Source organism: Miscanthus floridulus, chromosome 16 (assembly GCF_019320115.1).
Source record: "Miscanthus floridulus cultivar M001 chromosome 16, ASM1932011v1, whole genome shotgun sequence".
In the NCBI taxonomy this organism is placed as follows: Eukaryota; Viridiplantae; Streptophyta; class Magnoliopsida; order Poales; family Poaceae; genus Miscanthus; species Miscanthus floridulus.
The window spans coordinates 77,417,750-77,489,528 of NC_089595.1; the positions used below are offsets into that span (position 1 = coordinate 77,417,750).

Below are 71,779 nucleotides of genomic sequence, written 5' to 3' on the forward strand. Positions count from 1 at the left end.
TCGTGATTTGCATTTGTTACTCTTGGACTCTTCGGTCCTAGATGGTTAGGCGTCGCTGGAGAGCACCCGAGAGATTGTGGTGTGCCTCGGAAAGTTTGTAACGGTCGATTCCGCCGCCTCAAAATCATTTAGTGGAAGGAGGAAAAGGAGTTGGAAAAGACTCTAGCTAGAGTGACCTTCATGGTACCCTCTAGGGCTGACCTTCGCTGGGTCGCCCACAGCCCCCTCAACGGAGAGTAGGACTCGAACGAGTCCGAACTTTGGTAAAACAAATATCGTGTCTCAATTCGCATTTCATTTGATATTTGTGTTGCCCCAGCTCTTGTGCAGGTTCTTTGTGTATATTGATATCTCTAGTAGGTACCTGCAGTTTGGTTTGAAGATAGAAATCAAAAAGAGCAAGTTCAGGGCTGTTCTGCAAAAACCGTGCATACCGGACACGTCCGGTATGAGAGCTCTGTGCTAAAAATATTTATTCGTAGTTCTAACTTTGTGTTGCAGGGTTGTAGCTTCTAGATATATTCTTTATACCTTATACACTATGTGGCTAACTTGTGAGGGGTGGTATTACTCTTATTTGGAGTTTCTAATTTGGAAACTCCCTTTACTAATTGTTTCCGCATTTGAAGGTGTTAATTATCAAAAATGCCTATTCACCCCCCCTCTAGGTGGCATCCTAGGTCCTTTCAATTGGTATCAGAGCAAGGTTCTCACCTAAAGCTTCACCGCTGTGAGAAAAGGATGTCGACGCCTATCGAGTTGGAGCCGGTGCTTCTCCAAAATGATGGTTCAAACTTTCTACCTTGGTCAATACATGTACTCAATGCTTTTAGAGACATTAGTCCTCTTGTTGAGCATATTGTGGATGCAAGCATACCTCTTTCTATAGTTGATTGGAGCAACTACAAAAATTTGTCAAAAGAGGAAGAGATATGCGTGCAACTCAATGCTCAAGCTATTAATATTATTTTGAGTACATTGAGTGTAGAGGTTCAAGATGAGGCAATCTTCAATGGACAACCACCTCTGGAGAGCACTCATCTCATTTGGACTAGACTTTTTGATTTATATGGAAAATCCAAATGTGATGATGCACTTGAGATCGAGTCAATGGAAAGTATGTCCATTGTGTCTTCATGCAGCAAAGAAGCCTCACAAGACCTCAAGAGTGCCGAGCCAGAGCAAGAAATGCAAGTAGCGCATGACCTGTTGTCTGCCTGCATGTACCGGATGTGTCTGGTATGCCTACCGGACGTGTCTGGTATGGCCGAGGCAGCAGACCAGTGAGCAGCTGTTTGCAACGATGCTCAAGCCCGGTGGCAACCAAGTGATGAGTCAACCTCAGTATCTCATGATACTCATCACTTGTGTCTCATGGCCAAGAAAAGCAAGAAAAAGAGTAACAAGAAAGATCAAGAAAAGGAGAAAGCACAAGTAGATGATCAAGATGAGAGTGATGTTGAAGTTGAAGACAACTACAACCTTGATCATCTCAACCGCAAAGACAAGTTCATCATCATGAAGATAGTTGAAAAGAATGATGAGCTTGAAGAAGAGATTGAGAAGCAAGAGCAATCACTTCAAAAGCAAGAATTGTTTCTCATCTCCAAGATGGAAGAACTAAAGGCTCTAAGTGAAAGGTATGAAAATTTGTCAATTGAGCATGCTTTAGTTACTAACTCCTCTTCTAGTGTTTCACAACTAGAGAAGGAAAACTTTGAGCTCAAGGCAAGGCTAGATGAGCTATCAAGCAAGTATAATGTGCTACAAGCAAACTATGTTCATCTAAAGTGCTCTCATGAGGAAGTAGTAGAATCAAGCTTCATGCTTGAGGTAGCTCATGAGGTTATGATCACCTCGGTAAAATTTTCTCAACCTCTTACACATCCACTCACTAGGACAACATCTCAATTAAATATTTCTTGTACTAATGAGTGTGCTCCTCAAGCAAGCCAATCTTCGATTGAGGTAAATCTTATAGAAAACATAGAGCTCAAAGAAGAAGTGCAAAGATTAAAGAAAGATGTGATTCAGTTGAAGGGTAAGGAGAAAGCACAATCTTCTCAAGATAACCGTGATAACATGGTGAAGAAGCTTGAGAAGGGTTCAAACCTTGCTTCCTCCAAAGCCCAACAAAAGAATCACATCTCAAGCAAGGCCAACACAACCAAGAGCAAGAAACATGGAAAAAGGATGTGCTATGGTTGTGGATTGTATGGACATGAGTGGGCTATGTGTCCACACAAGAGTTGGGCCGACAAGGTTGAAGCCGCCAATCAAAAGGCTTCTACCAAGGAGGCCAAGCAAATGAAGAGTGATGGACAAAGTGCTTGTCTCATGAGCAAGAAATTGGGGCATCCTACCAAGAAATGCCCAATGTACAAAGAGGCAAGAAAGGAGGCCCAAGTTGCAACAAGAAGATGCTATGGATGCAATGAGATGGGCCATAAGGTTGGTAGATGTCCATACAAGCAAAACAAGCATAGAGCAAACAAAGGCCGCATATGCTATGCTTGTAGAAGAAAGGGGCATCTAAGCTATGAATGCCCAAATGGTAACTCACCTAAGCCGAACACATTTGTTTATAATGATATGCTTAGGAAGACCACAAATGGAGTTAGCATTAGCAAGGTGATGTGTTCAACACAAACTAGTGCTAAAGTCATTTGGGTGCCTAAGCACTTGTTGACTAACTCAAAAGGACCCAACAAGAGTTGGGTACCAAAGTGTGCTTAGGTTAATGATGTAGGTACTTGGTGATGATATGAAGGCTTCGGGGTGGTTGAGCAAGCAATTTGACAATATTCACTCAATCTATCAACCAATTCTTATCATAATCCCTTATATGGTTGACCCAAAGATAATTCAATGAACATATCATATATTTCATCCTCACCATTGGTAACAAGTACCTAAACCTTTTAGGATAGCCACTTTGTTCGTTTCGTGTTCTATAGCTCACAAATAGGTACATTTGTGAAATAATGAAAGTGGCTAATTAGATTCAATTAAAAATAATTTTACTTTGCCATATGATGCTTTTAACGGCTCTCTAGTAAACCAATTCATTTGTTGAGGTGCAAGTTTACAATAAATACTAGAGCTAAACGAAGAATTACAAGCAGTGAATTAATTGGTTTTGTCCTAAACCTATCGGACATGTCTGGTATTGCTATCGGACGTGTCCGGTATGGCCAAGGACAGAAAAAAGTGTTTCTGTTCTTTGTATTCTGGACGTGTCCGGAATACCTACCGGACGTGTCCGGTATTGTAGGAACCAGAACACCAATAGGATTACAACTGAGTCTTTGATCCATATATCTTCATATATACTCAATTTACTCAGAAGCTTGTGGTTTACCAAATCTAAGTGGATTCTGAGCATCCCTTGAACTCAAATTTAAATATGGCAAATTATTTGGTTGTGGTTCAAAATAGAAAATTGACTCCCAAATCCTTAATAGAATAAAGTGCTTATTGAAAGTTATTCAAATTACATGAGGCACTTATTTAGGGGGAGCTAAGTTTCTATTTTTCACCATTATGGACTAACAAATTTATCTAGCATTCTTTGTAGTTCTTTGGATGAAAATGTATCTAGCATGATTATTTGGCAATTGAGGTCATCATAAAGATCATCATGCTATTTATCTTCTTAGTGGTATTCTTGTGGGCTCAAGGCAAAGGTATGTGTTTACATACAAACATTGTAAGCGCATCTAAGGCCCTTTATATGTTAGAATGTGCATTTGTGTGACATAGGAGAGATGTTTTTCAAAACCCCTAACTAGCATGAGTAGGAAGTGTGAATTTGAAAAACTATTTGAAACTTGGTCTTTGTGACCTAGCCTTGTCATGTGTTGATTATAGCTCTCCTTGATTGTTTGATTGGCTAATCACACATGACATGGCTTTCTTAAGTCCACAACCTACTATGTCTCACTCTATCTCTCTCAAGTAAGCAAAATCTTATATATGCCAAATATTTGGAAAAGAGAAAATCAATTTATGGCATTGGATAAGGAAAGTGATGATACTCGGTTTGGATCAAGATTATATACCTTTTTGGACTGAGAAATAACAGAAAATGGGATTGGAAGAGAGAAAACACTTTTTGGAATTATTTGGGCCAGCCCGCGTATACCAGACATGTCCGGTATGAGCGGGACTATAAAACCGAGCGTACCCCTTTGGCCCAGACAGGCTTGTCTCCTTCCAACCAACCCAACCGCTGACTTCTTCCTCACTTAGGGCAACCGAGGACTTCACCAAGCAAAAGAGAGAGAAGGAGATCGCATTGGAGAAGGCTTGCATCAAGATTGAAGGCCCGGGGATTTGGATTTCTCATCGCCTTCTCATCTCTTCTCTCAAGGTACCCTAATCACGGACCTCATCCGATCTACATGGTCAATGCATGATTTTGAAATTCCTTCAGTAAATATGCTGCATTGGTGATATAGAAGCAATGCCTAAAGTTTGGAATTGATCCGTGTTGGTTTGAATCAAGGAACCCTAGTTAGGGTTGCTGGGCGCCCATATCGGATGTGTCCGGTATGCTACCGGACGTGTCCGGTATGGCCCAGTAGAGCAGCTCCTCTGCTTCCTTTTGATTCAATCCAATATTAGAATTGTATGTTAGGCTTAGCTTCTTTTGTATCTTCATTTTGCAAACCTATTGACAGTTGTGTGTCAAAGATGGATGTAAAACCATGGATCAAAGATTCTACATCTAATTACAATTTGAGAATAAGCTATGGGCATGTATCTAAAATTCTATGGAAATCTTTGGATACAGGACAGTAGCCATGAGTGGACGACAGGAGCCGAGGTCCAAGCATAGGCATGATCCCACACTTGAAAAGTACAAGAAGGCAAGACAGGAAATGCATCCTAGATTCAAGCCGACCAACAGGAGGTCTACCAGGGTTGCCTCTATTGCAGCAGCTCAGTATACAGAGGGGTTAGGGAGCTCTTCTTTTGACACTAACACTGATGAGTTCAGAGTGGAGTCTAGAGAAGAAAGAAAGAGGAAGAGCACTGATAGAGGATCAGATGGTGATAGCTCAGATGAGGAGCAGGAGATTGAGGAGGAGGAGCTAGTTCCTCCAGTTCAGCACTAGCCTGGTCAGGGGATGCATTATGGTCTCCTTGAGACACGTTTGCCCAATGTGCCCTCTTATGTTCCCAGAGTTGACTACATGGGAAAGGGTATGACTAGGAAAGCTAGAGATGAGCAAAGGGTTGATCCGAGAGGCTTACCTAAGGTTTAGTATGATCACCGCTTTCAGACAACTTTTCACCTGAACTTCTACTCTAGTGTGATTCTCACTAGGAACCCAGTTATTGCTAGGTCTTAGTGGATTGACTGGCAGTACGTTAGAGAGTTACAGAAGGCCTCAGTTGATCATGCCATTGCTATTTGCCAGCGCATTGGAGTTTATGAGATCATGGAGTTCCATCATGACTGGAACACAGAGGTAGTAGCTCAGTTCTATACTACTCTGTTCGTTGAGGAGGATGAGAGGTGAATGCACTGGATGCTTGAGGGCCAATGGTACAGTGTTGATTATGATGTTTTTGCTGCTTACCTTGGCTTTTTAGAGGATGACCTCTAGAGAGACCGGATTCACACCGAGCAGGTGTTACCCCCTGAGCAGCTTGCCTATATGTATCCACCAGGAGGTGAGAGAGGAGTAGTGGGGAAGGTTCTAGGTCTTCACCCTACCTACAGATACCTAGACATGATGTTCAGGAAGACTATTGACTGCAAGGGTGGAGATAAGGGCAACATTACAGATTACTCCAGGAACCTACTCCACAGGATGGCACCTAATGCTCGGCCTTTCAGCGTGTTTGACTTTATTTGGTACGAGATTAGGAGTGTGGGAGAGAGGCCCCTCAAGGGCTGTGGTTTTGCTCCTTATATCATGTATATGATTAAGCAGGTGATAGGGCACACATTCGAGTATGATAAGATTCATAAGGCCCTGAAGATTGTTGTAGACTTGCCTGACACAGGGTTACCTCCAGCAGGACCAGGAGGAGCAGTAGCAGCACCAGAGGCAGATGCACCTGAGAGTGGTGCACTAGTCGGAGCTTCACCTCCACCACGTGCTCCTTCACGTTTTACTTCACGTCGTGGCAGTCCTCCCTCGCCTATCTGCATGCTTTTCAGCTCCATATTTGGGATGTGCTGAGACATCTAGAATCGGCAGCAGAAGGAGAGGGAGGCTAGGAGGAAGGATACTCAAACCTTGAAGCAAATTGCTTCTAGGCTTGAGCTTGAGCCTCCTAGGTCTCCAGTATCAGATGAGGTAGCTAGTGAGCCTGAGATTGAGGAGCAGCAGTAGGCTAGATATGACAAAGAGTATGCTGAGTTCCTTCAGAGACAGCAGCAGTAGGCACCTGAGCACCCTGACACTCTACCACTTTAGGCTCGAGTGCCTACTCACTCTCAGCCACATCCCAGCACTGCAGATGACTATGCTACAGACTGGTGGAGTGACCTCACTGGTGGTGGTGGCTACTACGGCTCTGGTGGCTATGACCCATCTATTGTGTGTGGTTCTCGTCTAGCCGGTGTTACACACTCAGATGACGAGGATGCTGGTAGAGATGATGATGATGATGAGTGATCTTAGCTTTCAGTGACAGCTTGTAGCCCCTTTGTCCTTAGTATGTCATTGTTGGACCTTTGTGGTGATAGATGACAAAGGGGGGGAGAGACTGATTAAAGCTTCAGGATAGTTTTATTTGCTTATCTTTGTACCTGAAGATATGTACTGCAGGCTGTAGTTTCTTGTTTTTGAGCTTCATTGATGTATCTTGGATTTGAGATAGATTGTATCATGTGAGAGATGAGACTTACTTATGCTTTATCTATGTATCTCTTGAGACATGATCTTTATTTATATATTAGTGGCTTGTGGACTTGAGAAAATTTGTAATGAGTGCTATGTGTGAATTACATGTGTTATATTTATTTTCATAAGGACTATGCATGCTAGAATGAAAATATTTAATGTGATGCCTTTATATCTTGTCATATGCATCACTGTTTCACTTTGTCACACACACATGCACCCCACGGATGCAATGATTTAGGGGGAGTCTCCTATATGTTTTAGTATGTGCAACTGACATTTGAGGTCACTTTGTGAATTCTAATCATAAGCACATATTAAGGGGGAGCCTCTCATAAATCATTGAACCTAAAAGTTTAAATGTTTATATTCTTTTGTAAGCTTTAATCAAGTTGTCATCAATCACCAAAAAGGGGGAGATTGAAAGTGCATCTAGCCCTTTAGTGGATTTTGGATGATTGAAAGACAACATGATTAAAGGACTAACCTGTTTGCTAAGTGTGGACATGTAATAGGTTATCTCACAAGTACTTAATGAAAGACAAAATGATGTGTTGTTGTGTAAACAATCTAGTTCAAGCACAAGACAACAATGCAAATGAAATTCATGCAAAGGCTTAATTATTGTGGGATTTCCATGTTCTATGTGAGAGCAAGCTTATAAGAATTAATTAATGAGACATAAGGGATTGCATATGGATTGGTCTCATATTTAAAGCTTGCTAAATTGAAATGAAAAAGATAACAATACATGAATGGATGATTCAACACAAGATGTGACTTGATGGCTTGAGATGGTGAAGATAGTAAGGAAAAGCTTCGAGGTACTAAGCAAGGGTGAAGGGCAAGCGACGGCTTGGTGGCCGAAGAACCTAGCTAGGGTGAAGAAGAAAGTACTTGCATTTAGTTGAGGTACTAATCAAGCTAAGATGGTCATATTGATGTGAAGGATCAAATCTATATTGGAGTGTTTGATGGAAGTGTCTTGATACATTTGGGATTATTCAGATTTGATGAATGGAATCAAGTCACATGCTCAAGATGGCTATGCTCAAGTGAAAATATCAAAGTTGACATGTTAGCACCCTCACTTAATGAAGATTGGAAAACACGGCTTTGGTTGAAAGAGATCAGCTCAAAAGGTTTAATTTCATTTACTTTTAAATTTGAGTTGATAGAAATGCCGTACTATTAAGAGGGATGCATCATGTTGATAGATAATTATTCATAAGTGCTTAAGCCAACCCATGTGAGTTTTGAGTATTTGAGCGACAAAAGAGCTAACTTTATTTTTACTGGTCTGGCAATACCGGACATGTCCGGTATTGCTACCGGACATGTCTGGTATTTGCCCAGCAGCTGTAAAATTGTTGTTCTCAGGTTGGTTCGTCAGGAGTTCCGACGTAAGTCAGGAGTTCCGACGGTCGGGAGTCCCGGCAAGGGTCAGGAGTTCCGACGTCTCGCTTTTTAACTGTCCTAGAGAGTTCACTGTCTTGGTCATACCGGACGTGTCCGGTATGCATGACCAGAAGCCAACGGCTAGTTTTCAAAAGCCTTGAGGGTCGGGAGTTCCGATGTGAGTCAGGAGTTCCGATGGTCGGGAGTTTCGGCATGCGTCGGGAGTTCCGACACCTCACTAACTTTAACTCAGTTACATTTCATTTGATATTTGTGTTGCTCCAGCTCTTGTGCAGGTTCTCTGTGTATATTGATATCTCTAGTAGGTACCTGCAGTTTGGTTTGAAGATAGAAATCGAAAGGAGCAAGTTCGGGGCTGTTCTGTAGAAACCGTGCATACCGGACACGTCCGGTATTGGAGCTCTATGCTGAAAATATTTATTCACAGTTCTAACTTTGTGTTGCATTGTTGTAGCTTCTAGATATATTCTTTATACCTTGTACACTGTGTGGCTAACTTGTGAGGGATGGTATTACTCTTATTTAGAGTTTCCAATTTGGAAACTCCCTTTACTAATTGTTTCCGCATTTGAAGGTGTTAATTATCAGAAACGCCTATTCACCCCCCTCTAGGCGGCATCCTAGGTCCTTTCAGAATGTCACAAATCCAGATTCCACTCGATCATACCCGTTAGCGAACTCACCGAGTGCGTCACTCGAGCCCAAGCGATCGAGGCAAGCGACAAAGCTCAGCCCCTCCGGTTGTGAGAAACCGAGGATATGGTAACGTACATAACTCAAACCAACCCCTACCAAGGCCCTATAGGACTCGGGGGCTTAAAACGCACCAAACGCTTGGGTCTGTGACCCCGAACTCACCCCATTTGGCTACGCTCCGACTACACACCAAACGCCTGGGTCTACGACCCCGAACTCGACCTATCTAGCTATGCGTCTCCTGCACACCAAATGCCTAGGCCTACGACCCCAAACTCGCCCCATCCATTGGCTATGCTTCGACTACACACAAAACGCCTAGGTCTATGACCCCAAACTCACCCTATCAGGATCCGCGAGCTCTGGCTTGCCCGATCCCTAAAACTAACTAACTAACTACCTCGGCTGCACGGGCTACACCTAGGCCAGGATCCACGACTCCGACTCACCTGATCCCATGGTGCGCACCGATGCCAGGACCCAAGAGCTCTGTCTCATCCGATCCCTAAACTAACTACCTTGCCCGATCCCACGATGTGCACCAATGCTAGGATCCGCGAGCTCTGTCTCACCCGATCCTAAAAACTAACTGCCTCGGCTGCACAACGATGCCTTGGTTGATGACTCCGTCTCGACTAAAAAACATGCACACACGCCCACTGACAACACCCCCAGACGACTCTGCCCGAATCGCCTGGGGGCTCAGGGGCTACACCCGCGGGTGCGCTCGCGCGCACCTGCCATCAAGACAAAAAATCCCCCAGACGATTCTACTAGATTCGCCCAGGGGCTCGAGGGCTCCTGTCGGGTTCATAAACCCGGAGTCCCTCGCAGAACGGCTTCCTAACAAAGGCTCGACCCAAGCAGACGACGCACAACTCGTGGGCCAGCCCAAGTATCTAAACAAAAGGCCAGAAGGGCGATCCAATCACCGACCGGAAGGTTTGGCCGAGGAGGAGCGATGCCTGTTTTCTAACTCCGGCCACCTCTCCAACCATAGCGCTCGCTTCGTTCTCTAGCCCGCCTTCGGACGGCCTCTCCGACCAGAAGGCTTGGCCAAAACACTACTTCCGACTCCGACCCCACGTCTCCAACCAGGGATGCGTAAAAACCCTGCTCACTATTCTTCTCCGACTGACGTGATCAGAGCCGACTAGGACCAACCGACCGGGGACGCCCGCTCGGTAAGGACCAGGAAACGGACAGAGAAAGTAAGGGAGGGCGCACAAGTCAAAACAGCAATACCAGGGTTCGTACCATGTACACCTACGAAAAATAGTACTCTATAGCCTCCCTAGCATGGCAGAGCCCAAGCAGTGTTGTAGGCGCTGACATTTTCCCCTATAGTATTGTGGGCGCCATTAACTCCCTTATGGTAAGGCTCCTCCCACATGTCTCTGGGCATCAACAGTGTTGTGGGCGCCAGCATTTACCGTACTAGGCGAACATGGTAAAACCCCTTGCATGCCTCCAGGTCTCAACAAAGTGACAGGCACCGACGTCTGCCATGCCCAAAGAAAACAACACAACCTCCCACGTGCATCTAACATCCAACAGTATTGTGGGCGCCTACCATCATCCTATATCCATCGGCGTGGGCAACAAGGCTTAGAAGCATACATACTCTCTCCCTATCACTTGTAAGTCCATCCTCTTCATCTATAAAAGGGGATGTGCTCTCTCCCAACATTCAGGTTGATTGAGTTCATCAAGCTCGGTCAGATTCACCAGATCAATCAAGTTCACTAGTTCACAACCACAGAACCGTTAGGTTCGAACCTCAAGCACACGCTTGAACACTTAGCTCATAGTGGGGCTCCCATCACTTTCAGCCCATCTGACCGGAGTCCGACTGAACCTCTTGTACCCCCATCTTTCTCCTTCTTATTTGTAACCCCACTACAAACTTCGAGCATCTGGGCTCAGGAATAAAGTCACCGACCGACTCAAACTGGACGTAGGGCACGTTGCCTAAACCAGTATAAGCCCTGTGTCATTGAGTGCTAGGCCACCTCCGATCACAACGTACGGCAAAACTACAAATATTTACTTGTTGGTCACTTTCTGCACCAACAACACAGGAGTATGTTCTCGCTCACATAGTGCCTTGGTGCAACGGCCAACGCGCTCGACTCAGCCCACCACGGCTTCCCCAGCCTCGTTGAGTCGTTGTTGAGCCGATTCTACTGCGCGTGGTCAACCAAAGACACGAAAGCGATGACCGACAAGGGAGAATCCGCCAATTCCCCTAATCCCCCGATTCGCACTCCTGAAGACTATCTCCAATGAGTGACCTATATAGGCATCCAAATCTAAAATGGGTTACAAGAGATCCAAAATTAGCCTTAAACAGACTACCTATACAGTAGACCTATTTTGAGTCGCCTGAGAGGCACAACCCAAATATGACCATCCTCACTCCTGAAAACCCATTTGCAGAAAATATTCTCTTTTGGATTTTGTTGTTGAAGAAGATGCCAAATAGATATTCAACCCTTTACCTGTAGCGTTGTCAAAGGTTAAATGGGTAGTTATATTTTGGGTGTTGTCGTTGGACACAGTCTGCCGGACTCACCGGCGCAAACCCACGGGATCCGTGGTAGCCCAGACTCCAATTCGCGCCGATGCCAGCCCCCACTGAGAAAAATAGAATTTTGCCCTCATGGCAGGTGGGCTTCGCCCAAATGCCATCAAGTTTGTGGGCTTCGCTGAAATGCCCTTACGAAATGAGTCCAACACGTTATAATGCCATTTTGAAATTTAAATCCACTTTTAATATTTTTCACCCAAAATTTTAGCCTGAACTGACCATTTTGCCCCTGAGCTCATTGACCCCTACCCCCCTCTCGGTCACACGGTCACGGCAAAGAACGGTCCCCTTGGAAACCTGACCGACGCTACGAACAGAAAGGAGAAGGGAGCTCGAAAGCAAGAATAGGAAACGATGGCGACAAAATCAACGAAAAACTAGAACAAAACAAAACAAATCGCGACCAAACTTTTCACAGGCCATCACAAGGGAGTTGGTGAGCATATTCTAAGAGATCATTGCCCAATTTCAACCCAAACTCCGAGAAAATTAGATCACGGCCAAGAACACAAAAAACTCCCCAAAAATGAAATCCGTTCAATTTCTTCGTGCTCGACTCGATTCAATCAAATTCACTTAAGGGATAGCATCAACTCATGTCATAGCACAAATCTGAGAAAAAAAGAACGAACTAAATCGGTCTCAAAATAAAGAATCAAAGCAAGAACAGGGGATGGAAAAACTGAAAAAAAGCTGCCAAAATAAAATCACAGACACAATCCCTTGAATCCCTCACAGAGGTGTTAATTTGATCTCATCAATGGAGACTTTTTCATCTTTGAGATAAGTAGTGTCATTGCCAATTGATGCCGTCCTTTCACAGATAAACACAGAGAAGGCAAACATTGGAACAACAGGCATTCTAGGCCAAACCCTAGAACACGAATCGAAGTCATCAAAGGGACGAATCAGAGAGGCAAAAGCAAAATCTCAAAATACAAGAGGAAATGGGAGCACATGAGACTACTCTATGCCAACCGCGGCACCGCCGAGACCCACCGGCACCGGGCACGAGCATCATGAGCGGCCACAGCAGGAGAGAGAGAGGGGGAAAGATGAGGATGACTGGCCTGCAAGGCCATTCCTCTACCCTACCCTGCGCTGGCCGCGCACACGGCCCAGTGGTAGATCAAGACGGAGGGAGAGGGGAGGGGGGCCGCCCGCGCTGTGCCATCGCCGCCGCGGTGCGCCACCTCACCGGAGGACGGCCAGCGCGGCGGGCCCGTATGGTGTGCCTACACACCAGGAGAGGGGAAGAGAGAGATGCGACGCGACAGCGGCGCGCCACGCCAAGCCGGGCTCGCCCGCCACTGGGGCCCACGCCCACGCACAGCGTAGGGAGGCCACCGCGTTCGAGGCCCGCCGCAGCGCCGCCACCTTGGGAGAGAGAGAGGGAGAGGGAGAGAGGAAGGGGAGGCGACGGGAGCGAGAGAACGAGAGGGTGGAGATGAGAGGGCAGGGGGCAATGAGCTCAGGGGCAAAATGGTCAGTTCAGGCTAAAATTTTAGGTGAAAAATATTAAAAGTGGACTTAAATCTTAAAATGACATTATAACGGGTTGGACTCATTTAATAAAGACATTTTAGCGAAGCCCACCAACTTGATGGTATTTGGGCGAATGCCACCTGGCATGAGGGCAAATTTGCAATTTTCTCACCCCCGCGCCGTGGCCCGTGTCGCAGGACGTCGCTGCGCTCGTCGATCGCGCCAGCGCCCTCTCGTGCACCGCCGCTGGGCCCCAGAACCCCCTGGGGGCCCTCGCGGTGGCGCTCCTCCGGATCAAGCCCATAGCCCGTGAGCTCTAGCGCTGGAGGTGGCTCACGCCCGGTGATCCGGAGCTGCCCGACCTACACGCCTGGCTCTTCGAGCTCAGGGACACGGTGGCCGACACCGAGGACATCCTAGATGAGCTCCACAGCCGGCGCTAGGTCGGCCCCGCGCTCTTGGCCTGCGTATACGCCACATTCTGTGGCCCCGGACGGAAGCTGAGGTGACTGGCGGAGAGGCTCGACCGCGCCCGTGACGATTCAGAGCGGCTGCGACCCGGCAGGGCCAGCGCCGCAGCAGGATGCGGTGTGCGGTCGCCGAACCGGGTAACCGGCTCCGTGCTCGTGGAGCGAAAGGTATTCGGGCGTGGGGAGGAGTGCAACTCCATAATCGCCAGGCTCATCGATGATTGCGAGGAAACATGCCATTCGGTTGCTCCGGTTGTTGCAGTGGTTGGCCATGGAGGCATCGGCAAGACCACGGTTGCTCAGTGCGTGTACAACGATGCGAGAATCGAAGCGCGGTTCGATATGGGAGCTTGGGTCTGCGTCTGGGATAGATCAGATGAGGCCCAGCTCACCAGGGAGATATTACAGTCCATTGGTTGTGCAGATGATACACTATGTGATGATGGTCTGGCCAGTTTGGATAGTTTGCAGGAGGAGCTTGAGAAATTGGTTGCGTCTAAGAGGTTCCTCCTGGTACTTGATGATGTTTGGATTGATGAGGGTAAAACCGAGAAAGAGAATAGGAGCATGTGGAAGAAAGTGTTAGCGCCACTTAGATCTGCGGCAATCGGGAGCAAGGTCTTGGTGACCACTCGGATGAAGCTAGTAGCTGAGGTTCTGAATGCGGGTCATGTGGTTTCTCTTGTGTCAAGGGCCTTGGTGTCTAGGGTAGGAGGCCCTCGGCTACGGAGATTGTAGCCTCGGTCCGTCGTCTTCTCCGGTGAGGCTGTGCCCCTCTTCCGCAGGCTTAGATGAGAGACGAGAGAGATTAGGGATAATAATCTTCCTTTCTTTTGACCGTCTGGTTACAAGACTCAAATAGCCCTCAGGCTGAACTAACCATGCCTACAATTAAGGAATAAATAAGGAAACTAATCTCTTATTTTCTAATCTTAGCCACTCACGGTGCTTCCCTAGCCGCGCGCTGGGCACGCTCTGTGGCTCGGCGCACGTCACGCGCGTGACGGCGTCTCGCGTACGTGCGTCCCCACATGACATCTCTCCCCTCCTCCGAAGACAGCTCGTCCTCGAGCTGGAAGTCTGGGTACTTGGCGGTGAAGGCGTCGGCGTCTTCCCAGGTTGTCGAAGCCGGGGACTCGCCCTTCCACTGGATCAGCAGCTGGCGCACCCCGCGGGCGAGGCGCATCTTGACCACCCGTTCGGGCTCAGGAACCACCGCACCATGGTGAACAGCAGGCAGGGCCGGTGGAGCATCCGACGGTGAACCATGGAACTTCTTGAGGAGGCCGATGTGGAAGACGTCGTGTAGACGAGCTCGGGGTGGCAGGGCGAGGCGAACAGTGACGTCGTTGAGGAGCTCGGCGACGCGGTTGGGGCCGTAGAAGCATGGCCGCAGCTTGCCGGTGATGGTCTGTGGCAGTGAGGACGCCGCGCGCTGCCGGAGGCGTAAAAGTGCCCAGTCCCCCACCTAATACGATACATGGCGATGTGCCTTGTCATAGTGGCGCTTTTGGACCGCCTGTGCTTGCTGAAGTCGGGCGCGGATGTCAGCGAGGAATTCATCTCGCTCTTCCAAGGTCTTGGCGATGGCGGCCACCCTGGTGTCTCCGGGCTCATATGACCGGATGGACGGAGGATCGCGGCCGTAGATGACGCGGAACGGCATGTCCTGCAGTGACGTTTGGTAGGCGGTGTTGAAGGCGTACTCCGCCCACGGAAGCCACTGGAGCCACTGCCGCGGCCGGTCTCCGGTGAGACATCTCAGGTACATGATGATGACGTGGTTGGCTGACTCGGACTGCCCATCGGACTGGGGGTGAAAGGCCGTCGTCATGTGCAACTTGGTGCCAACCAGCCGCATCAGCTCGCGCCAGAAGTTGGAGGTGAAGATCGTGTCCCTGTCCGACACGATGGACTGTGGCACGCCATGGAGGCGGACGATATTGGCGAAGAAAGCCTGGGCGACGGACTCCGCGGAGTACGGGTGGGACAGAGGGATGAAGTGGCAGTACTTGCTGAACCTGTCCACCACCGTCAAGATGACCGACTTGCCCCGGACACGCGGCAGCGCCTCAACAAAGTCTAGGGCGATGTCAGTCCAGACTCCGTGCGGCACGGGCAGCGGTAGAAGGAGGCCGGCCGGGTGTAGATGCTCCGACTTGTAGCGCTGGCACGTAGGGCATGCCCTCACCCAATCCTGCACGAGCTGTTTCATGTTAGGAAAATGAAAATCCCACCGCATCTGGTGCAGTGTGCGCTGGACGCCTTCGTGTCCCTCCGCTTGGACCGCCGCCAGGAGCTCTGGTAACAAGGGCGAGGCTGGGGGAATGTACAAGCGCCCACTGTACTGGATCAGCCCATCCACCACCGCCCACGGCAGAGCTCTGGAGCCCGTAGCGAGCTCTTCATGCATGGCGACGAGGGCCGGGGTCAGTAGCTTGTGCTTGACGGAGTCTATCGACGAAGTCGAAACGTGGGGCCGAGAGCGCTAGGATGGTGCCTTCCGCCGGCGTGTCCCGACGCGACAGCGCGTCCGCCACGGCATTGGCTTGGCCCAGCTTGTACTCGACGGCGAAGTCAAAACCGAGAAGCTTCCCCACCCAGTGATGTTGAGGGATCGTCGCGAGCCTCCGATCGAGCAGGTACTTGAGGCTGTAGTGATCAGTCTTGACGATGAAGCGGCGCCCCCACAGGTACGGTCGCTAGTGCCGTACCGCGTGCACGAGGCCGATCAGCTCGCGCTCGTACGCCGCGAGCGCGCGATGGCAGGGCGCCACCGGCCGACTGAAGAAGGCCACCGGGTGGCTGTCCTAGACCAGCACCGCCCCGAAGCCGTGAGACGACGCGTCGCACTCGACGATGAAGGGCTTGGAGAAATCCGGCATGGCGAGTACCGGGGCGGAGGTGACAGCAGCCTTGAGCGCGTCGAATGCCGCCGAGGCCTCCCCTGACCAAGAGAACCCATCTTTCTTGAGGAGGGCAGTGAGGGGTGCTGCGACTGTGCCGTAGTTGTGCACAAACTTGCGGTAGTAGCCCGCTAAGCCGAGGAAACCACGGACTGCGTGGGCCAAGCATGGCGTCGACCACTCCCACACCGCCTGCACCTTGGCCGGGTCCATGGCGACGCTCGCCTCGGAAATGACGTGGCCAAGGTACGCGACGGACGCGCTAGCGAAGGCGCACTTGGCGCGCTTGAGGAAGAGCTGGTGCCGCTGAAGCTCGCTGAGGACGGCGCGGATGTGGCGTAGGTGATCCGCCCAAGTCTTGCTGTAGATTAGTATATCATCAAAAAACACAAGAACAAAACGACGAAGGAACGGTCGGAGTACGTCGTTCATCAGCGCCTGGAACGTTGCCGGGGCGTTGCACATCCCGAATGGCATGATGAGGAACTCGTAGAGGCCGTCGTGGGTTCGGAAAGCGGTCTTGTGGACATTGGCCGGCCACATCCGCACCTGATGGTACCCGGAGCGGAGATCGAGCTTGGTGAAGAAACGTGCCCCGTGGAGCTCATCAAGCAGCTCGTCGACGACGGGGATCAGGAACACGTCCTTGACCGTAAGTGCATTGAGGGCACGGTAGTCAACGCAGAAACGCCACGATCCGTCCAGCTTCTTGACGAGGAGGGCCGGTGATGAGAACGCAGAGTCGCTGCGACGGATGATGCCTTGAGCGATCATGGCGGCGCATTGCCGCTCCAATTCGTCCTTGTGGGCCGCCGGGTAACGATAGGGGCGAACGGCCATGGGCAGCGCACCCGGCTTGAGGACAATGCAGTGGTCCTGGCCGCGCTGTGGTGGTAGGTCGGAGGGCTCGGCGAAAACCCCTTCGAAGGATGCCAGCAGTTTGTCGAGGAAGTCCGCCGAGGCTGCTGTGGCGGCGATAGTTGGTTCCGGGCGCGCCGCCACGTCGGTCCAGCACACGTCCTTGCCCTGGCGTGAAAACGACATGGTGCGCGCCGTGAAGTCCCACGTGATCGGCCCCAGGGTAACCATCCACTGGGTTCCTAGGACGAGATCGTATCCCACCAACGGCATGACGAAGAGGTCCACGTGGAACGCCTCCCCATCGATGGTGATCGGCGCCTGCCGTAGGACGCCCGGGCACTAGATCTTCTCGCCATTGGCCACTGTGGTGGTGAGGCGTGGCTAGGACTGGATGGGCAGGTTGGTGCGGCGCGCCGCCTCCTCGGCGATGAAGTTGTGGGTGGAGCCAGTGTCGAGGAGGGCAGTAAGGGTCACCGCGCCCAAAGTCACCCGGACCTGCATGGTGTCGCAGGGCTGCACGCCGGCGACTGCCTACAAAGAGAAGACCGGGGCCTCCTCCTGGTCCCCGTCCCATGCGGCGTCTTCGGCGTCGATGAGCGTCACGCCGTCGATGTAGAAGATACGACGGCAAACCCGGTTATGGCCACGCGAGTACTTTTCGTCGCAATTGTAGCACAGCCCCAGGCGGCGACGTTCCGCCTGCTTCTCTAGAGAGAGACGTTTCACCGGTTTGGTCTCCATCTTGGCGGCGGCGGCACCCGCTGGTGGTGGTGCAGGGAGTGCGGGGCGCTGAGGCGGTGCTGGAAGCAGGCCACGGGCCGCTGACCGGGCGGGAGCCGGGGCCGGCTTGTCGAGCTCCATCAACTCCACTTGGCGGGCCAGGCTCATGGCGGCCGCGAGCGACTGCGGGTTGTGAATCCGCACCGCGTGGCTCAGCGGCGGTAGGAGGCCCCCCGTGAAGAGCTGGACGCGCTGGGCTTCCTCCAATGGACCGGCACGTGGCAGGAGCGCCTGGAACCGGTTCTGGTACTCCTCCACGGAGCCCATGCGCCGGCACTCGGTGAGCTCGTAGAGCGGCGCGGAGCACAGGGGCGGCCCAAAATGCAGGTGGAGGAGATCCTTGAAGCGGCTCCACCGGGGGTACCCTCATCCTCCTGGAGTTGGATGTACCACAATTGGGCGACGTCCTCCAGATTGTACGAGGCCATCCAAACCTTCTCCTCCTCCATGATTCGCTGCTGATGGAAGTAAGATTCACAGCGGTTGACAAAGATCAGCGGATCGGTCATGCCATCATAGCGGGGAAAATCCATCTTCTGAAATCTCGGAGGGCGGTCGTTGTGGTGCTGGCCGTCAGCACTACCGCCCAGGCCAGACGATGAAGAGGATTTCTCCTTGTCCTTCTTCAACGTCGCGACGTCGGACTGCAGGGAGGCGATCGTGCCGGTGAGGCTCTCGATCATCTTGGCGATGTCGGCGTTGGAGGGCTCCGCCATGGGCGATGTGACGAAGTTGGCTGATGGTGGATATGGTGGTGGACTGGTTGGTGGCGCGGCTGCTGTGGGAAAAGCGGCGGCTGGCGATGGGTCCGCGGAGCGGGAAGAAGAGGATCGGCGTGACCGTGATACCAGGTTGTCAAGGGCCTTGATGTCTAGGGTAGGAGGCCCTCGGCTACGGAGATTGTAGCCTCGGTCCGTCGTCTTCTCCGGTGAGGTTATGCCCCTCTTCCGCACGCTTAGATGAGAGACGAGAGAGATTAGGGATAATAATCTTCCTTCCTTTTGACCGTCTGGTTACAAGACCCAAATAGCCCTCAGGCTGAACTAACCATGTCTACAATTAAGGAATAAATAAGGAAACTAATCTCTTATTTTCTAATCTTAGCCACTCACGGTGGCTTCCCCAGCCGCGCGCTGGGCGCGCTCTGTGGCTCGGCGCACGTCACGCGCGCGACGGCGTCTCGCGTACGTGCGTCCCCACATGACATCTTGATAGGTTAAGAAGCAGTGATTGTTGGTTGCTGTTGAAGGAAGTTGCTTTGGGTGGGCAACCCATGGATTTTCCACCTGAGCTGCAAGAGATTATAGGAGCTATTGTTGCAAATGTTAAGGGATCACCTGTAGCTGCTAAAGCTATTGGGCAAATGATAAGTAGCACCAGGAGCACAAGGAAATGGAGAGCACTGATGAACACAGAAATTAGTGATAATATCATTATCTCCTCCCTCCAACTCAGTTACCAACACTTGCCGAGTCACCTCCAGCGCTGCTTTGCGTATTGCAGCATATTTCCAACGACCTGGAGGTTTAATCGCTATGATTTGGTCAAAATGTGGATGGCTCTCGGTTTCATTCAACCACCAACAGATGAAGGGAAAGGGATGGAAGATTTAGGGCAAAGGTACTTCGATGATCTCCTATCACGGTCCTTTGGGACTGCAAATAAAGACCAGCAAACGTATTACTTACTGGATGACCTAATGCGCACTTTGGCGCAGCATTTTTCTGCTCATGATTGCATGAAAATTAATGAGGATGTTCCTGTTGTGATTCCACCAACAGTTCGTCACCTGTCTATCTCAACTGATTATTTACCACAGCTGAAGAGCAAATACAGGCTGGGAAGGCTGCGGACATTGTTAATTCTCAGAAGCCCATCATTATCCTCAAGTCATTTTCCTAGGAAACTTTTGGCCAAATTTAAGAACTTGCGGGTCCTGGATCTTAGTGAATCTGATATTGCAGAATTACCTGAAACTATTAGTCAGTTGGTTCATCTCCATTACCTAGCTTTCAGTGGTATAACGAACAAACTTCCCAAGAGCATATACAGGCTTAAACAACTTGAGGTGCGTGATATACCTATATTGTTGTTCCATGATAATCATCTTGGCCATGTTAGTAAACTTGTTACAGTTAAACATCCAAAACATGCTGTGGAGTAAGGTCAATTAAGGCCTTGGTTGATGTGTAAGGCTACACATAAGAGTTGAACTATATTCCTCTTAGGGGACAGCATTATGGGATAAAGGTTATTTGGTTAATTTAACAACCAGCATTCTGGTGTGCTTTCAGAATCAAACGTTACAAACAAATCCCAGGAGCAGACATGAAGTGCAGATTTTTTTTTTACAAGGAAAGAGCAACTCAACAACTTCAATCTCTAGAATTTGTTTGAACTCAACCTGTCTCGTGATTTGGTGTCTGTGTCAGAATAACTCCAATTTGGTGGATCAAGAATCTGGCTGTTCACATCCTTGATCCTTCAGAACTTTAAACTGTTACCTGTTGGTTTGTTTGCTGATCCCATGTTGGGCACTTGGCAGTCTTTTAAGCCCTCTATATTCCAGTTTTGCCGGTTTTTGTATCCTGACAAACATGTATAGTCTGTTATTTTTTGTTTTTTTCCTTTTTATTTCCCATTTGTAAGGTATACCATTTTTATTTTTCACTAGTAAACTGATCGCATTCACTATTGTTCCTTTCTCACAAGAAAAGAAGTAAAGATATGTTACTTTGGGTTACATTCCGGATGCAGTTTCGGTTTGATGGCGTGTGGATTCTATTCTGTGATCCTATGCCTAGGATTCAGTTTTCCATAGGTCATTGTGGAATGTGGATAACAAGTACCTCCTTAATGTGAGGGGTCTGAATGCCTGATAGCAAAGATAAGGCCTGTTTAGGGAAAAAAAAGAGCTACAAAGGACCTATTGAGCCCTAAAAAAATTCCTGTTTAAAAGCACTCACTGCCCTGTAGAATACAGTAGAAATGGTAGTATGAACCGAAACAAATGCAACTTGCTTTTAAAGAAATTGATTTTTTTTGGGTTCCATAACAAACCTTAGATGGGCCTGGAATATATATACCGAGTAATAGTTGGGTCCCTTTTTTGAGTCGTCAGGGGTGTAGAATTAGGGGTACTCCCTCCGTCCTTAAATAGATGACACTTTAGCTATAAATTCAGATTCATAGCTAAAGTGTCGTCTATTTTAGGACGGAGGGAATATGTCCGTTTCAGTGTTGTTGCCAGGAGTTAGTAGTAGTTATTAAACATGAAATTTTTAGTGACTGTTCTGCAACACTACTTCAGCAGTACTTTTCAGCGAACGTACAGTGTTTTCTTCTCACAACAAATCAGCGTAAGCAACAGCATAAGCCAAATTTCAGCGAAGCGAACAAGGCAGCAGTATAGGTGTCGGTGCAGAAAGGGACCAACAAGTAAATATTTTTAGTTTTACCGTACGTTGTGATCGGAGGTGGCCGTAGATGGAAACGAGTGTCGTTCCAACTCGGTTAGGCCTTCCAGACGGTGATTGGATCGCCCTTGTGGCCTGTTATTTAGGTGCTCGAGCCGGCCCATGAGTCGTGCGCTGCTTGCAACGTTGCCTGCTGGGCCGAGCCTCTGTTGGGAAGCCGGTCCGTGGGGGACCCGGGGTTTATGAACCCGACAGGAGCCTCCGAGCCCCCGGGCGATTCTAGTAGAATCGTCTGGAGGATTTTTGTCTTGACGGAGGGTGCGCGTGAGTGCACCCGCGGGTGTAGCCCTCGAGCCCCCGGGCGATTCGGACAGAATCGTTCGGGGGGGGGGGGTTTGTGTTGCCAGCGGGGGAGGTTTTCGTTTCGTCGGCGGATGCGTGGAGCGCACCCGCGGGTGTAGCCCCCAAGGGCGATTCGGGCAGAATTGTCTGGGGGTGTTGTCAGTGGGCGTGTGCGTGTTTGTTAGTCGAAACGGAGTCATCAACCAAGGCGTTGTTGTGCAGCCGAGGCGGTTAGTTTTTAGGATCGGGCGAGACGGAGCTCACGGATCCTAGCATTGGTGCGCGCCGTGGGATCGGGTGAGGTAGTTAGTTTAGGGATTAGATGAGATGGAGCTTACGGGTCCTGGCATCGGTGCGCGCTGTGGGATCGAGCGAGTCGGAGTCATGGATCCTAGCCTAAGTGCAGCCCGCGCAGCCGAGGTAGTTAGTTAGTTAGTTTTAGGAATCGGGCGAGCCGAGGCTCGCGGATCCTGATGGGGCGAGTTTGGGGTCACGGACCTAGGTGTTTGGTGTGCAGTCGAAGTGTAGCCGATGGATGGGGCGAGTTTGGGGTCACAGGCCCAGGCGTTTGGTGTGCAGTCGAAGCGTAGCCGGACAGAGCGAGTTCGGGGTCGCAGACCTAGGCATTTGGTGTGCAATTGAAGCATAGCCGATGGATGGCGAGTTCAGGGTCACAGGCCTAGGCGTTTGGTGTGTAGTCGAAGCGTAGCCGGATGGGGCGAGTTCGGGGTCACAGACCCAGGCGTTTGGTGTGCAGTCAAAGCGTAGCCGGATGGGGCGAGTTCGGGGTCGCAGACCTAGGAGTTTGGTGCGTTTTGAGCCCCCGAGTCCCATAGGGTCTTAGTAGGGGTTGGTTTGAGTTGTGTGCGTTACCCCATCCTGGGTTTCTCACAACCGAAGGGGCTGAGCTTTGTCGCTTGCCTCGATCGCTCGGGCTCGGGTGACGCGCTCGTTGGGTTTGCTAACGGGTATGATCGAGTGGAATCTGGGTCCGTCGTTCGTGACGGGGTCGGCATAGCCCTCTTGTGACATTCCACTGCTCCTTTACCTACAACCCGGTAGATGCCTGGATCATTTCAGAGACCGACCTAGGTGGCCTACTGGCCTCCCCTCGATAGAGATTCTGTGGGCTTGGCAAGAGGTGTAGGATTGAACGAGAAGGTTGAGATGACCTTGTTTGCTTTGGGGCAGACTGGGCGAGGGCCGCACGGGGCTCATCTGTGTTTTCTCCCCTGGCTCTGTTTGACGTGGGGCGGTCTCAGGCCCATCGTGGGCCAGCCTTCGAACCCCGGTCGGTCGTTGCTCATGTCGAATGAGGCAACTGCCGCTTTGTGACGCAACACGGAGTGTTCTGATGCATTTTGCTGCACATGCGATGGCTTAGTTCCCGAGCCCCCGGGCGGTTTAGGGCCCGAATCGTCCGGGGGGCACGGGTGTATGGAATGAATGCATGTATGGATGTATGAAATGATTATAAAGAAATAGCAGGGGTCGGTAGTGTTACCTTGATGACTCAAGTGACGGGGTTTGAAGAGCTCCAGTCAGAAATGTCCGACCGAGACCCGTGCTCGTCGTTCGTGACGGAGTCGGCTTGGCCTACATAGGGCATCCCTTTGCTCCTTACCTGTCTCTCGGTGTTATCCTGAGCCGTTCGATCGACTTAGGAAGCCCAATGGTCTCTCCTGGCGGAGATCCTGTTTTGGGTTTTTCCAAGTCCCACCTGGGGATGCGGGGAGCCGCCTGTGTGCGGTGGTACTTTGGTTCTTGCGCCCGGCGTGCGGTAGTGGTGGGCCATACCCAGGCAACGTCCCATCTGATCAGGCACCGTTCCATCGGGCAGGGCATGTCTCATTGGTTAGGGCGCGTCCCATTGTATACCATCTGCATTAAATGGGAAAGAGAGAGGTTTTTTTGCCCGTGATTTCGCCTCTTCCCGATCGGCACGCCTTCCCCAACTGCTACACCCTGTTCCTTAAGTAGGAGAAGGGAGAAGGCTTTTCGCCTAGTTCTTTTGCCTATTCCTCATCTGCCGCCCCTTCTCATCTTCCTTCTTGCCGAGAGCATCTTTGAGAGCCGCGACGGTTCCTAGGAAAGAAAAAGGGGGAGAGCGAGGGAGAGGATAAAACTCACAAATCCTTTTGCGAACCCGGAGCGAGATGTCAGACTGGAGGTCATCCACTATGAGGGAGTTGGTGCTAAAGGCCTTCGCCGTGAAGGGGTTTCTACCACCGAAGGAGGTGGCGCGCTGGAGGGCTCCCGGCAGGGAGGAGTTCCCGCAACCTCGGCCCGACCAGGTGGTTTCTTTCTTGCCTTCCATGAGTGCGGGTTAGGATACCCCGTGCACTGGTTCCTACGTGGGCTCCTCAACGAGTGGGGTCTAGAGCTGTAGCACCTCAATCCAACGGGGGTGCTGCATATCATCGGCTTCATCACCGTCTGTGAGGCCTTCCTTGGGATGGAGCCGCACGCGGACTTCTTCCGATGGCTGTTCTCTGGGCAAGCTTTGCTAGTGGGGAATCCGCCCGAGGTCGCGCTGGTGGGGGGCTTCGCCCTGCAGAGAAAACCGAGTGCGGGAGGCTCGTATCTCGCATACATCCCCTGCAACTCCAACCGTGGGTGGCACGTGGAGTGGTTTTATAGTAGGAACTCGATGGAGGTGTTGTTCCCGATGTTCACCGGAGGGAGGCCGGAGAAGCGGGATAGTTGGTCGTGGGGCCCTTCTCGTCGGGAGAGGAATAAAGTGGAGATCATCGAGGAGGAGCTCCAAAAGCTCGTGCGGTATGGCCTTGACGGGGTGCGGGTGTTCCACACCCTCTACCACCACTGGGTCGCTCCGTTGGTGGAGAGGGCACAACTGATGTGGAGGTACGACGGCCCATCAGACCCCGATCGTGCGTCGTTGGAGGAGCTACCGAATGATGAGGTCTGGAGTCGCCTCGACCGGGTGCTATAGCTGAAGCCCAAAGAGAGGGTCGATGGAAAGCCCGGACCTCTCAACGCCTCAGTGGTGTCCAAACTGGTATGCTCCTCTCTCTTTACTTCATGTTTTCCCCCTTTGCTTTCTTTCTTTTTTATCTTGAGTCGCCTGTTGCGTAGGGGCTTGATGCTTATAGGTCCCGACTACACCTTCTAAAGGGGCCGAAGGCGTAGCCCAGTAGGCTACCCAGAAGGAGGCGGCGGATGCCAGGAAGAAGAAGAAAACTAAGGTGGCTCAATGGAGGTATAAGGAGAAGGAGATCGCCCGGCGCGTGAAGGCCGGGGAAAATAAGAGCGATGTCGAGTCAGAGCTCGAGTCGGAGGATCCCACAGAGGTGGATGACATGGTTTTCTCTGAGGAGGAGGAAAGCCAGGAGGTCATTGTGACCTCGGTAGAGCATCGTGACCCTGCAACGATGTCTGCTGGTGATGAGCAGGAGGCAGAAAGGCGCACTGAGGTTCCTATGCCGAGGAAGCATGCCACGAGCGCGGACACCATCGGCAAATGGGAGGCGAAGCGGAAGCGGTCACCGCGCCCCTTGGTGGCATCGCCGGTCTCGTCCTCGCCTACTATGAGCATGGCCGAGAAAGCCAGGCGGTTAGAGGAGCGGGCTTGCACCCGTGCATCACTGGGACCGGTGCCAGCGCGTGACTCATAGCGGGAGGATGCCCTGCCTGCTGCTTCGGTCGGGGCATCTCGAGCTGAAGGTCACAGTGATCCGCATGACGGGCAGGAGCCAGTTGGGACGACTCTGCTCCCGGCTGAAGTGAGGGAGCACGGGTCGTAGCCTAGGAGCGAACCTCACCCTACGGGCCCATCGATGTAGGGTCTTCATTTCAGAGTCGTGCCACTTACTTCCCGGTATGTGTTTCTTTGTTTCTTTTTGATCTTTTGCTGTTGAGTCTTTTTGGAGTACGACTGACCTGTACTTTTTGTCAGCGGCCGAACGATGATGGGGTTGAGCATTGCCCCAACTCCTGTGTAGGAGGCTTGGAGGCCCACCCTATGGCACGCTGCAGTGAGCGGTGGGGGGAACAAGGTGGCGGCAATGAGCCCTTCCCTTCTGAGGGTGGTGCCCCTCGAGTCGGTTGCTAGTGTGGCGGCAGCGGTGGTGACGGTGCTGGCGGTGATCCCGGTGGTGATGATGGGGGCTTCGGCGGAGGTGTCCCTTGCGGCCCCTAAAAGCTTTAGTTTGGTTTTGGTGTTCTGATGAAACCCTGAGTGCTAACCTAGTTTATCAAAGTGATTATAAAATAGGTGGCACTACTCCAAGTGATGAAGCAATTATGAAGATCATGATGATGGTGATGCCATGGTGATGATCAAGCGCTTGGACTTGAAAGGAAGAAAGAGAAAAACAAAAGGCTCAAGGCAAAGGTATAAATGGTAGGAGCTATTTTGTTTGGTGATCAAGACACTTAGAGAGTGTGATCACATTTAGGTTCGATAGCCATACTATTAAGAGGGGTGAAACTTGTATCGAAATACGGTTATCAAAGTGCCACTAGATGCTCTAAGTCATTGCATATGCATTTAGGATCTAGTGGAGTGCTAACACCCTTGAAAATGTTTTTGAAATATGCTAACACATGTGCACAAGGTGATACACTTGGTGGTTGACACATTTGAGCAAGGGTTAGGAACTTCACCGGCGCCCTTTATTGAAAAGATGGAGGTCACTGTGAGTGACTGGACGCTGATCTTGGAAGGACCGGTGTGTCTAGTCTGTAGAAGCAGCAAAGACGCTGGCATCGGTCTCTAACTAGACGCTGGGTCACTTAGTGACCGGACGCTGACGGGGTGCGTCTGGTCCCGCTAACATGGCAGTGCACAGAGTAGACGCCAAGTGACCAGACGCTGGGTGAGTCCGGTCGTGTTTTCTCGCTTCTGGATGCTTACTGGAAACGATCGGACGCTAAGGTCTAGCGTCCGGTCACTTCACAGCAGCGCGTCCAGTCATCACTTGACCGTTGGGATCAAGCGCTTAGTATTTGAAGAGAGAGGACACGTGGCGTGCATCGCACGACCGGACACTGGGGTCCAGCGTCCGGTCAATCTGACTAGAACATCCGGTCGCCCCGTGTTCAGTGCAGTGAGGAGCCCAACGTCTCTATTCGTGGGGGCTCCCTATTTAAGCCCCATGGCCAGCTCAAGCTCACTCTCTTAGCTATTTGCATTGACATAGCAACCTTGTGAGCTTAGCCAAAGCCCTCCCACTCATCTCCATCATTGATTCATCATCTTTGTGAGATTTGGGAGTGAATACAAGTGCATTGCTTGAGTGTTTACATCTAGAGGCACTTGGTGTTCGTGTTTCGCTACGGGATTCACTTGTTACTCTTGGTGGTTGCTGCCACCTAGATGGCTTGGAGCAGCGAGGATCATCGAGTGGAGGGTGGTGATTGTCTCCGGCTCTGATCATGGTGATTGTGAGGGGTTCTTGACTTTTCCCCAGCAGAGAGCCAAAAGGTACTCTAGTAAATTGCTTGTGGCTTGTGTGATCCTCATCTTGTGTTGGTTGTGCGGCACCCTATTGAGGGTTTGGCATGTGATGCCAATTAGCACGTGAACCTCCAAGTGAGTGAATCGCCACAATGAGGACTAGCTTGCCGGCAAGCAAGTGAACCTCGTTAAAAAAATCATTGTGTCATCATTTAATTCTAAGGTGATTGGTCTTCATTGGTATTCATTCTTGTGATTGATTGGCTCCTTCCTCAACACGGCAGTATAACCATCTTGCTCACTCTCTACATTACCGCAAACTAGTTGTCAAGCTCTTTAGTGTAGCTAGTTGTGAGATCTTGTTAGTTTGGTTAGTGTGGCTCTTTAGTTAGCCTTTGAGAGCACCCTAACTTAGTGTAGTGACATAATTATTATGTGGATAGAAACTACATAAACTAGAATTGTGGTAGGTGGCTTGCATTTTTAGTAGGCTAGCGCAACAATCGCTTCACCTCATAATTGTCTAACCGGTTTATTAAGTGTTGTTGTAGAAATTTTTAATAAGCTATTCACCCCCCTCTAGCCATTAGGACCTTTCAGCCCCTCCTTCACCGGCTACGGTGGAAGAGGAGAGGGAGACCGAGCTTCCTGCCTCATCGGTCGAAGGGCTGCACGGCTCATCCTCGCGGTTGGATCTGAAGGCGCCGGGGGGAGACATGGCTGGGATGGAGTTGGAGCGCCCGTCGATGGCCCGCGCAATCGAGGTGGTGGAGATCCCATCCGATGATGAAGCGGATGACGTGGTGGAGCCGCTGGTGTCGTCGTGGGTTTGGTTGGAGGCCGGGCCCTCCGATGGGCTGCCAGAGGGTGACCTAGAGTGGCCCTACCCTGAGGACCCGTTAGAGGTGCTGTTCATCCTTCGGGATTCCTAGGAGTGTCAGCTCTAGGACATCCTTGGGGGGAAAGGACTCGCCATGGAGTCCAATCTCGCCCAGCTATCGGTGAAGCTCAAGGACACCTAGGAGTGGGTTAGGTCCGCCCAGCAGTTGGTCAAGGTTGACCTGTAGCTCGCCGCGAAGGTGAGTTTCCCATGTTTGTCCTTGATCTCTTAGTCTTTTGTTGGTTGCCTCAGCATGCTTGTTTTTTGTTTTCATAGGGTCTGAAGGAGATGTCGTCCCACAAGTCCCATTTCCTCCGGTCGAAGCATGCCCAGATGGCCGAGCTTGAGCATCATCTAGAGTCTGCCCACCGCGAGTCCTAGGACTAGGCGGCCGAGGTGATCGTGGTGCGGGCGGAAGAGCAGCGTGTAGTGGAGCGGGTGACCGCCACCGAGCGGGGGCTTGAGGCGGCGAAGGCCTGCTAGGTAGAGACCAAGGCAGGGCTGTAGAAATCCCTAGAGGACACCGAGGCGGCACTCCAAAAATCCCTAGAGACCCTTGAGTCAGAGCGGAACGCCTTGGAGTCAGAGCGGAACGCCCTGGAGTCGGCGCGAAATGCCCTAGAGTCGGAGCGAAAGGCCCGGTCAGAGGCAAACTAGGAAGTGCTCACGCTTTGAGGCCGGGTGATGGGGACAGAGGAGGTGAGCGCCCGACTGCACAAGCAGGTGGCCCGGCAGGCGGAGGAATTCTCCACCCTTGAGAACTTCTGCCTCGGTATGTACCTTTTTTGTTTTTTGTTGTGTTGGTTTCTTCCTTTAGCTTGTTTCTGAGCTTGTCGCCCTTCTTGCAGAGCTGGGCGGAAAGGTGAAGGTGTTGGAGCAGGACCTAGAGACGGTCAAAGCGACTTTTGGCCAGAATGCAGAGGCGCTGGCCGAGTCCCTTAAAGAGCGACGTGCTCTCGAGGGGGAACTTGACCAGATCCATAATGTTGCCCAGCTCATCGTCTCGGAAGTCTTCGGGTCGGCGCCAAGTACCAGCACACCCGCCATCTAGCTGGCGGAGGTCCCAGATGAGGTTTGGGCGCTCATCACACATGGGCTGTTCTACAAAGCGTCGGGGGTATTGACTTCGGTGGCGACGCACCACCCGAACTTGGACTTCGCCACTATCTGCAGCGGGTATGCCGATGGCTTGAGCACGGAGGACACCTAATCGCTCGGGGAGAGCTTGCTGCCGCACGCAAGGATGGTGGCAGAGCAAGTCTCTGCGTAGTGGGTGATGGATGCCCACTGTGAGGACATGGCCGGAAGCGTGCGTCGGGGGGACGTCGCCCAGCCTACGGATGGCACAGAGCCTGGGTCGGAAGTGGACATCGCCCCGACTTCAACCGAGCTGAATGTCGTCCCGCCGGGGAGTGAGCAGCTCGCGCCTTCGCGGTCGCACCGACAGCAGATGCCATCGAGCCACCCCAATAGCTTGTAAAGTATAAGTAGTTTAGTAGATGTAAAAAGTTTAAGTTCGTAGGGAGCCCCCGTGTAAATGTTCTTGTGTACTCAATGACTACAATCGGTTTTGTTTTTTGTGATGGAGTCACTCCGTTCAGGGAAGCTTGTCCCTTTCGTTCCTTAGTTTTACCTTAGCATAATTTTGTTTTTTATTCTTTCTTTTTTGCACTTGCCCGTTCGTCCCGTAGGCTGCAACCTTAGGAGCCCGGAGCATGGCCCGTGAGGCTCAGCTGCTCGTAACCGTAGATAGAGGCGGGGTGCGATCGGTCGAAAATACTTTAAAGCAAAGCTATGTAAGGCAATTTAATGGAACGAACTACCCTTTTGTTCGGGTAGGAAGGAGTTTCCCCATATGATAGTAAACGAAAAATAGAGGTAGTAGTGCACCCTCGTGGAGCCCCCGAGCGACCTGGGCCAAAAAGTGTTCGGGCCGGGGTGCTCTTATAGGAGCAAACGCTAAGTAAACAATGGTAAGACTGAATTTTAGGAGGGAAACGACATAGCTGTTCCAAGCGTTGGTGGGAATGTCGTCGTTGTCGTCCTTCAGTTGGTAGGCGTCCAGTCGGATCACCTCGACCTTCAGTCGTCCAGATCCTTGCTCGCTACGCCCCCTTTCTTGGCCGCTGCTTGTTTGCCTTTTTCTTCCTTTGGCCCACCGGCCTGTCACAGAAGGCGCTTGAGGAGCTCGCAGTCCTTATAGAGGTGTTTGACGGGGTAGGCGTGGTTGGTGCACGGACTCTCCATGAGCTCGTTGAAGTGACCCGGAGGGTCTTGCTTTGCCTGCTTGCCTGTGTGATCGGCCATGGCAACCAACACAGAGTTGGCCGGTCGGCGGTGATCTTTTCTGTTCTTTTCCCCCTCTATGTGGAGGGGCCCTCGTCCTAATCCTGACGCTTGGCCTTGCCTTTGCCTCGGCCTTCGTTGGAGCGCTGCGGGAGCGACGCTCGCTGGATGCGTTGGACAAAGGCCCGTGGTCCTGAGCCATCCGGGCTGGGACTCTGGTCGTTGCAGCGAGCGTCTCGGTTCGTCCTGAGCCGCTCATGTATAGGCGGTCGGTGTGGAGCGGTCGCCAAGTCAAGACGAGGCGCAGATGCGGCCTCTTGTGCCGCGCTCAGCGGCTGTAGCGATGAGCGGGTGATGTGATTCGTCTGGCGCGTCCCCACTCCCCGGGTGGGGAGAGAGGCCATGAGTCGGTGTCGTGATGTGGAGCTCTCCGCCTATTGAATGGCGGCGATCTCCACCAGTGCCCAGAGGTTTCGGTGGATCGCCTGTTCCTAGGGATCGTTCGGCTCGGGAAGGCCGCACAGAAGTATTGCCACTGCGGTGATGTTCTGATTAGCCCAAGCGAACTATGGGGGATCATTCCCCCTGTCCATGGTGTTGCGCTAGACCCGATGGGTGCGACCCCGGGCGCCACTCGCTGATCTTTACGCAACGGTGTGGTGTGCCGAGCGTGTTGGCGCAGTCGAAGGCTGGTTCAGCCGCTGTTGTTGTAGCTCTTTGTCGTGCTCTCGTGAGAGCGCTGGGGTCTCCGCACGAGGGTCCAGAGGGGCGTGAGTCTGCAAGGACTCCGTTACCACCGGTGGCTATCCCGGTGCGTCCACCATAGCGCACTCCCAGGTCAGACGGTGGCTAGGCGCCACATCGTCGATGCTAGAGCCGTCACTCTCAACATCGTCATCCATGAGGTCGAGAAAATAGGTGGGAGCATAGCTCACCATCCCCATGAATTCAGACATGAGAGGGGGCGGCGCTGGTATCCTTCTCATCCCTCGGGCATACACGTCCGTGGGAGACGCGAGGCCATAGGGGAACCGGTCATATGGCGGTCGCGGCGAGGACAACGGGTTCCCTCTGGATAATCAGCGGAAGATAGAGAGTAGTAAGTAAATGACAACATGTACATTACTTTCAGCGGGGTTTGAGCAGAGAGTTTGCTCGGAATGAAGCGCAGATGCCTCGTCGTTGAAGTCATTGCGCGTTCCGGAGCCGATGGAGAGCGCCCCTCTGATGGGTGCCAGAATGAGAGTCTCCTCGCAGAGGTGTAGTACGCCGAGCCGGTCGGCGACGAAGTCCAGGCTTCTGAAGAGGAAGGCCTGGGATGGTTCGAAGCCAGGTGGAACCCACATCCCAACCGGTGGGAGTGCGGGAAACTCCAGTGAGCCGAAGCGAGTCGTATCGCTTGAGCCCGTCATAGCGAAGGTGGCAGAAAAGTGGGCCATCCGATGACCAAAAAGTTGTTGAACGTACAGCGTCATCCCCACGGACGGCGCCAACTATCAGTGCAGAATGTGACCAACAAGTAAATATTTGTAGTTTTGCCGTACGTTGTGATCGGAGGTGGCCTAGCACTCAATGACACAGGGTTTATACTGATTCAGGCAATGTGCCCTACGTCCAGTTTGAGTCGGTCGATGACTTTATTCCTGAGCCCAGGTGCTCGAAGTTTGCAGTGGGGTTACAAACGAGAAGGAGAAAGATGGGGGTACAAGAGGTCTGGTCGGACTCCGGTCGGAAGGGCCGAAAGTGACGGGAGCCCCGCTATGAGCTAAGTGTTCAAGCGTGTGCTTGAGGTTCGAACCTGACGGTTCTGTGGTTGTGAACTAGTGAACTTGATCGATCTGATGAATCTGACCGAGCTTGATGAACTCAATCAACCTGAAAGTTGGGAGAGAGCGCATCCCCTTTTATAGACGAAGGTGATGGCCTTACAAGTGAGAGGGAGAGAGTACGTATGCTTTTAAGCCTTGTTGCCCACACCGGCGGGTACATGATGATGGTAGGCGCCCACAATACTGTTGGATGTCAGATGCACGTGGGAGGTTGTGTTGTTTTCGTCGGGCATGGCAGACGTCGGCGCCTGCCACTCTGTTGAGACCTGGAGGCTTGCAAGGGGTTTTACCATGTTCGTCTGGTACGGTAAATGTCGGCGCCCACAACACTGTTGATGCCCAAAGGCATGTGGGGGAGCCTTACCGTAAGGGAGTTAATGGCGCCCACAATACTGTAGGGGAAAATGTCGGCGCCTACAACACTGTTTGGGCTCTGTTGTGCCAGGGAGGTTGTAGAGTATTGTTTTCTGCAGGTGCACAGGGTACGGACCCCGGTATAGCGGTTTGATTTATGCGCACTGCCTTACTTTCTTCGTCCGTTTCCTGGTCCTTACCGAGCGGGCGTTCCCGGTCGGTTGGTCCCAATCGGCTCTGATCGCGCCAGTCGGAGAAGAGCAGTGAGCAGGGGTTTGTTGCATCCCCGGTCGGAGACGCGGGTCGGAGTCGGAAGTAGTGCTTTGGCCAGGCCTTCCGGTCGGAGACACCGTCCGGAGGTGGGATGGAGACCGAAGCGAGCGCTCCAGTCGGAGAGGTGGGCCAGAGTTGGAAACGGGTGCTGTTCCAACTCGGTCAGGCCTTCCGGTCGGTGATTGGATCGCCCTTCTGGCCTGTTGTTTAGGTACTCGGGCTGACCCATTAGTTGGGCCGAGCCTCTGTTGGAAAGCCGGTCCGCGAGGGACCCTGGGTTTATGAACCCAACAGTATGTATTTTTGTTTTGCAAAGGAGTTTAAAAGGTAGCTTTTTTTACACTGTTAAGAACAATCCATATTGTTGTTTGTTGTAAAAGAACAAATTTGATCTTGCTGAGGGATAAATATTGTGTTCACAGCTCAGGAAACTGCATCAGAGTCCAACTTAGGGTTTGACATGTGGAAGCTCATCGATACACGGGTGATGGGACTGGTTTAAATGCACGGTTTTGTACGAGTTGTACGCAAAATGTCATCTCATGATATGAGATTTTACAAATCTGAAGGTGACAACACCATATTTGACAGAAATATAAATGAAATGATACTTGAGCTAATATGGGTACGCAGACACGAGTGCATTACAGTACAGTTTCAAAACACTAAACAACAGTTCCAATCTGAGAACAAGCTGTCGGTAACTATGCTTCGTTCGGTATCCTTTCATCCTTTGTCCTGCACGATAGGATTTCATTCAGACACAAATTGTTAGCATCACTGTGACGGAAGTCAGCTTCTTCTCTGAAAACCTTTTGAACGGAAGGTGCATATTGTCAGCATATATCCAGAAGGCGCCGTCAGCTTCTTATCTAATTTTTGTTAACCGAAGGTGCATATTGTCAGTCCAGAGGGCACAATGCTATGTCTCATTGATTTACTCCATTTATCCTGTAATATAGTGCATTCTAAAAATTATAATAGAAGAGATTAAGCGAGAACACAAAAGATGCATGTGTTGTCACTTTGTTTCTTAATTAAATGCTATCATCAACATGATTAATGGTGATTGGTTGATAAGTGGAAAGAATTTAATGCAAAACTGGTTTCTATCCCTAGAAGGCTAGAACCCCTTATATTTGAGTACAAATTTGAATGCTTGAGTGTACTATATTACAGGACGGAGAGAGTATCAATTATCATTTTATAAGAAAGATGGCATTCTCAACTCATGAATGCAGAGGGCAAAGTTCTACATCTCACTGATTACAAATATTATTTCAAAAGAAAGCTGACATTCTCAATAATGACGAGACAAACAACTACAACTTCCTAATGGTACAGGATATACCTGTTGATCTGCATAAAAGCTTCTAATCAACGGATTTGTTTTATGGGAATACTAGCTACTTTATCCCATTCTGGTCCATCCTTGAGTTGTAGTTGGTTCATCAAATTTGGTTTGCACCCAATTAAATGAAGAACTTGCAGAGAAGATGGGAAGCCACTTGGCAAAGACTCCAACTCAGCACAATTCATTATGCTCAGTTTTCTCAGAGTGGTGTTGCTGTTGAAGTTGGTAGGGAAAGATTTCACAGTGATCTTGGAGCAATTTTCGATCAATACACTTTCTAGTGCCGCAAAACTTGGCATAGAGTGTAGAGAGGAAAATTCAGAGCACTGCTGAATGTGTAGCTCATGAAGTTTTGTTAAGCAGTCTGAACTTTCCATCTGTGGAAGGCATGTGATGTTGTTGCAATTAGATATCTCCAGCCAGGTAAGCGCTTGTAAACCCCTCAAACAAGTGCATAGCTGCTCATCATTTATGCTTGAATGAGATATTTGCAACCTCTTTAAGGAAGTCAACACATGAAGCTCTTCAAACTTTACATCTTGACAGTTCCTCAGAGTCAAAATAGCAATTGATTCCAGTTGTTGCTTGTGCATTAAGCCATTTGTAAGGACAGTGGCAGAGCATGTGTCTAATGCAAACTTGCGTGCTTTTGATGGCGAGGAAGAGGAGGATAGTTTTAGTTGTGAAACAAATCCTGTATTTTTTACTGAGACCTTCCGCACAAATAGAGGGAGCTGAGGCACCTTAATCAACTCAGGACAGTTCAAAAGCTTCAACTTGCGGAGTTTAGGAAACATATCAGTGCTCTTCTCTGCTTGGGTCCACTCAACCCACTGAGGCATATCATCAAATTCAAGTTCCTCCAAATATGGAAATGCAATTGGATTGGTTCCACAAAATTCACGGCCGATTTTTTTCACTGAGCACATTTCTTTCAAATGCAAAACCTTGAGACATGGAAGCTGCCCGAGAGGAGGCAGGACCTCCCATTTTCTACAGTTGATCAAATGCAGGTATTTGAAGTAGAAGTTGCTCTCCTTCAAGCTTGTGCTCAGCCAGTTTGGTGATCTATTACCATGATATCTTCTAATTATAAGCCTTTTAACATATTGGTGCGGCTCAAGACCATCCAAAACTTCAGCCTCAACAGAGGGAACACTCTTACCAGTCGAGTTCCATTCTAATTCCAGTACCTTAACATTCTCCTTCCTGTTTAATCCAGCCTTGCAGGCTTCTTCTTGCTTTGTTACAACATCAAGGTTCTTTATATGAAGCTCTTTACGCAGACTGCTCATACCATCCAAGTCTCCTAAAGTATGGCCCTTTTCATTTTTAACATGGAACTTAACTGATCCCTGCAGGTGAACCAGTTTCCCAATGCCAGTGATTTTGGATGTATCCATGTCCAAATGCCGCAGACGTGTCAGGTTTACAATATCTTCCGGGACCTCAAGGCCAGACCCCTTAGGACTACTAAAGGTTTGAAGACGATAGAGCTTTGTCAGTGCTTGTGGAAGCTTGGTGGTTGATTTGCAAAGTGCCAGGTATCTGAGGTATTTAAGGTTTCCAATCCTCTCCGATAGACGAATGATATTGCAGCCTTCCAAACTAAGAACTCGAAGGCCTTTCAGCTCTGTGAAAAAATCTCCTGGCAGTTGATCCAACGAAGAGGAAGGGTTCTTGAGAATCAGTAGTGTGCGCAATCTTTTCAGGTCACATCGGCTCTTGAGCTGCGCCACCGTATCACTATCACCGGACACAGATAAGTGCCGGATTGTCTTGGGGATCTCTTTCTTTGCATCTTCAACTCTCTCGCAATCGAATCGAGAAATCTTCTCGGCCAAATCATGCATCAGGTCGTGGATGTAATAGTACCTCCGACGCCCCAGCTTTTGCCTATGGAAAAATGACCTCTCCACAAGCTGATCAAAGTACTCGCTTCCCACATCCTCCAATTGGGCCTTCCCACTAGTTGGCTGGATGAAATCAAGGGCCATCCAAATCTTCACCAGCTTGTCGCGCTTGAACCTCCAGTTCTTCGGGAACAAGCTACAGATTGCAAAGCATGGTTGCAGGTGCTCTGGTAAATTCTGGTAGCACAACTCTAATGTTTTGGAAATATCATCGAAGCCATCCTTCCCAAGCACGTTCCTCCAATAGTCTTCCCTGCGGTTGCTTCCCAGCATCTGTCCGACGGCCTTCGCCAACAATGGTGAGCCCCTGAGCTTTTCAGCGATTTTCCTCCCAATGCCTTGCAGCTCGGGAGACCACTTATCAATCTTGTCGTCACCAAAGGCATACCTTGTGAACAGAGACCAGATATCATTGTCCGGCAAGTTGCCCAAGTAGAACTCGCGTGCTTCAAGCGCTGTCACCACTATCTTTTGCCTTGTGGTGACCACAATCTTGCTCCCCGTTGACTCCCCGTGCCTGAGGGGTGCCAGCACCTTAGCCCACATCTCACGGTAGTCAATCCCCTTCATGTCCATGTCCTCCCTGTTCCAGACATCGTCGATCACCAGCAGGAACTTGCGCGACGAGACTTTCTCCTGGAGGTCAGTTTGTAGCCTGTGGAAGCTCTTCATACTGTCTGGCACGTCGACATTGGCGGACTGCAGGATTTGCCTGGCGAGCTCAAACTCGTTGTCCTTGGCGTCAGGCCGGACCCAGATCATGAGGTCGAAGGCGGAGATTACCTTCTGATCCTTGAACAGGAGCTGCACCAGCGTGGTCTTCCCCATCCCGCCATGGCCCCAGATCGCGGCGATGGGGACGGACACGGGCTTGGCGTCGGCGTCGGGCGTGTCGACAAGCCAGGACACCATCTCTTGCAGCTCCTTCTCGCGCCCGACCACGGCGTCCTCGTCCGGGCGCATAGGGCCCGTGTGGTTGCTGCCGCTCGGTTGGCGCGACACTGACGCCGACGCGATGGTCTCCGTGGCTGACAGCAGCATCGAAGAGCCAGCGTGGATGGTCTCCAGCTTCTCGACGACGTCCTTGAGCCTGTTGACGCGCTCGTCGGCGCCCAAGATCCGCTTGCCGAACCTGACGACGGAGGATTCAGGGTGTGGGACCGAGTCGTCGAAGTCGTCGAGGACGTCTTGAGCTTCGTACACGGCGTCCATGAGCTGCTGCAGCCACGCACGGAGGTTCCGGCACCTGTCCGTGGAGCCTCGCAGCTGGACGGCGCTCGCCACGGTCTGGAGATGGAGCAGCGTGTTCCGGAGGCGCTCTAGCGCCTTGGAGACGCCGTCGCCCATCCACTTGATCCTGTCGGAGGCGGCCTTTTCGACGACGATCTTGATGATCGGGCACACCAGCCAGCCGACCACCGCCTCCGCCATCTCGATCGCCGCCGCCGGTCGGAGATCGAGGCTGCGCGCAGCTGGTGGGGAACCAAGGAGACTAGAAGAGTGAGGAGGTGGAGTCAACGGCCGTGGGGTATTGGTCGCGCTCAACCAGTTGTTGGAGGGGCTGGTTCTGAGCTATGACGGGGAAAATTCCGTGCGATTTTGGCTGTTTTGGGGAAATTTCCGTGCGATTCCCGGCACCGGAGCGCAATGCATTAACCGACTCGGGACGCGGCCGCTTTGGAAGTCTTGCACGCGACACGGTTTGGTTTCGTCACTTTCTGTGTGGAGTGGTGGATACTACAGTGGGTTTTATTTGGAGTGACAAAAGATCAGTGATCATTCTCTCTCCTGACCAGGCATCGATTTACACAGTGTGCGAGGACATTGGCCCGGTTCGTTTGTGACGTGAGCCGTACTATTTCAGCATACGTGTCTTTGTCTTATCATAAATTAGCGAACAGTATTTTCAGTCATCGTTTTTCAGCAAAGCGAACAGGGCATCACCCGGTGTGTCCTTCGAATCGATGCTCAAACATCTCTCCTGACCGTGCATGGATTTACACGCTGTGCGAGGCGATGATGAAACAAAAAAGCCAGCACCGGTGATTCGATTCTACTTATCGTGATACTTGGTATTTAGTATGTTGCGGCCTTTAACCACAACAGGTTACAAAGTGGAGAGAACCATAATCATAACCCTTATAATCACAACTATATGTAAAAGTAGTGGGAACTATAGTCACACCACTGCAATGATCCTAAATCACAACAAGCAACAAAAAGGGGACAAATAGCTAGAACCCTGCAAACATGGTCAACATGGTGAAAATTGGATGGCAACGGTGTTATCTTTGACGGGTATTGGCAAAACAGTCTGCGCGTGAGTCCTGACGCAAGAAATTCCCCTGTTCCCCGTCCCCGACCCCTGTGTCGGGGCTAGGTATTCCCCGTCCTCATCCTCAAACAAGCAATTTGTCAACTTATAAGTGTAATTGCACCATCAACACAATATGCTATATTTAATACATAAACATAAGTTCTTACTATATAAAAATATGTTATCATGTATCTTGTACCATAGATCTCATTGCAAGCACAGACTTGTTAGCGCTCGGACGGACGTCCGTTCCAGAACGCTAGCGCCGGACGGTGCCGCGCACGTAGGAAGTGGAGCCCGCGCTACCTGTTTTTGCGCACCCCACGGTGTGGACCCCACGCTGCTTCTTGCCCTAATATCGCGCTCGCTCTGCTTGCCTGACCACCGCACACCCGCGCCTGCACGCGGGAACACCATGTGGGTCCCAGTCACCTACCACGACAAGTGGGTCATATTACAACATGTGCAACACTAGATCTAGCTTTACAACATCCACATGAAACACTTACAACATACGTCCGAAATAGTTGAAACACTTGCAACATTTATCTAAAGCACTTGCAAAACACCCAATTTTTTTTTGAAAACACGTGTGTAGCATTGAAAACAATCCAGATAAAACATTTACAACATACATATAAAAATACATAAAACACTTGAAACATACGCTTACAACATGCATGTATATGCATCATCTAGATCTACTTTTGCAATATATAGATAAAAGCACTTGCAACATACGTCTTAAACAGATGAAATATTTGGAACAAACACTTGCAACATACGTGTATAGCCATTGCAACATGTGCAACATCCTGATCTACTTTTGCAACATCCATATAAAACACTTGCAACATACATCTGAAACACTTGAAACATACGTTTGCATCATGCGTTTTCAGTGCAACATCTCCTTACTGCTTGGGAGAATGGAGGCTCATTTGCGTGGGAGTTCACCAGTGCAGAGCTTGGCGCTCTGGTGGAGAAGGCCATGGTGTATCTAGCGTGAGCTATCACCGCTCCGGTGGAGAAGGCAGTTGAAAGCCCTAGTTTGGTTTTGGTGAATTGATAAAACCCTCAATGCTAACCTAGTTTATCAAAGTGATCATGAGATAGGTAGCACTATTCCAAGTATGGAGCAAATGGTGAAGATCATGATGATGGTGTGACCATGGTGATGATCAAGTGCTTGAACTTGAAAAAGAAGAAAGAGAAAAACAAAAAGCTCAAGGCAAGGATGTGGAGCCGATCAAGAACCTAAAAGGGGCCTAAAGGCTCATCGGATGCTTGGCAGCGCTCAGCTGCTTTATATCCCGTCTCGGGGAGCAAGGTATGCCACTATACAAGCTCCTTAAGAAATCTGAACATTTTGAGTGGACGCAGGAAGCCCAAAAGGCGTTGGCCTAGTTGAAAGACTTCCTGACTACACCATCGGTCCTGACTCCCCCTCCGAGGGAGAGACCCTGCTTCTGTACACCGCTACCACTCCGCACACTGCCAACGTGGCTCTGGTCATGGAACGGGAGGAGGAGGGCCATGCGCTCAAGGTTCAGTGGCTGGTGTACTTCGTCAGTGAGGTCCTCTTTGATTCAAAGACCTTCTACCCGAAGATTCAGAAACTCCTCTATGCCGTGCTCATCACCAAGCGCAAGCTCCGACACTATTTCGACAGCCACCCGATGGTGGTCGTGTCCTTCAACGGCCTCAGGGACATCATAAATAATTAGGAGTCCATGGGCCGCATCGCCAAATGGGGGCTCAAGCTCATGGGCCTCAACATCACATACGCCCCTCACACGACGATCAAGTCCCAAGTGCTCACCGCTTTGTGGAAGAGTGGACAGAGGAGCAAGCCTCAACCGCTCCTGTCAAGTTGGAGTACTGGACTATGTACTTCGACGGCTCTCTCATGCTCGAGGGGGCGAGCGCAGGGGTCCTCCTCATATCCCCTAGCGACGATAAGCTAAGGTATGCCCTTCAGCTCCATTTCCAGGCCACTAACAATGTTGTAGAGTATGAGGCACTCCTTCATGGCATCCGAGTGGCCGTTGAGCTCAGCGCATGGCACCTCTTCATTTGAGGGGACTCTAAGCTTGTTATCAACCAGGTCATGAAGGAGTCAGCCTGCTGGAACATGAGGATGAAGGCCTATTCTCGGAGGTCCAGAAATTGGAGGAGAAGTTTGACGGCATCGAGCTCCATCACGTCCTTCAGAGGGATAATGAGGAAGCTAATGCCCTATCAAAGCTAGCATCCTCTCAAAAGGACCCACCGTTGGGGTCTTCCACGATGTCCTCGACACCCCCTCGATCCGCCTCGAAGGAGAGGTGGGAACGACCACCTAGGAGACTGCCTCAAACACGGCCATGGCCGGCGATGGGTCACCCCCCAAGGGGTGTGTGCTGGCTATCACCACATGTGGCCGTAGGGGGATCAAACTGCTGGCCAGCCCTCTCCCTGACCCTTCGGTACAAACCCAAAAGCGTGGGCGACCGGAGCTCGCCGCCCCTGACGAAGAAGGCGACGTCCCTGATGCAAGGGACTTTGAAGAGCCCTCGGCGTAGATGGACGACTCGCTTGGCCAACGGGGCACACCCTCTGTGAACTCAGCGCCGCCTCTTATCGATGAGGCTGGTGCGCTGGTAGAAGACTCCCCCAACCGCCTAGGACCCAAAGGACTGGATGACGCCCTTCCTCGACTTCCTCAGATAGGGGATCCTCCCCGATGATGTCGCTGACGCCCACAGATTGGTCTAGTGTGCTAAGAGCTATAAGCTCGTGGATGGACAGCTCTACCACCGAAGTGCCTCCGAGGTGCTCCTCTGATGTGTCTTCCCGGAGGAAGGAAAGAAGCTGCTCCTTGACATCCACACCGCCCTGAGGGCCCTCGTAGGGAAAGCCTTTAGACATAGGTTCTACTGGCCGACGGCCCTCTAAAAGGTCCTAATGGCTAGAGAGGGGTGAATAGCGTATTAAAAATTTCTACAACAACACTTAGCAAACCGGTTAGACAAATATGAGGCGAAGCGAGTCTTGTGCTAGCCTACTAAAAATGCAAGCCACCTACCATAATTCTAGTTTCTATAGTCTCTATCCACATAATAGCTATGTCACTACACTAAGTTAGTATGCTCCCAAATGCTAACTAAAGAGCCACACTAACCAAACTAATCAAGCTCTCACGACTAGCTACACTAAAGAGCTTGACAACTAGTTTGTGGTATTATAAAGAGAGAGAGCTAGATGGTTATACCGTCGAGTCGAGGAATGAACCAATCAATCACAAGAATGAATACCAATCACCTTGGAATCAAATGTTAACACAATGATTTTTTACCGAGTTTCGCTTGCTTGCCGACAAGCTAGTCCTCGTTGTGGCGATTCACTCACTTGAAGGTTCACGCGCTAATTGGCATCACATGCCAAACCCTCAATAGGGTGCCGCACAACCAACACAAGATGAGGATCACACAAGCCATGAGCAATTTACTAGAGTACCTTTTGGCTCTCTGCCGGGGAAAGGTCAAGAACCCCTCACAATCACCATGATCGGAGCTGGAGACAATCACCAACCTCCGCTCGACGATCCTCGCTGCTCTAAGCCATCTAGGTGGCACCAACCACCAAGAGTAACAAGCGAATCCTATAGCGAAATATGAACACCAAGTGCCTCTAGATGCAAACACTCAAGCAATGCACTTGGATTCTCTCCCAATATCACAAAGATGATGAATCAATGATGGAGATTAGTGGGAGGGCTTTGGCTAAGCTCACAAGGTTGCTATGTCAATGCAAATGGCCAAGAGAGTGAGCTAGAGCCAGCAATGTGACTTAAATAGAGAGCCCCCACGAATAGAGCCGTTGGCTCTCTGTTCACTGAGAAATCGGGGCGAGCTGACGCGCCGGTCGGATTGACCGGACGCAACACCCCAACATCTGGTCCTTAGATTTTCGCCATGTGTCTCTTGCTTCAAATGCTGATCGCCTGATCTCAATGGTCAATAGTGCACTTAAGTTGTGACCGGACGCACCTCTGTGCCAAGACCGGACGCGCCACCGCCTGAGTCTAGTCATTTACAGAGAGCTCCCCGAGCCCCTATATAGCGACCGGACGTGTTCGCTCCTGCATGACCGGATGTAGACTAGCCAGAGTCTAATCGTTTCCAGAGAGGTTCTAGAGCCGGTTTTTCATGACTGAACACGCCCGATGGCCCATGACCGGACGCAGGCCAGTGTCTGGTCAACACAGTCTGTCTTTGTTGCTTGCGTCAGCATATGTCACTAGGTGACCGGACGCAGCCACCGCGCGTCCGGTCCCTCTTTCTCTTCAGTGTTCGGTCAAGGGACTGAGGGTGGCCTTCATTGTGCGCCTACTGACCGGACACGGGGTCAGAGTTCGGTCACTGCCCAAGGCAGAGTCTGATCAATAAAATCGAGATTGCACTACGGACCCACTACTGATCGGACGTAGCTCTTCTGAGTTCGGTCACCACATGACCAGCGTCTGGTCACTGTTTCTTAATGACTATCTCCTCCTTCATTTCACCAACTTCTCCACCCTTGCTCAAATGTGCCAACCACCAAGTGTATCACCTTGTGCACGTGTGTTAGCATATTTTCACAAATGTTTTCAAGGGTGTTAGCACTCCACTAGATCCTAAATGCATATGTAATGAGTTAGAGCATCTAGTGGCACTTTGATAACCGCATTTCGATATGAGTTTCACCCCTCTTAATAATACGGCTATCGATCCTAAATGTGATCACACTCTCTAAGTGTCTCGATCACCAAACCGAAAAGCTCCTATCAATTTCACCTTTGCCTTGAGCTTTTTGTTTTTCTCTTTCTTCTTTTCCAAGTCTAAGCACTTGATCATTGCCATGGCTCACCATCATCATGTCATGATCTTCAATTGCTTCACCACTTGGAGTAGTGCTACCTATCTCATAATCACTTTGATAAACTAGGTTATCACTTAGGGTTTCATCAATTCACCAAAACCAAACTAGAGCTTTCAATCTCCCCCTTTTGGGTAATTGATGACAACCCTTACACAAAGATATGAATTGAAAATTAATTGAATCCATGTTGCTTGCCCAAGCACATTTACCATGTGTAAAAGGATATGGACAAGTTTCATGAACCCCAAATGGTAGCAATTGCTCCCCCTACATATGTGCTAAGAGTTTGGATTGTTGCTTGCACATATGCTTAGATAGGAAATATAGGAGACAATGTCTACCAAATGATGCTAAGGTATATAAAAAAATGGACCTTTGAAGCGTGATACCAAACGGAGTGCACCAATATACCATCCTTAACACAATTAGTAACTAGACATACACAAAAACTATAAATACCCTATGAGATCAACATTAGAAGCAAGGGTCTAGTTTCCATAAAATGAACATAAGTCTAGTTTCTTAACCTATGCATGCTAGTTTTTCATTTCATCATTCAATCCTATAACTAGCATATACCACGCAAGCATAGATATTGAAATTTAAAACTTGTGCTATGCAAGCAAACATTTGAAATGCACATTCAAATGCATCCACCAAGTTTATGAGCTTGCTCCCCCTACTTGTGTGCTTAAAATTTAATTGATCCTCTTCCTTTGTCATATCTCTCCCCCTATGTCAAGTTCTCAAATTCTTCCCCTATCACTTATATCTTTGTTTCTCTCCCCCTTTGTTGTCTTTTCACTATCTTTGTACATTATTTCTCCTCCTTTGTCATCAATGACCACAAAGATTCAAAAAGTAGATAGGTTGAGATTATCAAAGTCAATCAATGGGGTGAGGATCATTTTCCCAAATTTGGTCCAATCTAGACCACTTGCCAAAGATATTTAACTCGGTTTGATCTAATGACAAGCTTCTTCACGCCTCCAAATAAGGGTTATCTTGTACCATGTTGAGTTAAACACTTAGAGCTCATTTTCTAGATCAAACAATAGGTTTACAAGCCCATAAACATGTCATATGCTACCACTAGACCAAATTAAGCATAGTAGCAATAGTGGTACCATACAATCATCAAGTTCATTTGACTTTCATGAATGAGCCTATTAAATGTGAAAGATGACTAGATGCACTAAACATGTCCTTAGTAAGAATGTATGCCATGCCAATCAACTTTTACCTTGGATTGCTCGGAAGAGAGGCATGTCATATAAGTGGGGAGATGCATCAACACATATTTGAGAAATCCAATATGTTCAACTCATTCCTTAGCTTGCAAAACCTTTTCTCATCTAATGGCTTGGTAAATATATCGACAAGTTGATCTTCGGTGCCTACACTTTCAATGCAAATGTCTCCCTTTTGTTGGTGATCTCTTATGAAATGGTGACGGACATCAATGTGCTTTGTTCTTGCATGTTGAACTAGATTGTTGGTTAACTTGATTGCACTCTCATTGTCATATAGCAATGGCACTTTCTTGAACTTGATTCCAAAGTCATTCAAGGTGGCCTTCATCCAAAGTATTTGTGCACAACAACTACCGGCGGATATGTATTTGGCTTCGGCGGTTGATAATGCAACACTATTTTGCTTCTTTGATGACCATGAAATAAGTGATCTTCCCAACAATTGATATGTGCTCGAGGTGCTTTTCCTTTCAACCTTGCATCCCGCATAATCCGAGTCGGAGTGACCAACTAGCTCAAACTTTGCTTCTTTGGGATACCACAAACCAACATTTTGTGTATACTTCAAATACCTCAATATTCTCTTTGTAGCCTTCAAATGACTTTCTCTTGGTGAGGCTTGAAATCTTGCACATATGCACACACTAAACATGACATCCGGCCTTGATGTGGTCACATAGAGTAGGCTTCCAATCATAGACCGATACAATTTTTGATCCACCATATTGCCACTTGCATCACAATCCAAATTACTATTTGTTCCCATTGGTGTACTAATGGCTTTGCTATCACTCGTGCCAAACTTCTTGAGCATGTCCTTGATGTACTTGCCTTGTGTTGGGTTCATAAACCGGGTCCCTCAAAGATCAGCTTCCCAACAAAGGCTCGGCCTAGGCAGATAATGCGCAACTCATGGGCTGGCCCAAGTATCTAAACAACAGGCCAGAAGGGCGATCCAATCGCCGACCAGAAGGTCTGGCCAAGGAGAAACGGCGCCCGTTTTCTGACTCCGGCCCACCTCTCCGACTAGAGCGCTCGTTTCGGTCTTCAGCCCGCCTCTGAACGGCCTCTCCGACCGAAAGGCCTGGCCAAAGCACTACTTTTGATTCTGACCCGCGTCTCCGACCGGGGATGCACCAAACCTGTGCTCACTATTCTCCGACTAGCGCGATTAGAGCCGACTGGAACCAACCGACCGAGGACACCCGCTCGGTAAAGACTAGGAAACAGACGAAGAAAGTAAGATAGGGCACACAAGTCAAACTGCAATACCGAGGTCCATATCCTATACACCTGTGAAAACAGCACTCTGCGACCTCCCTGGCATGATAGACCCAAGCAGTATTGTAGGAGCAAACATTTTCCCCTATAGTATTGTGGGCGCCATTAACTCCCATATGGTAAGGCTCCCTCCACATGCCTCTAGGCATCGATAGTGTTGTGGGCGCTGACATTTACCGTACCAAGCAAACATGGTAGAACCCCTTGCATGCCTCTAGGTATCAACAGTGTGACAGGCGCCGACGTCTGCCATACCTGAAGAAGACAACACAACCTCCCATGTGCATCTGACATCCAACAGTGTTGTGGGCGCCTACCATCATCATGTACCCGCCAACATGGGCAACAAGGCTTAGTAACATACGTACTCTCTCCCTCTCACTTGTAAGGCCATCCCCTTCATCTATAAAAGGGGATGCGCTCTCTCCTAAAAGAAAAAGTTGATTCAGATTCATTCAGATCAATCAAGTTCACTAGTTCACAACCACAGAACCGCCAAGTTCAAACCACAAGCACACGCTTGAACACTTAGCTCATAGCGAGGCTCCTGTCACTCTCAGCCCTTTCGATCGGAGTTCGATCAGACCTCTTGTACCCCCCATCTTTCTCCTTCTCGTTTGTAACCCCACTACAAACTTTGAGCACCTAGGCTCAGGAATAAAGTCACTGACTGACTTGGACTGGATGTAGGGCACGTTGCCTGAATGAGTATAAACCCTGTGTCATTGAGTGCTAGGCCACATCCGATCACAACGTATGTTAAAACTACAAATTTTTACTTGTTGGTCACTTTCTGCACCGATAGTTGGTGATGTCCGTGGGGAAGACATTGTACGTTCAACACCTTTTGGTCATCAGATGGCCACTTTTCTACCACCTTCGCCATGGCAGGCTCTGGCGATATGACTCGCTTTGGCTCACTGGAGTTTCCCACACTCCCACCTGTTGGGATGTGGGTTCCACCCGTCTCTAAGCCATCCTAGGCCTTCCTCTTTGGAAGCCTAGACTTCATCGCCGACTGGCTCGGCACACTACACCTCCATGAGGAGGCACTCGTTCTGGCTCCCATCATTGGGGCACCCTCCATCGGCTTCGAGACACACGATTACTTCAACAAAAAGGCATTTGTGCTTCATTCTGAGCAAACTCTCTACTCAAACCCTGCTGTGAGTAATGTACATACTGTTATTTACTTGCCTTTCTCTATCTTCCACCGATTATCTAGAGGGACCCCATTGTCCCCGCCATGACCGCCATGCAATCGGTTCCCCTATGGCCTCACGTCTCCCCTCTCATGTGAGGCGCCCCCCTCTCATGTTCGAATTTGTGGGGATGGCGAGCTATGCTCCCACCTATTTTCTCGACCTCATGGATGACGATGTTGAGAGTGATGGCTCCAACATCGGCGACATGGTGCCTAGCCATCGTCCATCCTGGGAGTGCGCTATGGCGGACGCTCTAGGACAGCCACCGGTGGTAACAGAGTCCTTGCAGACTCACACCCCTCTGGACCCTCGTGCAGAGACCCCCGCGCTCACATGGGAGCATGGCGAGGAGCTATGACAACAACGGCTGAACCAGCCACCGATTGCGCCACCATGTTTAGCGCCCCATACTACGCTCCGCACGCATAAACTGACGAGCGATGCCTGGGGTCATGCCCGTCGGGTCCAGCGCAACACCATGGATAGGGAGAACGATCCCCCATAGTTCGCTCGGGCCAATCAGAACATCACCGCTGCGGCAATACTTCTGCACGTCCTTCCCGAGCCGAATGACCCCTAGGAATAGACGATCCATTGGAACCTCCGAGCACTAGTGGAGACTACCGCCATTCAATAGGCGGAGAGCTCCGCATCACGACATCGACTCATGGCCTCTCTCCCCACCAGGGGAGTGGGGACGCACAAGATGAATCGCTCCACCCACTCACCGCTACAGCTGTTAGCGCGGCATAGAAGGCTGCATCTGCTCCTCGTCTTGACTTGGCGACCACTCCACACCGACCGCCTGTACACGAGTGGCTTGGGCCAAACCAAGACGCTCACAGCAGCGACCGGAGTCCCAGCCTAGATTGCTCAGGACCATGGGCCTTTGTTCGACGCATCCAGCGAGCGCCGCTCCCACAGTGCTCCAACAGAGGCTGAGGAAAAGGCAAGGCCAAGCGCTAGGATCAGGATGAGGGCCCCTCCATGCAGAGGGGAAAAAAGAATAGAAAAGATCGCCACCGATCGACCAACTCCGCGTTGGTCGCCATGGCTGATCACACGGGCAAGCAGCCCCAGCAGGACCTTCCCCATTTTGATCTGTGGCGGTATTTCTTTAGCGTTAGTCTATCGAAGAGGAAGATTGGGGGGAAAGAAGTAGACGCGCCGATGGGGTGTGCCAGCATTCACCTGCGCCATACCCGGTCGAAGGGTTACCCGTACATGCGTCTGGCTACATCCAACAAGGGATGGCATTCGCAGTGGTTTTATGTTAGGGATGATGTGAGTGCCACCCTACCGAAGTACACCGGATGTCTTATTGTGGATGCTCTGGCGTCGTGGGGCTGGGGCGTTCAGACTAAAGACAAGAAGCACATCTCCAACCTTCTCTCCGCCCTCCATGCCCTGAAGGGTTGGGGTGTAAAGGGGTCGGGGATTATCGGTGCCTACCACGCGAGGAGGGTGGTGCCACTGATGGCGCGTGTGCTTCCCCTGCATCGGATGATGCCAGGGATATCGTTCGAGGGGACGGTGCTCGTTGACGAGGTGCTCCCTTATTCGGAAGTGGCGCAGCGTGTCAAGGAGGCGACGGAGCCGACGAAGGATTCTACCGGCATGGTCCTCGACATCGTGTATCCGGTGCCCGGGCATCCTCCAATGCGGCCGGAGCCTGGGTTCTTCGAATTCGTAAGCCCTCTTCCCCTGCACTCTTTTCTTTCTCCTGAATCTCCCTTTTTTAATACTTGCTTTTGTGATGTTGGGGCTAGCCGAGGGGGCTAGTCTTCAAGGATAGTCCGGCTCCACTGCCGAAGGACAGGGCTGTGGCGGCGACGAATCGACTCGTGGCCGAGCGGGACAAGAAGGCAAAGGAGGAGATGAAGAAGGCAAAATGACTAAAGCAGGAGGCACAGGATCGGGGAGAGGACGTGAGCAGTGAGGATGACGATGATGATGATGATGACGACGGCGACGACGAGGTAGCCGTCGATGTGGATTGGGGCGTCCTGGAGGATGAGGAAATGCTGACAAGTGGCCACCCACCCGTGTAGGGGCCCTTTGCTTTTCACGCAGAGGGAAGTGAATCAATGAGGTCAGTGGAGGCCGGTGAGTCCGCCGCTTCGCACGGCGTGCCGGTCGAGGATTGGTGGATGGGGGACGCTGGGCTTGCTGCCGCCGACCCTGAGGCGATCATGGAAGAGGGTAGTACCGGAGCCGCGCCCGGCTCTAATGCCGCGCCCTGCGAGGTGATGGAGGAGAGCAGCTCCGGTGCTACGCCCCGCGAGACGAGGGAGGGGGACGGCTCTGGTGCCGCGCCCGACGAGACGATGGAGGGGAGCGACTCCGGCGCTGTGCCCGACGAGATGAACCCCCCTGCCCTGGAGCAGGGGGCAGGCAAGAAACGGTCCCGTCCAGACGAGTCAGGGTAGGGATCTGGGGATCCATCCCCAAAACGCTTCCGCCGGCCGAGGACGTCAACGTAAGCTCTTGACTCCTCTGTTTTCATCTTTTTTCCATTTTTATTTTGACTTAACGGTTATTACCTTTGCGTAGGTTCTTGCGGACGGGTCACCCCCTAGGGCTGGCGCCCAAGAAGAGTCTCGCCCTTCAAGCGGGACAGACGGCGTCGCCTGGAGTCACCCCTGTTTCGGGCAGGGGTGGTGCCGACGTTGGGGCCGCGTTGGCCGAACCGACGGCGTCCATGGTGGCTCCCACGCCCGCGGAGGCTACTGAGCGAGCGGCTTCTTCCGTGGCGGGCGTGGAAGAGCCGGCTGAGGACCGTATGCCGCCGGTGATCGTGACTGCGCCGAGCCAGGATCAGCCGGGCGCGGTCGTGGTGGCACCCGAGGGCGTGGTGCAATCCGCGCCGCCAGGTGCCCATGTGGATCCACCCGTGGCGCCCGAAGCAGTCCAGATGGAGGAGGGTCCAGCCGGAGGGTCCTTGAGTGCGGCGGTGGTGCCGCACAGGGTCAGGAGGGAGCCGCCACTGGCCCCTTTGTCGGGAGGAAGCCGCTCCCCTGCGCGGGGGGAGCCGCCGCTCCAGTGGATGGCTGCTCAGGACCCGACGTCGGCTCTTTTCTCGCTCGATGATCATTCCGAGAGTATGGAGCGAGAAGGTCTTGACATCGGGATCTTGACCATGCTGAACGCCCTGGACCAGGCCAGAGGAGCCCTCCGTGAGATCGTTATCCCTACCTCTCAGGTATTTTTTGGACTTTTTTCTTTTTTCTTTCTTCGTGTGTTTGTGGGTTCTCGCATTTCTGATATCAGTCTTCTTCTTCTTCAGATTCTTGTTGCTCGTAGCCGGAAAAAAATCCCAATTCCTCCGTGAGCAGAAGGCGGAGCAGGATCGCCTCTCCGAGGAGGCCCGGCTGCGAGCAAACATGGCCGCCCAGCTTGCCATCGTCCAGGAGCAGGAGGCCCAGGCGCGTCAGGATGTAGAGGAGGCGCACGGGATGTTTGAGGACCTGTCGGCGAGGTCTAAGCTGGATGGAGAGGAGATTGCCAGACTCCAAAAAGAGCGAGACGAGCTGCTGCAGAGGAATGCCGCGGCCAATGAGAAGGCCGGCAAAATCCTAAAGGAGCTGGAGATGGAGCGGGACCTCTGGCAGAAGGCCAAGAGTAGGGCCACAGCCCTCCAGCAGAAGGTGGACGAGGACGTCGAGGTGGTCCGCTCTCTCCGGGCGGAGCTTGATGATGCGGTGAAAGGAAAGTTGAGTGCCGAGAACGTCGCCACCAAGCTGGAGAAAGAGGCTGCCTATACGCGCAGGGCCCTTCAGGCGGAGAGCAATGAGCATGATCTTCCACAAGCTGCGGTCGGGGTGGTCCTTAATGCCCTGAATGTGACGGAGCCGGTGGAGACCAGCCCGCTCGCGGCTCGTGTCGGAGGTATCACGGCTCGGGTGGGCCAACTTGAGGAGAGTGCCTTTCACGCCGGGATTACCCAGGCCTTCACCGTCGCCCATGCCCATTATGAGAAGGAAATAAACCTGAGGGTGATGAGCGAAGGCTTTCCGTCCACCTACGAGGATGAAGAGCTGGAGGAAATGGAGAAGATGGTCGCTCCCCTTGCGAAGAACCTGGCAGACAGTCTGAAAGAAATGGTTCTCCCTTCGCGGGAGTAATTAATCGAACAATTTTGAGAACAGCTTATATGTAATATGTGGACAAGTGTCGGTATTTTTCGAGTCTGGACGCATTTCGTGCTTTTGCGTCTTAATTTCGTTTTGTTTGATTTTTTGCGATTTGATTTTTTACGGTCTTACCAATATGTTCCCCTGAATTGTGCCGCTGATTATAATGCGAGGAGATTGAGGAGGTAGCCGTACCTTAACAGCCCCCGAGTAAGGTCCGACCCCTGCACCTGCCTGGGGTCGGGTGTTACTGGAGACCGGAATCGTGGTTTTGGTGACAATGGATGTCATCGCAATAATCCCCGCCCTGTCTTGCAACAGAAATCCCAACTGGGGACTCTATGGGCTCGGCAAGGTGGGGCCTTTGTCCCTGCATTGTTTGGCCCGAGCCCCCGAGCCTTGTTAGGGTCTGATAGGGGTCGACCATTATTTGCGTGTTACCCCGTCCTCGGTTTTCGCAATCGGAGGGGCTGAGTGAACGACACTTGCCTCGACGGCTTGAGTACCGCGCTCAACGAGCTCGCTAACGGGTACGTTCGTGTGGAATCCGGGTCCATCATTTGCTGATGGGGTCGGCAGAGCCCTCTGGTGGCACTCCACAACTTCTTAACCCGCCTCCCGGCAGATGCCTGAGTCGTTCGATAAGCTCAGGGGGCCCGATGGCCTCTCCTCGATGGAGATTCTATGGGTTTGGCTCGAGGTTAGAATCGAACGAGAGAAGGTCAAGACGTCTCGGTTTGCTTCTGAGCGGGGTCGGGCAGGGCCGCTGGGGCTCGTCTCAGTTATCTCTCCCTGGCTCTGTTCGGCATGAGGCGGCCTCGAGCCCTTCGCGGGCCGACCTTCGAACCTCAGCCTGTGGTTGCCTATATCGAATAAGGCGACAGCCGTTTCGTGGTGCGACACGAATCATTGGGATGCAATTTTTTGCATATGAAATGTTTTGAATGCAAGATTTAATTGAAAATAAAGGTGGTAACGTTACCTTGGTGGTATGAGTGGCGGAAAAGCTCCTACCAGATGGGTTCGGGCCCTGACGTTTGTGACGAGGTTGGAAAAACCTGCGTAAGAATTGCCATTCTTTGTTTTTGTGTCTCGGTGACGATCCGAGCTGTTCGATTAACTTGGGCAACCTGACAGCTGTAGGCGGACCCCTCCGATCCCTTCTTTGAGAAAGGCGGACGTCGAAACTAGAGACGCGAGAGGCATTTGAGCATGATTTTTTTGGTGAACAGAAACATCGTAGCTATCGGGGCGTAGGGTTTGTTAGTTCGTCCAGTTTTACTCAAAGCTTTGTGCCTGTATATCGCGCCCTTAGTTTCAAGCGTACGGAGGGGTCGGGTGAAGAGGATGTCTGGATTGGTAGTCATCCTCGACAGCCCCCGAGTGATGTTCGCGTCCCTGCTATTTGACGGGGTCGGAATCTTGCGAACAAATTTTAACGCACAAAATGTGAAAGCTGAGAGGCTTATCTTTCTTTGGTCGTTCGTTCGTCGTGTCTTCTGGGCCGAACGGTCGACCCAGGAGATCTGAAGGGTCCCGTCATCGAGTCATCCGTGGTCCTGCATGGGGAGGCAAAAAAGTTGTCTGCCTATGTGGGCGCCTTAATCGCCGCGTCCGGAGCGGGTCAGTGGCGGGCCATACCCAGGCAGTGTTCAGTTTGACCAAAGAGGGACGCTTCGTAGACCGGGGTTCGTCCCGTCACCTCTGGCGCGTCCCCTCAAATATCAATCAGCATTGATTGCGTATTAAAAAAGGGGAAGGGAGAGGGTTTTTCGTCCGACCTTTCGCCTTTCCTTAGTTACTGCGCCTCCTCTTTAAATAGGGAGGGGGAGAGGAGTTCTCATCCCACCTCCCCTTCTGCCTCCGAGCCGCTATCTCTCCTTCTTCTTCCTTTCCGCCAAACGCGTCCGTGCGTCGCGGTGGTTCCTGAGTGAGGAAGAGTAATGCCAGAGAGAGATAGAGAACTTACAAACTTGCTTGTGATTCTGGTGCGTGATGTCGAGCCAGAGGTTATCCAACGTAGATGAGATGGTGCGCGCGGCCCTTGCTGAGGAGTCGCTGCTGCCGAAGGAAAGGAGGCGCCGGTGGGCGTCGTACGTCGTTGACTGCGTCGTCGTTCGCTGTGCTCCTCCCTTGGCGGGAGGCGTTTCCTGCCCATATGCCATTGTCAGGGTTATGGCTGGGGATGATGGCGTAGTCTCTAGATGTCATGGCGGTGGCGTCGCTGCCGGGGTCGCGGCTGTCGACGATGGCGTAGTCCCCGGACGTTCCGGCGGAGGCGTCGTAGATGGTGGCGCCTTGGAGGATCCAGCGAAGATGTCGCCGATGGAGAGCGTGGCACGGCGACCGCAGTAGACGAGCTGGCCCATGTACACGCCCCGGACGTCGCCGATGGAGATTGTGGCACGGCGGCCGCAGTAGACGAACTGGCCCGTGTACACGCCCCGGACGTCGCCGATGGAGAGCATGGCACGGCGACCGCAGTAGCACTTGTGGTAGAGCTGAGCCGAGACTATAATGAAATAACATTGTGGGGAAGCCCCCGAGTAAACAGTCCTCAGAGTATATTGTTCCTTTTTTGTAATGACATCGCTTTGTAAGTGGTGAATTTGTGCAAAACTTTTTTGTAATGAACAAAATTACATCCTTTGCTTATGGCAAGTCATTTTAACGCTTTCCAACTCTTCTCATGGTCTAAGTTATAGGAAGCTAGGAACGTGGGTGAACTAATTCTGATTGAACTGGTGAGCAAAGAGGTTGCAGCCGCTGGGCGCGTGGGTGTCTTGCAGTCCTACCAGTTGTATTCAGAATTGGTTCCCAAGATCTTAGCCCTCGAGACTCGTTTATGAGGCGAATGGAAAACTTAGAAAATGTTTGCAAGTATAACAGTGGGATTTTTTACAAGCGTAATACTTGTATTACACATGACATATGTTACGATCACATGCCAGCCCCCGAGTGAGGTCAGACCCCTCGCGATTTGCAGGGGTCGGTAGTCACTAAGGATCGGGGTTCTGTTAAGATAAAAACTGATAAAGAAAAGTGTAAGCTTATTTTAAGGATAGAAATGACGTAGCTGCTCAATGTTCCAGGCATTGGTGAAGTCCTCGCCTTTGATGGTTTTCAACCGGTAGGCGCCTGGGCGAAGTATTTCCGCGATGATGTAGGGCCCTTCCCAGGGCGGGGAGAGTTTGTGGCGATCCTTGTTGCTCTGCACAAGGCGGAGGATGAGGTCTCCGACGTTGAAGGCTCGACCCTGCACCCGTCGGCTGTGGTACCGCCGTAACGCTTGCTGGTACTTGGCTGAACGGAGGAGGGCGATGTCGCGGGCCTCATCCAGCTGGTCCATGGCGTCTTGGTGAGATGCCTCGGCTCCCTGTTCGTCATATGCTCTGATTCTTGGCGCTCCATAGTCGAGGTCCGTCGGGAGAACGGCCTCGGAGCCGTAGATCATGAAAAAGGGTGTGTAGCCGGTGGCCCGGCTAGGAGTCGTCCTTAGGCTCCATAGCACAGCCGGGAGCTCAGCGAGCCAACACGCGCCGAACTTATTCAACCGGTTGAAAATTCTGGGTTTGAGGCCTTGAAGGAGCATGCCGTTTGCGCGCTCGACCTGTCCGTTCGTCCGGGGGTGCACGACGGCTGCCCAATCGATTCGGATGTGTTGTTCATCACAGAAACGAATGAATTTCCTACCGGTGAACTGCGTGCCGTTGTCTATGATGATGGAGTTCGGTACTCCAAAGCGATGGATGATGTCGAGAAAGAACAGCACAACTTGCTCAGATTTGATTGTGGATATTGGCCGAGCTTCAATCCATTTTGTGAACTTGTCTATGGTGACAAGCAGGTGGGTAAAGCCTCCGGGCGCTTTTTTAAGTGGCCCAACCAGGTCAAGCCCCCAGACCGCGAAGGGCCACGTGATGGGGATCATCTAGAGAGCCTGGGCCGGGAGGTGTGTTTGCCGAGCGTAGTATTGGCACCCTTCGCAGGTGCGTACAATTTGCTCGGCATCGGCTACTGCGGTGGGCCAATAAAAACCCTATCGGAATGCCTTCCCAACCAAGGTTCTTGGTGCGGCATGGTGTCCGCATGCCCCACCGTGGATGTCGCTTAGTAGGAGTTTTCCCTGTTCGCCAGGGATGCAAAGCTGAAGAATTCCGGTGTGACTTCGTTTGTAGAGTTCGCCCTCTACAAGAACGAAGGATTTGGCGCGTCGCGTGAGCCATCGGGCTTCTGTCTTATCGGTTGGTAGTACGTCGTGGAGGAGATAGTCAATGTAAAGCGTTCTCCAGTCATTGGGAGGATCGGACTCCATTGCTGGGTCTTCTTCAAGCTCCATGACCTCGGGGTTGGGAGGAACAGTTGGCGGGTCAGCCTTGGGGGTCGGACTAGAAGGGCCATCGTCGGCTTGTTCCGACCCCGCGTAGCGTACCGAGGGGTTGTGTTGGTCACTGGCGAAGACGCCTGTTGGAACTGGCTCTCGGCTGGATGCTGCTTTTGCGAGTGTGTCGGCCGCTTCGTTGAGGCACCTGGGGATATGATTGAGTTCGAGGCCGTCGAATTTGTCCTCCAGACGTTGGACCTCTTGACAGTATGCCTCCATCTTGGTATCGTGGTAGCCCGACTCTTTCATGACCTGGTTGACGACCAGCTGAGAGTCGCCCCTGACGTCAAGGCGTCGGATGCCCAGCTCGATGGCGATTCGTAGGCCATTGATGAGCGCTTCGTATTCTGCAGTATTGTTTGATGAGGGAAAATGAAGTCGAACCATGTACCTCATGTGGACCCCGAGGGGGGATACAAAGACTAGTCCTGCTCCGGCGCCCTTCTTCATCAGTGATCCGTCGAAGTACATTATCGAGTACTCTTGATCGATGGCTGCTGGTGGCATCTGGACCTCGGTCCACTCCGCGATGAAGTCAGCCAGTGCCTGAGATTTGATCGCCGTTCGGGGGACATAAGAAATGCCCTGATCCATCAGCTCGAGTGCCCACTTTGCGGTTCTTCCCGTAGCGTCATGGCTACGAACGACCTCGCCGAGGGGGAACGACGTCACTACTGTCACGGGGTGTGACTCGAAGTAGTGGCGTAGCTTCCTTTTGGTGATGAGGACGGTGTAGAGGAGTTTCTGGATCTGGGAGTAGCGGGTTTTGGAGTCGGATAACACCTCGCTGATGAAATATACAGGGCGCTGCACCTTGAAGGCGTGCCCCTCTTCCTCTCGCTCTACTATTAAGGCGGAGCTAACCACTTGGGTGGTGGCCGATATATATAGTAGGAGAGATTCTCCATCGCATGGAGGAACTAGGACCGGTGGCTTAGTTAAAAATCGTTTAACCATGTCAAGTGCTTCCTGAGCCTCGGCTGTCCACTCGAAGCGGTCAGTTTTCTTCAGGAGTCGATAAAGGGGGAGTCCTCGTTCGCTGAGGCGTGAAATGAATTGGCTGAGGGCGGCAAGGCACCCTGTGATCCGCTGAACCCCCTTTATGTTTTGGATCGGGCCCATCCTCGTGATGGCTGATATCTTCTCTGGGTTGGCTTCGATGCCACGCTCGGAGATGATGAAGCCGAGCAGCATGCCCCTCGGGACCCCGAAAACACATTTTTCGGGATTGAGCTTGATGCCATTCGCCCGGAGTTTTGCAAAGGTGCATTCAAGGTCGGCGACAAGGTGGTCAGCCCGCTTGGACTTGACTATGATGTCGTCGACATAGGCCTCAACGGTTCGCCCGATGAGGTCTCCGAAGCAACTAAGCATACAGCGCTGGTACGTTGCCCCAGCGTTCTTCAAACCAAACGGCATTGAAACGTAGCAAAATGATCCGAAGGGCGTGATAAAAGATGTCGCGAGCTGGTTGGACTCTTTCATCGTGATCTGATGGTAGCCTGAGTATGCGTCCAGGAAACAGAGGGTTTCGCACCCCGAGGTGGAATCAACTATTTGGTCTATTCGTGGCAAAGGAAATGGATCCTTTGGACACACTTTGTTGAGGCCAGTATAATCAACACACATTCTCCATTTCCCGCTCTTTTTCCTAACAAGAACAGGATTTGCTAACCACTCTGGGTGGTATACTTCCTTAATGAATCCTGCAGCCAGTAGTTTGGCTATCTCCTCGCCGATGGCCCTGCGTTTCTCCTCGTCGAAGCGGCACAGGCGTTGTTTCATTGGCTTGGAGCCTGGGAGGATTTGGAGAGTATGCTCGGCGACCTCCCTCGGGATGCCCGGCATATCCGAGGGTTTCCACGCAAAGATGTCCTTGTTGGCGCGGAGGAAGTCGACGAGCACGCTTTCCTATGCGGAGGAGAGCGCTGTCCCGATTTGGACTTTTTTGCCCTCGGAGCTACTGGGATCCAAGAGGACGTCCCTGGAGCCCTCTGTCGATTCGAACGATCCAGACGACTTCTTTGCGTCGGGTGTCCCTTCAATGACCTCCTCCCTGAGGGTGGCGAGCTCTTCGGATGCGATGACCGCGGATGCGTGTCCGCAGCATTCGACCTCGCACTCGTAAGCGCGCTGGAAGGAGGTGCCGATGGTGATGACCCCACGGGGGCCCGGCATCTTCAGTTTCAGGTACGTGTAATTGGGTACGGCCATGAACTTCGCGTAGCATGGTCGCCCCAGAATGGCGTGGAAGGTCCCCGGGAACCCCACTACATCGAAGGTGAGGGTCTCAGTCCGGTAATTGGATTGATCCCCAAAAGTGATGGGCAGGTTAATCTGCCCTAGCGGCACGGCTTGCCTTCTAGGCACGATGCCATGGAAAGGTGCTCGGACGGGACGGAGGTGCGTTCGGTTGACACCCATCTCGTCGAGCGTCTTGGCGTACATGATGTTGAGGCCGCTGCCCCCATCCATCAGTACTTTGGTGAGCCGCTTTGGACTGACGATCGGGTCGACGACAAGTGGATACCTTCCCGGGTGTGGGATGGCTTCCGGATGGTCGGTTTGGTCGAAGGTTATGGCGGATTCCGACCACCGGAGATAAGCTGGCATAGCCGGTCCAGCGGTATAGACCTCTCAACGTGCGACCTTCTAGCGGCGCCTGGAGTCGTAGGCCGTTGATCCTCCGAAGATCATGAGGGCACCGGTTGGAGTTGGGAAGGTGTCGTCCTTCTCCTCCGTGTCGTTAGTGGTGGGAACAGGCTCCTTCCCCTGCTCCTCCTTGTTAAGGCCCCCGGCCAAGTATTTGCGCATAAGGCCACATTCCTTGTATAGGTGCTTGGCCAGGAAGGCGTGGTTTGGGCATGGCCCCTCGAGCATTTTCTCGAAGTGGTTTGGAGTCCCCTCCGCGGGCTTCCGGCCACCTTTGCGGTCGGCAGCGGCCGCGAGTGAGTTGTCGCGCCGTTGCTTCTTATTTTTGCCTTTGGCGGGACGGTTGGAGGTGCCTTCGCTGGCATCCTCGTCCCGCCTTGTCTTTCCGTCGGAGCGATCAAAGATGGCCCCGACTGCCTCTTCTCCAGAGGCGTGACTAGTGGCGATGTCCAGGAGTTCCTTGGTAGTTTGCGGGCCCCTGCGTCCTAGCTTGTGGACCAGGGATTCGCAGGTCGTTCCGGACAGAAAGGCTCCTATCACGTCGGCGTCGGCGACGTTCGGGAGCTCATTGCACTGTCGGGAGAAGCACCGGATGTACCCGCGGAGGGTTTCATCGGCTTTCTGACGGCAGTTCTTGAGGTCCCATGGGTTTCCAGGGCGTTTGTACATGCCCTGGAAATTACCCACAAAGATCTCAGTCAGATCTGCCCAACTCTGAATAGCATTGGACGGTAGGTGCTCCAGCCACGCTCGTGCCGAGTCGGCCAAGAACAGCGGGAGATTGCGAATAATGAAGTTATCATCACTCGCACCACTAGCCTGACATGCAAGCCGATAGTCTTCGAGCCAAAGCCCAGGATTTGTTTCGCCAGAATATTTAGGAATGTTCGTGGGTGGTCGATACCTTAGAGGGAACGCGGCGTTGAGGATGTGCCGGCCAAAGGCCTGAGGGCCTGGTAGGACGGGGCTCGGGCTTCGGTCCTCGTTGCTGTCGTAGCGCCCGCCACATCGGGGATGATAGCCGCGGCGCGCTGCTTCTCCCTTGTCGCCATGGGCACGTCTCCGAGCGTCGATGATGCTGCGTACGTCGCGGCCACGGCCGAGGCGTTGATGTACAGGGACAACGGAGGGCTGCCCGCCGGCTGGCGGTGTTTGGTGTACGGATGCGTCCTTGGTGGGACGCACTGAGGGCGCGCGCTGGCTGGTGTCGGGTTCGCATCGTCGAGACAACGAACTTTCCGCCTGCTGAGCTGCTGCACGCTCGAGCAACGTGCGAATCTCCCGATAAGCGCGTCGATCCTTGGACGTCGCGGCCTCCGGGAGGCCATGCAGCAAGGCAGTTGCTGCGGCGATGTTCTGGCTGGCTCGAGCAAAGTGAGGAAAGGCCCCATCGTCGGTGAGGATCCTTTGATGTACGGTGCGGGCTGTGGCGCGCGCGCCCCCCGTCTTTGCGGCGTTCAATCTCGCGATTGATGTCCGCGTATTCCCGTGCGAGCCCTTGCCCGGCCTTATCGATCTCTTGCTGACGAGCCCTTAGCTGCTCCATCCTTAGGTGAGATGGGGCTGTCGCCTCCTCCCCGGATCTGCCGTCAGGATTGTTTGTAGGGGTGGCCTCTTCCCTGGAGGCGCTTTCGACGTGACCCTCGGGGGTCTGCGTCATGTAGCATTCCCGGGAGGGGTGGTGGCTCCCCCTAATGGAATCTGAGCTGGAGAGCGATACAGGCTCCTCGTTGAGGAGCTCGTAGAGGGTCTCCGTATCCCGCTCAATCGCCCCCACGAACTCGATGTCCGTGGGTGGTTGAACCACACGTAGCGCCAAAAGACGGCCAACGGTTGCCGCAACGTTGCGGAGACCGAACGGAAACGCTGTCCGGGCGCTCCATACGGACCCCTCCGGACACATGGTGGCGTTGTGAGAGGCCTTTTTGGGTGACCGGACTCCCCGGGAGTTGCCCGGTGGACCCTCAAGCCTGAGACGGCTGAGGTTGATGGAAGGGGGGGATCCGGCGGCTGAGTGAGTCAGTGCCAGCTCTCCTTCTAGTGTGATGATGAAATCCAGGTCGCCGAAATGCACGTGTGCGCCCGGGGCCCAGGTGATTGCGTGGGTGGTCATCCGAGACCTGATTTGGAACGCGCAAAGCCCCCTACCTGGCGCGCCAACTGTCGGTGTTTCGTACAAGCACCGGCAAGTAAATTTATAGTAATGCGCGTTAGGCTCGGATGGTGCGCTAAAGGACACAGGATTTATACTGGTTCGGGCGGAACGTCCCTACGTCCAGTTTGTTGCTGCTTGTGTTATTAGCACTGTGAACGGTCTGTAGTAAGGGATACAAACTGCTGAGAGAGGGACTGGTCCCAAGTCTCTGATCGAAGGATTGGAAGGTGGTCAAGAGCTTCGTAGCTGCTTGAATGTGTGTATGAGTGCGTACTATTGTTTGGTCCGTCCCTTTGATGGAGGATGCGCCTCCCCTTTTATAGATGAAGGGGCTGGCTTTACAAGGGTGAGGGCTCCAGGATGCGTACTCTACTTAGCCTTGTGGCTCATGTCTACCTGGTCAGGTCCCCCATTCTAATGAGTGCGAAGGAAGATAAGTGCTTACGATGTCGTCGATATCTCTGTAGGATGTCAGATTAGTCACAGCATGCTGCCCCTAGGGTATGGGTTGTAGTACAGTGGTTTTGACTTAGGAGCCTCCCCCCAGCCTTACTCCACATGCCTTCTGGTTCCCATGATTCTTGTTGGGAGAATTCGGGGTCGGGGTCCGGTGTAGCGCCGTGGCCAAGGCTCTCTGACTGGGAGGACCTGAGGGGTCGGGAAGAGGGCCCCCCGCTCCCTCGGGTCCACAGCGCGGTGACGGAGTATCCGTCGTTCGTGGAGATAGCAAATCCGTTCTTGGAGCATAGCAGTTGTCGTATATCTTTGTTGGGTTTCATGTCCCAGAGCTGAAGGCGGCGCCTACAACTCTACAGAGTGAGGTGCACGCACCTGTAATACCTTTTGGGCTCTGCGGCGCCTGGAAGGGTCTAAAGCATCAGTCCTGTCGTTCCCTGGCAGTTCTTTTCCTGTCAGGGCGCAGGGTATGGTCGTTGGAGCCATGGTTGACCCGAACGTCTTGTCTCGTCCTGTACCCATCGTTATGAGGGATAGATATCGATCAGGGCGAGGCTCGTTCTGGGCCATCGGGTGAGACGAAGGCCAATCCCTATCTCTTGGGCGAGACTAACCCTATCCCTCCGGGGTCGGGCGAGGCGGAATCTATCCCTTAGCCTTCGGGCGAGACTGAGCCTGCCCTATAGGCGTTGGGCGAGACGGAGATTAGCCTTGAGCCTTTGGGGCGAGGCAGGGTTATCCCACAAAGGCGTTGGGTGAGGCTGACCCCACCCCTCCGGGATCGGGCGAGACGGAACTCATCCCTCAGCCCTCGGGCGAGACCGAGCCCGTCCTCAAGGCGTCGGGCGAGACGGAGTTTATCCCTCGGCCCTCGGGTGAGACCGAGCCCGTTCCAAAGGTGTTGGGCGAGGTGGAACCGAACTCCTGTCACTCGAACAAGGGATGACATGGCGCCCTTATGCGTCCAGAAGTTTTTTACATTTGGTGGTTATCGGTTCCACCTCTTGGGGTACCCTGGTATTAGGTCCCCGACAATAACATAGTTTACAAACCAGTTGTTTCAAACTTAAAAAACCATAAGTGTCATACAACCATAGTAGTGGGATAATATTACATTAACATTATTTATCATACAAACTAGTGCCTTGTCCAAAGGCCATTCATCATTCCTCATCGTCATTGACTTCAAACACTGACATGCAGTAGGGACCAAAACAAGCCTACGCATGCGACTCTCCTACAACAAGGGTTAACAAACCCTGAGAACAAAAGTACTCAACAAGACTAACTCGACGTAAAGGGGGTGTAAGACTTTTAGAGATGTAGGTGTTGGGGCAAGGTAAGGATGTAGCAAGATTCAAAAGTTCTTTGCCAAAAGCTTACTATTCTTCATCCTATTTTCAAGTTTTACCCCTAAGTCCTTTTAGTTCATTATCTCAAACTAAATGTACATTTCCCATATTCCAAGTCTTCTTATTCCATTCATTTTCTCGTGTTTTAGTAATTCACCAGTCCTGCATTGCTTCTGTAATGAAATGAGTCTCCATATCTGCGGAGCACTGGCAATTCGAATTGATTCAAGTCCCAGCTAAGGATTCCTTATCACACGACATATGTAGAACTTAATCTTGCATATATCAACCTCGCTACCGGATCCTCCTATACTAAGCCGTCTCCACGCCACCCGAGAGCACAGCACACCTCAAATCCGGCCACATTCCAGCCATGAGGGTACACGCTACTCCCGCCATCTCTCCACTCCCAGTTCGTGGGTATTTGTCTTAGTATCGGATTAGCCGAAGTAGGCTTACCGGAGTATGTGACCAGTACTACAAAGTGTCTCGTTCAGAAGATCCACAATGAGTGGCCTTTAAGCGACATAGTCGGCAACATTACCCAACATTCAAGATAAGTCACCCGACTAGTCTCTAATTCATCCTATCTTCTTTCTTTCTTTGGCCAGTATGCCATCTTTGATTGTATCAAAACTTTTTACTTTAAAAGCCTACCATAAAGCAAACTAAGCATTCTATGCCTTTGTAAATGAAATCATCTTCAAGGATGGTAAACAATTAACAAGGTAGGCAATGCATCAAGTAGGTAACATTTGAATAAATCAACTTAATGCAATAAGTAACATAGGTGATAAACTTTTCAAAGTAAATAAGGTAATGGTTTAATGCATAAACCGGGACTTGCCTTCATTGATGATCTCGGGTTCCGGATCAGTACCACAAATATCGAATCCCGAGGCAACCGGGGATCCTTCCACAACTTGCTCAACTAGGATCGGTTCACTCTTGGATTCTACATGAAATGATAACATATGCTTCAACATGATGATAATGTAAACATGATGCTTTCATGGTACATGAAATATAACAACACCTCGAATACAACTGTCCTTCACGGTACAGTTGTAAGCCAACAAAACCAACTTGCAATTCTACCATCAAGGACCACACAAGTGACTTGACCAAACTGATCTTGAAACCCTACTGGTCACAAAACATGACCAAAACAAGGTCAAACTCTAACCTAACACTTCGGGTTTGCCTTAATACATTTTTGAATTAATTTGGAAATAAGCCCAAAAATGAACTTATTCCAAATGACCTCAAAATTTTATTTAAGCTTCCTCATGACAAACTAGTGTACCAAAACAAATTTCATAATTTTTGAAGTTATACAGTGGCCTACAAAAATCATGGAAATCACATTTATCAATTAATTAACTAAAATTTTGAACATTAAAAATTTATTCAAATTTCAAGTTTCATATTTTTAAACCATACTAGAACATGTACAGAAGCTGCACACAAATTTTTAGAATTTTTGGAGCTATAATTATTTTCTTATAAATTTCCAAAGTTACTACACTATTCAAAATTCAGAAATAATAAAATCTCACTATTCTCTCTCTCTCTCTCACTGACAGCCGGCCCCCGCATGTCATCCCTAACCTCCGGCTTTGACCGCGGCGACGACAGCGCTGACCGGCGCTAACTCGCCGACGGTGAGCCCAATGGCGACGGCCAAAGTACCAAAACGTTCACAAGAACTATGCGCATCGATCTGTGGCATTTCGGAGGTTGATTACGACACGGAACAAGGCTGACACCGGCCATGGTGGACGCGGTGGCACAGTAGTGTTACACTGGCAAAACAAAGTCGGTAACGGTGAAACAAAGAGTCTAGGAAGCATCAGTGGCTCACCCCGAATGTGTTGAAGCAACGAGCGAGACTGGAGAAGCTATGGTGACGCGTTTCGACGGTGACAGTGATCACGGCGGAGCGAACCTCGTCGACGACGGCATTTCGGCTACTGTAGTGGGCAAAATGACCAAGCAAGAGTGGATTATGCACTACAGCATCGAGACAAAGCTGTAGAGACAACAAGCAAGGGCAACAGCTCACCGGATGATGTTGGCTGCGGTGAAACGGAGTTTCGGTCGAGGTCGCCGGCCACGAGGAAGAAGAACGTGGACAACGAGTTCTCGGCGAAATCAAGCTGTAGCAACAGGTCGGTCAAATGCGCAAGGAGTAGGCAGAACTAGGTCACTATTTTGTCGGGACTGGCTTGTGCTAAAGAGGCGAGGGGAGCTCGCCGGAGTTGAGACGGTGGCGTCGGGAAACAGAGGAGAGGAAGAAAAACATATAACGTCGTCGGGGCTTTATAGCGTGGCCAGGAGCGCGTGGGAACGACACGCAGTGTGCACCTCGTGCCAGCATGAGGCCGAGGGTGGCCATAGGCGCGCCTGGAAGGCCGGAGAAAGGACGCCGGCGGTGGGGCGGTGGCGCCCTGTTGTCAACTTGATTTTTTTTGAAATATTTACAGAATTGCCACTGAGTTCATTTTACAAATTACTCCCAAATTTTCTAAAGAAGTTGAAAATCTCCAAAAAATAAAAGTTGTTCAAAATCAAAAGTTCTACAACTTTGCTTAAATGAATATTTTCAAATTCTGCCTCCATTTTGAAATTTGAATTTGGGGTGCATTTGAGCATTTGAATCATTTCAAAATTACTCCAAATTTTATATGTAAACTTCAAAAACTTTGAATACCAAAGTTGATCCTTATAAAATAAGCTTCAACTTTGCTTTTTGTCACACCCCCAAATTCCAAATGGATTTTGAATTAAACAAAAAGGGCAAAAAGGACTTTCATGGTTTGAATTTGAATTCCAATTTGATTTGTTTACCTTTTTACTTAAATATGATTTTTGACCAGTTACATGGCCCATTATGGTTATTTGAGTCAATTGACACATGGTCTCACATGATCACATGAAATTTGACCCTTGTGGTCATGATCTTTACTTAGAGTTTTGAATCACATCACATAAAATAACAACTTATGAAATAAAGCTTATTTAGTGAATGCATTCAAAATTTTCTACTTTATGAATGCTTTGCAATGCATATGATGACATGTCAAGTTTTAGTGCTAGGTCAAAACACCAGAGGTGTTACACCTGCTCGGCCATGCCCGCAGCAGGTGGGGACGAGACTGGCGATGCCACCGAGGGGCACGGTAACCGCGTCCGCTTCGCCTCCCGTTTGTCGACGGCGTCCACGTTCATAGCACATTTCCTCGACACAGGAACCTCAGCACGTCTCTCCGCCTCCTGCTCATTACCAGCAGACATCACCGTAGGGTCGCGATGCTCCGTCGAGGTCACAATGACCTCCCAACTTTCCTCCTCCTCAGAGAAAATCATGGCATTCACCTCTATGGGATCCTCCGACTTAAGCTCTAACTCGACGTCGCTCCTTCTTTCCCTAGCCTTCACGCGCCGAGCGACCTCCTTCTCCTTCTCATACTTTCGCCGAGCCACCTCAACTGTCTTCTTCTTCCTAGCATCCGCCGCCTCCTTCTAGGCAGCATGCCAGGCTGTGCCCTCTGGCCCCTTTGGAAGGTGCAGCCGGGACTTGTAAGCATCAAGTCCCTATGAAACGGGCGATTCAAAATCAAAAAGTAGGAAAGCAAAGGGGAAAAGAACACGAAGTAAAGAGAGAGAGGAGCATACTAGTTTGGACACCACCAAGGCATTGAGAGGTCCTAGCTTTCCATCGACCCTCTCTTTGGGCTTCAGCTGCAGCACCCAGTCGAGGTGACTCCAGACCTCATCGCCCGATAGCTCCTCTGGTGACGCATGATCAGGGTTTGATAAGCCACTGTACCTCCACATCGGCCATGCCCTCTCCACAAACAGAGCAACCCAATGGCGGTAGAGGGTGTGGAACACCCACACCCCATCAAGGCCATGCAGCACAAGCTTCTGGAGCTTTGCCTCGATGATCTCCACCTTCTTTTTCTCTCGACAAGAATGGCCCCACGACCAACTATCCCGTCTCTCCGGCCTCCCGCCAGTGAACGCTAGGAATAGCGCCTCCACTGGGTTCCTGATATAAACCACTCCCCATGCCACCCTTGGTTGGAGTCGCTAGAGATGTACATGGGATACGAGCCCCCCATGCTCAGTTTTCTCTACAGGGCGAATCCCCCCCCACCGACAAAGTTCGCCCGAAGAAAAGCTACCAGAAGAAGTCTATGGCTCCATCCCGAGGAAGGCCTCGTAGACAGTGACGAAGTCAGCGATATGCAGCACCCTCGTCAGATTGAAGTGCTATAGCTCTAGACCCCACTCATTGAGGAGCCCACGCAGGAACCAGTGTGTGGGGTACCTTAATCCATGCTCGTGGAAGGCGAGGAAGGAGACCACTTCGCTAGGCCAGGGTTGCGGAACATCCTCCCTCCCGAGAGCCCTCCAGTGTGCCACCTCCTTCGACAGAAGAAACCCCTTCATGGCGAAGGTCTCCAGCACCGACTCCCTCATAGTGGATGACCTCTAATCCAACATTTTGCTCTAGGTTCGCAAAAGGATTTGTGAGTTTTTTCTTCTCCCTCGCTCTCTCCCTTTTCTTTCCTGAGAACCGCCACGGCTCTAAAAAATGCTCTTAGCAAAAAGGAAAATGAGGGGAGGCGGCGGATGAGGAATAGGCAAAGGAATAGGGCAAAAACCTTCTCCCTTCTCCTACTTAAGGAAAAGGGCACAACAGTTGGGGAAGGTGCGCCGATCGGGAAAGTCAAAACGACGGAGCAAAAACCCTCTCCCTTCCCCATTTAATGCAGATGGGATACGACGGGATGTGCCCTAACCGATGAGACATGCCCTGCCAGTTGAAACAGCGCCTGATCAGATAGGACATGGCCTAGGTATGGCCCACCACTACTGCATGCCAGGTGAAAGAACCAAAGCACCACTGGACACAGGCATCTCTCCGCATCCCCAGGCAGGACTTGGGAAAACCCAAAATGGGATCTCCGTTAGGAGAGACCATCGAGCTTCCTAATTCGATCAAACGGCTTAGGATAACACCGAGAGATAGGTAAGGAGCAAAGGGACGCCCCATGTAGGCCATGCTGACTCCATCACGAATGCCAAGCACGGGTCCCGGTTGGACATTTCCGACTAGAACTCTTCAAACCCTGTCTCTTGGGTCATCAAGGTAACACTACCGACCCTCGCTATTTCTTTATAATCATTTCATACATCCATACATGCATTCATTCCATACGCCTATGCCCCCGAATGATTCAGGCCCTAAACCGCCCAGGGGCTCAAGAACTAAGCCATCGCACGTGCAGCGAAATGCTTCACAACGCTCCATGTTGCATCATGAAGCGGTAGTTGCCTCATTCAACATGAGTAACGACCGACTGGGGTTCGAAGGCTGGCCCACGAAGGGCTCGAGGCCACCCCATGTCAAACAAAGCATGGGGAGAAAACGCAGATGAGCCTCGTGCGGCCCTTGCCCATTCTACCCCAAAGCAGATAGGATCATCTCAACCTTCTCGTTTGATCCTAAACCTCTTGCCAAGCTCATAGAATCTCCATCGAGGGGAGGCCAGTAGGCCACCTAGGTCGGTCTCTGGAATGACCTAGGCATCTATCAGGTTGTAGATAAAGGAGCGGTGGAATGTCACAAGAGGGCTATGCTGACCTTGTCACAAATGATGGACCCGAATTCCACTCGATCATACCCATTAGTGAGCTCACCAAGCATGTCACTCGAGCCCAAGAGATCGAGGCAAGCGACAAAGCTCAGCCCCTCCGGTTGTGAGAAACCAAGGATGGGGTAACGCACACAACTCAAACCGACCCCTACCAAGGCCCAACAGGGCTTGGGGCTCAAGACACCAAAACGCCTGGGTCTGTGACCGACCCCAAACTCGACCGATCCCTCGGATATGCTTCGACTGCACACCAAAAATGCCTAGGTCTGTGACCTCAAACTTGCCCCATCAGGATCTATGAGCTCCGGCTCGCCCGATCCCTAAACTAACTGACTAACTACCTCGGCTGCACGGGCTACACCGAGGCCAGGATCTGCGACCTCAAACTCGCCCCATCAGGACCCACGAGCTCCGGCTCGCCTGATCCCTAAACTAACTGACTAACTGCCTTAGCTACGCGGGCTGCACCGAGGCCAGGATCTACGACCCTGAACTCGCCCCATCAGGATCCATGAGCTCTGGCTCGCCCGATCCTTAAACTAATTGACTAACCACCTCAGCTACGCAACGACGCCTTGGTTGATGACTCCATCTCAACTAAAAAAACATGCACACACATCCGCTAACAAACACCCCCCAAATGATTCTGCTCGAATCACCTGGGGGCTCGGGGGCTACACCCGTGGGTGCGCTCGTGCGTATCCGCTCATGAAACAAAACTTCCCTCGCTGGCAACACAAAAAAAACCTAGACGATTCTACCCAAATTGCCTGGGGCTGAGGGCTACACCCGTGGGTGCGCTCATGCGCACCCGCCATCAAGACAAAAATCCCCTAGATGATTCTACCTGAATCGCCCGAGGGCTTGAGGGCTCCTATCGGGTTCACAAACCTGGGGTCCCTCATGGACTGGCTTCCCAACAAAGGCTCGGCCAAGGCAGACAACGTGCAACTCATGGGCCGTCCCAAGTATCTAAACAACAGGCTAGAAGGGTGATCCAATCACCGACCAGAAGGTTTGGCAGAGGAGGAACGACGCCCATTTTCTAACTCTGGCCCACCTCTCTGATCGGAGCACTCATTTTGGTCTCCAGCCTGCCTCTGGACGGCCTCTCTGACTAGAAGGCCTAGCCAAAGCACTACTTCCGACTCTGACTGTTTACACCAAAATTTGGAAGAAAAAAGTCACAGGGACTCGAAAGCTCCTAAGATCATGTCACCAAGGAATAAATTACGTGCATATCGGAAATAGCTGATTCGAATGCAGAAATTGGAATCGGCTCTCCTCGGATAGCGCCAGTGGATAGCAACAAAGGCTACGTTCGGCGCCAGGTTGAAACATGTCAGACTCTATAGAAAGGGAAAGATTAGAGTCCAAGTTATCTTAAATTAGGAATGTTTTCTTTAGGGTCAAAAATTGTGATGAGTCATGCTTAGACAGGAGTCGTGCGTAGATCCCGGGTATAAATATCAAGCCCCGGCTATTGTAAAGAACAATCAATCAAATACAAGTCAATTACTTTTTTGGCTCTAGCCACCCCTTAGGAGTAGGAGTAGAGTAAATCTCGGCGAGTTCTTCAGCGAGTACGACTGCATCGATCTGGTCGACCTCCACTGCTTGTCTGTAAGTACCGTCATGGTTTATACCTCTGTTCGTATGGCTGCATCGATCCGGTCGACCCCCACTGCGACTCTGGTATAGGCTAGTTATCGACTCTTGTCTAATTCAAGTATGGCCTGTGTGATTCTGCCTCACACCCCACTGCTTGAATTAGATCAAGGTCAAGTTATCGGCTCTACCTTAGTATGGCAGTCTTTGGTAGAATTATTAAGTTACCGATTTTGCTTATTGCTTTCATCGTTTATCTAATTATAGCAATATCACTCTGCCCGATTGAGATTGATCTGGATCGGCCTTATATCTTGTTTAACTCATTGTTTGCTAATTTAAAATTGATCTAATCTACATCTTAAGCGATGAGTTATGTTTTTATAGGCTGTTTTGCGTCAATCTTAATCGTGCATGGCATGCGGTTAAGGCATGTCCGATTCTGAGTAGATCTATTAGTTAATGAAAACCGTTCCATGGCCCATCATCATGGCCTGTGGGATTCTACCTCTCACCCCACTGTTGGCACCGTGGAGTGGGGATCGTTAGTTGGTGGGCCCGTTCTTGAGAAGGCATGACCTTAACTGTGCGCTATGCCTGAATCGGCTGTTTAGCCGATATCGAGCGCTTTCACAAACAGTTCACATTATGAGATCATTGAAGTAAAGATAAGTTGAAAGATATGTTAGCCCCATGATCTTATTATTGTATTACGGCTTGCATGATTCTGCCTCATGCCCCACTGATATTAGTAATGAGTTAGGGTCATCGAGTCTATTGTTTTTACTACGGCCTGCATGATTTTGCCTCATGCCCCACTGGTCGTGGCGATGGATGAGATCTAACATGTTCATTAGATTTATCTTTATTAAATGGTTAAGTGGTGTTGAATTGTCTCTTTATATAAAAAGGAGTTCGGTTACTTGTAATCATTGGCTCAGTATAAACCGATCATCATTGATATCTTATTGCCATTGATTAATATTTGCTTAAATAATATTTATCCTAAATGATAACTGATTCTTCTTATACGACCCCATGAGCTTTAATCGATTTATTCTTATGAATATGTTGGAATCAACTATTTAGTCGATCTCCTCTCATATCGGCTCTCAGAGCCGCACATTCGGTACTGTCTGGCAACACCGGCACGTTCCGCCCTTAATAACTGATAAGCTTTCTCTCCTTGTCAATTGCAGGGTCAAATTGACTGGCACGTCTCAGGAGGATTGCGTATGATCGACCACCCTTGCGCTGAAGCTAAGCGGATCTGCTCCATTGAGCGGACCCTTCCGGCTTGCTGCGTGTATCCTCGGCACAGAGACGAAAATTCTATGTTGACACACGTTTTTGGCATGCCTGGTGGGACACCACAATCGTCATGGCGGCTCACAACAATGACAACATCCTTATGGTACATTATGAAGACCTACCTAATGAAGATAAGGATGCCATCAGCAAAGCTACAAAAGAATTTTAGAAGAAGTGTTTGTTGTCCTACACCAAAACACGTGACAGCACAATTATTTAGAAATTTCCACTACCAAGAGTTCTACTACACGGGCAGACAGATACAGTCGAAGCTGAGGACAGACATTTCTTTACGGAAGCCATAGACAAATCTGTTCGTGATGCCATATCAAGCCGCAATGAAGCTTTCGTTGACGCATTTCACAATGCCATGAAAGAGGCGATTCATGGAATTCCAGTTGGTTAGGTTGGATCGACTTGTTACAACATTCCAGATCCATTGACTTAAGGGACTAATCAAGTTGGTACCAGCCATCAAGAAGCAGCACTAGCTAGTAATGGTGACGTCCAGATACTTCAAGGTTCATCTGAACAAACTCTAGGTACTACTACGAATCAGATACAGTACAATCCTGGACTGTTAATATAGCATGTGCAACATTCGGCGGGGCAAGGTCAGAATCAGGTGATCAATTTTGGCACATTAGGCCATATACCATCATCGGCTCAAAAAATAGCACCATCAATTCAAAGGATTCATAGAGATATAGATCCTTACGTATATAATCAGAGACTTCAAGCAGCGAGCCAACAAAGGACCCAACAGATTGAGATTCCACAAGGCTATCACTATGGCACGGATTATAACACCCTCCACATGATGCCAAATCCAGGTGTCGGGTTCATAAACCCAAGGTCCCTCGGGGACCGGCTTCTGCGCCAAGGCTTGGCCCAAGAGCCTAAAAACAACAGGGCAAAGGGGTGGTCCAGCAACCAACCAGAAGGCCAGGCCCAAGAAGAGCAAC

General features: G+C 51.1%; 1 protein-coding gene and 1 pseudogene across 2 annotated transcripts; one reads left to right on the top strand and one right to left on the bottom strand.

Moving 5' to 3' along the window:
- The first annotated feature begins 5,741 nt into the window (after positions 1-5,741).
- Positions 5,742-20,735, top strand: LOC136510872 (putative disease resistance protein RGA3; annotated as a pseudogene).
- A 12,730-nt stretch (positions 20,736-33,465) lies between these two features.
- Positions 33,466-37,685, bottom strand: LOC136512945 (putative disease resistance RPP13-like protein 1). Of its 2 annotated transcripts, none has more exons than XM_066506946.1 (2): positions 34,221-37,685; positions 33,466-33,741 (listed from the first exon to the last, which is right to left on the bottom strand). In XM_066506946.1, the coding sequence occupies exon 1, from the start codon at positions 37,565-37,567 to the stop codon at positions 34,247-34,249; it is 3,321 nt and encodes a 1,106-aa protein (XP_066363043.1). In that variant the 5' UTR covers positions 37,568-37,685; the 3' UTR covers positions 33,466-33,741; positions 34,221-34,246. The 2 variants fall into 2 exon arrangements, with proteins under 2 accessions (XP_066363043.1, XP_066363042.1); XM_066506945.1 differs by having other exon boundaries at positions 33,466-33,820.
- Positions 37,686-71,779: the final 34,094 nt, after the last annotated feature.

Excerpts from the sequence above, each read along its gene's own strand:
- LOC136512945 (XM_066506946.1), bottom strand. The coding sequence starts at position 37,567 with ATGGCGGAGGCGGTGGTCGGCTGGCTGGTGTGCCCGATCATCAAGATC.